The 55,964-nt window shown below is 42.0% G+C and overlaps 3 protein-coding genes across 3 annotated transcripts; all 3 read right to left on the reverse strand.

Moving 5' to 3' along the window:
* Positions 1-3,313: 3,313 nt before the first annotated feature.
* Positions 3,314-8,287, reverse strand: LOC129773144 (uncharacterized). The gene has a single exon (XM_055776718.1). The coding sequence runs from the start codon at positions 8,285-8,287 to the stop codon at positions 3,314-3,316; it is 4,974 nt and encodes a 1,657-aa protein (XP_055632693.1).
* Positions 8,288-17,718: 9,431 nt separating this feature from the next.
* Positions 17,719-26,525, reverse strand: LOC129773145 (thioester-containing protein 1 allele R1-like). Its single transcript, XM_055776719.1, has 13 exons — positions 26,509-26,525; positions 25,856-26,014; positions 25,607-25,793; positions 25,184-25,546; positions 24,801-25,128; positions 24,455-24,744; positions 24,301-24,401; positions 23,981-24,236; positions 20,285-20,497; positions 19,416-20,064; positions 18,081-19,360; positions 17,867-18,020; positions 17,719-17,816 (listed from the first exon to the last, which is right to left on the reverse strand). Exons 1-13 carry the CDS (start codon positions 26,523-26,525, stop codon positions 17,719-17,721), a joined length of 4,095 nt encoding a protein of 1,364 aa, XP_055632694.1.
* A 12,598-nt stretch (positions 26,526-39,123) lies between these two features.
* Positions 39,124-42,709, reverse strand: LOC129773146 (thioester-containing protein 1 allele S3-like). Its single transcript, XM_055776720.1, has 4 exons — positions 42,689-42,709; positions 42,465-42,642; positions 39,272-40,684; positions 39,124-39,215 (listed from the first exon to the last, which is right to left on the reverse strand). The coding sequence occupies exons 1-4, from the start codon at positions 42,707-42,709 to the stop codon at positions 39,124-39,126; spliced, it is 1,704 nt and encodes a 567-aa protein (XP_055632695.1).
* Positions 42,710-55,964: the final 13,255 nt, after the last annotated feature.

Genomic DNA, 55,964 nt, shown 5'->3' on the forward strand with positions numbered 1-55,964 from the left:
TCCGGGATGTCGCCAATAAGGTGAATTTGTCAAGTTCATTCGTCCAGCGGACCAAGCAGCGGTAGGGCCTGCGTACATACAAGGTTCAAAAGGCTCCTAACCGCGACGAAATGCAAAACATGGTGGGGAAGACGCGAGCCCGGAAGCTGTACACCGAAATGCTGACGAAGCCGCATTGCCTGGTAATGGACGACGAAACCTACGTCAAAGCGGACTTTCGTCAGCTGCCGGGCCTGTTGTTCTTCTCTGCAGAGGACAAATTCAGCGTTCCGGAGGAGATTCGCAAGCAGAAACTATCCAAGTTTGCCAAAAAGTACATGGTGTGGCAAGCGATCTGCTCTTGCGGAAAGCGGAGCGCCCCCTTCATGATGACCGGCACGGTAAACGGGCAGGTTTACCTTAAGGAGTGCCTACAGAAGCGCTTACTACCACTATTGAAGCAGCACAAGGGCCCGACCATCTTCTGGCCGGATCTCGCTTCGTGCCACTATTCAAAGGACATGTTGGAGTGGTACGAAGCCAACGGGGTCACCTTCGTGCCAAAGGAAATGAACCCGCCCAACGCGCCGGAGCTTCGCCCAATAGAGAAATATTGGGCGATTATGAAGCAGGCCCTCCGGAAGAACCCAAAGGTTGTCAAATCGGAGGCGGACTTCAAGAGAAAATGGATTTCTGTTCAAAAAACTCCAACCAGACGTTGTACAGAACCTTATGGACGGGGTAAAGAGGAAGGTGCGAGCATACGGGCTTGGGCTCGAAGTATGAATAAAAAGAAAATGCCAAAAGTTGTTTAATAGTTTTTATTTTACTGTCTAAAATTTTCAAAAGGATCGGTCTACTGGGCGAATTTCTACAGCGTTTTTTCCGTGATGCAATTTGATGTGACACACCCTTTATAAGCATTCGAAATCTTTCATTTTTTCCTGCATGTTCTGTGTTTAGGTTTTCATTTTACCCTCCATATATTCCGGTTAGACGTAGTCCCACGTCAAAAGAATTTAATAAAGATGTTGGTGAAACAAATAAAATACCCACCAGAGTGGGGTGAGTGTCGCAACGGCGGCGACATCAAAGGCGGAACAACAACGACGGTGGTGAAGAGCCAGGTAAGTGCGACTGCATGAGTGCGAGAGTTAGCGAGTACGAGCGTGAGTGTTGATGTGAGAGTCTGATTAAAATTTGCTCTGTGTTTTGATCCGAAAGCTCTGTCCCCGTGTTGCATCTAGGCACATGGTCGGTCAGGGCTGGCAGCACAAACTTTTGGTCATCCCTCTTGAGCAGGGAAAGCAGAAAAACTGTAACAAAGACACTCGCGAAGTCATGGTCGTTTTCTCATGATATCGCTTCAAACAGTCCTAAAGTTCCTTGGCGGATTTAGCATCCTTCACCAAATACAGTCGGCTATCTTCCACGTATAAAACAATTATCGCATGACACTTCGAATCGTCTTTCTTCCACGCTTCCGTGACTGGCTCAGGTTTCGCACTGTCAATCACATACCATCGCTCTTCGCGTTTCAAAAGCATCTCCATTCTCGTCTTCCTAGTCGAATAATTTTGATTATTCAACCGGGCGAACAAGTATTTCTCAGCCATCATTTCCTATTCACCGAAACGCGCTGCAAGAAAATACTTTCACTGTTGGCTAACTGTTCACAACGTACACAACCACACAACCGAATGAGTACGCGCACACAGGTCGATATCAATCCACAACGTTTAACGTACCGATTTTTTCTTTATTAATTCGTTTATTTTTACAGGCTATAATCTAAGGAACTGGAGTTCCCTAGATGCTTGCTATGAAGGCAAGACTTTTCGCTCGTCCTCTCTCGAGCGCTTCGTGATTAATCTAGGGAACTTATTTCCCTAGATGTCGGCAATTGAGGCCTGAGAATCACGGTTTAAATTTATTAAAGCCAGGGATCTATTTCCCTGGACTTGGTTGGTCTCTTATGGGCTAAGCCCCTTTGCGTGAACAAATCCCGGCTAGGGCAGCCACAAAACTTCAACCTCTTCCGGCTCCAGTGCGGTCCGGTGAAGCGAAGCAAATGGTCTGCTTTTCGGATTGGGATTTGTTCCTTTTGGTTATACCTTTTATAGCGTGGCGCCTGGTTGCCAACGCTTGGGTGTATCCGGATTCTGATGCGTGACGCCTGGTTGTCAACGCTTGGTGGATTTTCGGATCACGAATTGAACTTTGAACTACGAACTTTGATTTTGAACTAACGAATTAGACTTCTGATTTGAACTGTTTGATTTGAACTGTGAAATTGAACTGTTTGATTTGAACTGTGAAATTGAACTGTTTGATTTGAACTGTGAAATTGAACTGAATTCCTAGGCCAGAATCCCGAGTATATATACCCAAGAATTCATTCCTAGGCGTTAAAACTATAAAGGAGAGAAGAGATCTCTCTTTCCTTCTCAGACAACCGAGCCCATATCGATTGTCTGCCTGCTATTTCCCTACATGTAATTACTACCCGCTTATCTCTGCGGACCTCTGTCGCTCTCGCTAGAGGGGTACAATTTAGAAAGTTTATTACTCATCGTCGGCTTAAAATGTTATTTTTGTTTATAGCCCTTCGTATGGTGATAATGGGCGAGGCCAGGCTTATTACCAGCAATGATCATCTTTCGCCTGGTGTCTTGTTGTCTTTGTGTATTCCAGGCGCCTTATCTGTCTATGCTGCCTGCTCACGGTCCCAAATGAACACGTGATTTCCTATCTTGTATGCCTGCGCTACACTATGAGTAATACGATCTATTCAGAGGATCGTGCGGGTCACAGATTTGTTCATTTATTTGTCCCTACTTTCTGGTGCGTCATGCACCGCTTGTCTGAAGCTATACAAAAGAAAAATAAGAAAGGGATGAATCACATGGCCGTATCTGGTGATTCATTGGGCTATAAATTTTCTATGCGCTCGTTTGCACTTCAATAACATTATTTTGTTTATTGGCCGGCCTTGCTATCTAAATTGGGTCCGTAACATTCCGGCCCTGATAAATCTACTTGTTCGATTTATAAAATTCCTGAACGGACCCTATGCTACCTGTGTTACTTATATCTCTATTTGTTTACATGTTTTCGGAGCATCATTTATTTTACATTCATCCTTATATTCTAACAGAGTTTAAAAACACTTTTAAATTTCAATTCTTCGGCACGTTGCCTGGTTCCAAAGGATGTCCTCTTCAATGCTTGGTCCATGGATCATACATCTTAGCTCTGACGCGAGCTTACATCAGTTGGCTGCATCTTTCGGATATTGGTGCTCTGGTAGCGAGCACTGACGTCTTCTTCCTGATTAGTTGATGGCTGGATCATTTCCCTTGATAATGTCCAGTACTGCAATTTTAACTGCCGGTCGTTTCAGGACACCTTTCGCGGTTTGGATCTTTGCTTGGCGAACTTGCCCGTCGCTCGCCACAAACGTTTCGATGACTCGTCCTTTAAGCCATTTTCCTGGTGGTGCGTCGTCGTCCGTGATTAAGACGATGTCGTTGACTTTGATCGGTTCTACTTTCTGCGTATTTTTATTACGCTTTAACAGAGTTGGTAAGTACTCCTTCTTCCATCGGTTCCAAAACAACTTGGAATAATGTTGAATGCGTCTCCATTGCGCTGTGTCATACTGACTGGTCGTTGGTGCATACGGTGGGGCATACTCTCCTGCTCTTCCTATTAACGCGTGGAATGGCGTCAACACTTCATCGTCGATGCAGGAGACTGGTATGTGTGTCAACGGTCGAGAGTTGACTAAAAATTCCGCTTGGATGAATGCAGCTTGCAACGTTGCTGCTGATGGCTTGCTCCTACCCCAAACTTTCAGGATCTCTGCTAGTGCTACTTTGACGTTTCTTATTAATCTCTCCCAAGCGCCTCCAAAATGTGGTGCTGAAGGTGGGTTGAATCTCCACTGGATTTCCATTTTTGCTGCTTCATTTTTGCCCATCTTCTCGTTGATTTCATTGACTAGCGACTTTAACTCTCGCTCTGCTCCAACGAAGTTCGTTCCGTTGTCGCTGTAGATACTGGTGACCTTTCCTCTTCGGTTCTGGAAGTTCCTTAACACGACCATGAACGCATCAGTACTGAGATTTTCTGCCATCTCAATATGTACTGCTCTTGTTGAGAGACAGGTGAATATGACGCCCCATCTCTTCTCGAGCGATCTCTTTACCGCTACTTCGAAAGGTCCGAAGTAATCTACTCCGCAGTTTGTAAATGGAGGTATATGCGCTTCTGTGCGGAAATGTGGTAAATCTGCCATCATCGGCTCTACCGGAGTTGCACGTCGTATTTTGCACCTATTGCAATTCTTCTTGACGTTTGCTAATACTGTTCTTATATGCAGTATCCAATACTTCTGCCGTAATGCTGCTATGACGGTGTTTTCGCCGTGGTGGAAATATCTTTCGTGTGTTGCTTTCACGATCAAATATGTATATGGATGCTTTTGTGGGAGCAATATTGGCGTTCTTGTAGTCCATGGTACTGACATGGCTTTCTTCAAACGTCCTCCACTTCTCATTACCCCTGCCTCGTCTAGGAAGGGTGCGTAACTGACCAATGGTCCTGACGATATTGTTCCGCCATTGAATAAAGTTTCCATCTCTGTTGGAAATGCTTCCCATTGCATCTTTCTATAGAGCACGTTCTCAGCTCTTTGGTAGTCCTTGTACTCAATGTCTGGAATATATCCACGACGTAATCTTTCCTTTGTCCTGTTTAATACACAAAGGTTCTTCACCAATTTCCACCAATCTGAGTATTCCTTGTACTTATCGATGAAACTAAGTTTGCTTAGTTCTTCGTGAACTAGCACTGTTTCTCTCAACTCTTCGTCTGTTTCCTTCTCTTCAATGGAAGGCCATGACGATTCTGAGAGCTTTAGGAAATCAGGTCCCTCAAACCATTGTGATTTTCCTAGCTTTTCCTTTGTGCCTTCATCGGCTGGATTTTCATCTGTTGGCACCCATCGCCATTCATTTTTCCTGTTATCTTCCAGGATTTCACCTACTCGATGCATCACAAATACGCTTCTTCGTTTTGGACTCTTGATCCATGACAATACGGTCTGTGAATCACTCCAAAATGTTTTGCTGACGATTTTCAACCTCGTTTCATCTATTATCGTTTTGGTTAATCGGCTTCCTAACACGGCCGCTTGTAGCTCTAGGCGTGGTATGCTCAATGGTTTGACTGGTGCTACTCTAGACTTTGCTGATAGAAGTCTTACGTGTGGTGTGTTTCCAGATATACTTCTTACGTACACACATGCACAAAATGCTTTCTCAGAAGCATCTACAAAGGTGTGTAGTTCTACTTCACCTGTTCTTTCTTCGAGGATGTATCTTGGTATCGTTACGCTATCAGCAGATTCAATAATTTCTAACCAGTGTTGCCAGTCTGACTGCAACTTCTCGGGAATTTCGTCATCCCAATCTATATTTTCTATGTGCAGCCTTTGCATGAGGATTCTTCCATGCACAGTTATATTTGAGATGAGTCCAAGTGGATCGTAGACACTCATCACGAAAGCTAGTACCTCTCTCTTTGTTGGTAAACGTAGCATTTGTGTAACATCACTTCCTAGCTTGTCTAATTTGATTTGATAGCCGAGTGTGTCAGACGTGGTGTTCCAATATACACCAAGTACCTTTTCTGTCATTGAATCCTTTTCTTCGAACATTTTGATTCCGGAAATTTGTACACGTTCCGAGGGTAAACTTTGCAGAAGTTCTCTGCTGTTTGACACAAAGTTTCTGATGTGGAAACCCGCGTGATCGTGAATTTTCATAACATGTAGTACTATCTCTGCTGCCTTATCAAGCTCTTCGAAACTATCCAAATAATCGTCGACGTAGTGTTGCTTGATGATTGCTTCAGTCGCCACTGGACAATATTTTCTGAATTTTTCTGCGTTGTGGTTTTTAACCGCTTGTGCACATGACGGTGAACAGGTTGATCCGAATGTCATCACCTGCATTACGTATACATCAGGTTTCTTACTGCTATCACAATCTCTCCATAAGAATCTCTGAGCGTGTTGATCTTCAGCTCGGATTCGTACTTGGTGGAACATCTCTTTGATGTCTCCACATACAGCAATTGCTCCTTCTCGGAATCTTACTAAAACACCGAACAATGACGTAGTAGCATCCGGCCCTGATAACAGTTCCGTGTTGAACGATACACCTTGTGTCTTTGCCGCCGCATCGAAAACCAACCTTGGTTTAGGTGGCAACTTATTTTTGTTGTGCACAATAAAGTGTGGAAGATAATACACTCTTGATATCGGCTTCATAATTTCTTCCTCTGACAGTTTGCGGATGTAGCCTTTCTTCTCGTAATCCGCAAATGTTTCTATTGCCCATTTTTTCAACTCTGGGTATTTTTTTAACGTTCTCTCACTCGTTGTCAGCCTCTTTGCTGCATTGTTGTAGCTATTTGGAAATTTCGTTTCCTCATCTTTCCATAGAAGTCCAACTTCGTATCTACCATCCTTGTATTTCATAGTACTTCTTAGAATTTGTTCAGCCTTTTCTTCTTCAGCTGATTTTGGTAGATTCTTGACTACCTTAACGCCGAAGTCTTCGGTGGAGAAATATTTCTGCAAAGCCTTGTTCATTTCATCTTCTTGCTGAATGACCATGATGTGTCCGCCTTGCACATTGGACGATATGTTGCCGAACATGAACCATCCAAGTTTGGTTCGTAGCGCTGTGGGCTCGTTCGGTTTTCTCATTCGCCTTTCGAATGGAATTAACAAGTGACTGTGACTCAGTCCAATTAATATCGTCGGGCGTATACTGCTGTAACTGCTCAACGGCAGATTCTTGAGGTATGGATACCTTTTCTCCATCACCTCCTTGTTGAAGCTTTGCTCTGGGAGTTGGAGATTCTTTATCGTTCTCACTCCTTTCATGACGTATTCTTTTTCATTGTTGCCGTTGATTCGTACCTGAACTCTACGGCTGTTTTGTTCGTTTCTCGTGACGTTCTGCGTCCACTTTAGCATTAACGGATCAATTCTTCCGTTGAGCCCTAACTTGTTCGCAATCTCCTCGTCTATTAGAGAGAGTGATGACCCCGCATCCAAGAAAGCGAACGTGTTGATGATTTTGTCATTATTTTTCAACGTCACAGGAACTATTTGGTAGAATACGTTGGATTTTGTTAGTTGTTGGTGATTGTGTATCTCACCATCTGCTTGTGTATCTGGACTATGCTGTCCTTCCGACTGATTTGAATCACTTGATTCTCTCTCATGAGATTTATGAATTAATGGATGATGTTTGAACTTACATCCATTAATTCCACATTGTTTTGCTCTTTTGCAGTCTCGCATCATATGGTTTGTAAATGCGAGACAGCTCAAGCATACCTTTGCCTTAAAGGCTAATTCATTTCGCTTTTCAGGCTTCATAGCCTTAAATCTGGTGCATTCGAGGAGTTTGTGGTTTCCCCGACATGCTTCACAATTGCGTTTTATTATTGTCGATCTATTTTCCTGATGCGTATTTACGTTAAATCGACGCTCAGGCCTCGTGTCTCGCGGCTGCGATCTGTTAATTTCTCGCGGCTGCGGTCTGCTTGTTTCTCGCGGCTGCGGCCTGCTGGTGCCATTCAGCAGTCTATTGGTTCTCGAATGAGGCTTCAGCCACTCATTGAGATCAGCTAAAGTCTTTGCCCCGTCGTACATTTCTTCAGTCCACTTCACCTGTAGACCGTAGGGCATTTTCCTTATGATCTCTTCCACCAATCGGTGGTCAATCAGGAATTCTTCTCTATCCATAAGAGAAACATTACAGACGAGATTATCCAGTGCTTCGGATATCTCGGTAATCAAATTCCGACTCTCCCTTTTGATATTGGTGAGTTCGGCTAGTAGTTCTTTATAGACTAGTTCGGGTCTTCCGAAATTATCTTCTAGTCTATCAATTATTTGGTCCATATTATTTGGATCCATCATTAACTGTCGGACGCTCCTCTCTGCGTTCCCGTACAGCACTGTTTGCAGGCGATTCAAATTTTCAAGCCTGTTAAATTGACCTTGTTTTGTGGTCTCATCAAAGGCCTTTTTAAATTTCGGCCATTCTCTGGCCGCACCTCCATATTTTGGCAAGCTCATGAGTGCTTGTCGCTTTAGGTAGACAGTCCATTCTGGCTCTGCCTCCTGATTTTGACCTTCGATGCTGTCATTATTGTGTGCTGAACTTGTACCTGGTTCAGCTTCGAATCTCGTTGTCCTCATGGACTTTACCAGAGCCTCCATTGCTGCTCTGTTCTCTTGCAAAATTTCTTGCAAGCTGTCTCCGGAAACTGATTGTCTGACTTTGACTTTCAGTTCCATCATTTCCCTTTCTGTGCTCATGCACTTAGGGCATACCCACCTTTCATCTTTCTTGGGTAGGTATGTGAGTCCCACACATGAAATGTGGAACTACCGATCGCATTCATCGCATGCGACCATGTCCTCTTTCTTGTCTTTGTCCGTACACAGACGGCAGTGCCCATTAGGGTTGGCTTTATATGCGTATGTAGCCATTTTAATTAACGTGATTCCTTCTTGAATACACGTGAGTTCAATTCAGATCTTTTTTGAGTGCTTAAATTTTCAAGTCTTATCTCTTTCTTATAAACGTGGTTCCCTTTTGAATGCACGTGTGTTCAAATCAATTTCTATGAGTGCTTGAGTTCCAAGTCTTATCTCCTCTTACAACGTGATTCCCGTTTGAATACACGTGAGTTCAATTTCACTCTCTGGCGCGAGAGTTCAAATTTCAATTCTTGACTTCTTAGTCTTTTCAAAAAGGCGTGATTCTGAGCCTCCCGATTTACTCCTCTTGCGCGAGGGATCGTGGTTCTTTTCTTGGCGAAGGTGTGAGTTTTAAATCTCCTCTCTGGAGCCACCAAAATATAATCTAAGGAACTGGAGTTCCCTAGATGCTTGCTATGAAGGCAAGACTTTTCGCTCGTCCTCTCTCGAGCGCTTCGTGATTAATCTAGGGAACTTATTTCCCTAGATGTCGGCAATTGAGGCCTGAGAATCACGGTTTAAATTTATTAAAGCCAGGGATCTATTTCCCTGGACTTGGTTGGTCTCTTATGGGCTAAGCCCCTTTGCGTGAACAAATCCCGGCTAGGGCAGCCACAAAACTTCAACCTCTTCCGGCTCCAGTGCGGTCCGGTGAAGCGAAGCAAATGGTCTGCTTTTCGGATTGGGATTTGTTCCTTTTGGTTATACCTTTTATAGCGTGGCGCCTGGTTGCCAACGCTTGGGTGTATCCGGATTCTGATGCGTGACGCCTGGTTGTCAACGCTTGGTGGATTTTCGGATCACGAATTGAACTTTGAACTACGAACTTTGATTTTGAACTAACGAATTAGACTTCTGATTTGAACTGTTTGATTTGAACTGTGAAATTGAACTGTTTGATTTGAACTGTGAAATTGAACTGTTTGATTTGAACTGTGAAATTGAACTGAATTCCTAGGCCAGAATCCCGAGTATATATACCCAAGAATTCATTCCTAGGCGTTAAAACTATAAAGGAGAGAAGAGATCTCTCTTTCCTTCTCAGACAACCGAGCCCATATCGATTGTCTGCCTGCTATTTCCCTACATGTAATTACTACCCGCTTATCTCTGCGGACCTCTGTCGCTCTCGCTAGAGGGGTACAATTTAGAAAGTTTATTACTCATCGTCGGCTTAAAATGTTATTTTTGTTTATAGCCCTTCGTATGGTGATAATGGGCGAGGCCAGGCTTATTACCAGCAATGATCATCTTTCGCCTGGTGTCTTGTTGTCTTTGTGTATTCCAGGCGCCTTATCTGTCTATGCTGCCTGCTCACGGTCCCAAATGAACACGTGATTTCCTATCTTGTATGCCTGCGCTACACTATGAGTAATACGATCTATTCAGAGGATCGTGCGGGTCACAGATTTGTTCATTTATTTGTCCCTACTTTCTGGTGCGTCATGCACCGCTTGTCTGAAGCTATACAAAAGAAAAATAAGAAAGGGATGAATCACATGGCCGTATCTGGTGATTCATTGGGCTATAAATTTTCTATGCGCTCGTTTGCACTTCAATAACATTATTTTGTTTATTGGCCGGCCTTGCTATCTAAATTGGGTCCGTAACACAGGCTCAGTTACTTAAGTTTAAAGGAGCCGAATTCTTAAATATAATTTTAAAACTATATATATAAACAATTTTCTTACATCTATGGTTAGTAAGGTGGAAAACCGATTGCTCGCGGTGTACTCGAGTTTAGGAGGGTGACATATTTTTAGGAGAAGGATGGGATATAAGGAAATTGTAACAATGTTGATGAACACTCATTTCATAAATCTATTCGTATATCTATAGTGTATTTACATTTCAACTTATTCTACTATTTATAGCAAGGGGACGAATTACCCGCAAAGGAAGGAAAGGAGGGTATAAGGATGTAGGGACAATCACACACGAAGATCTATAGCTTTAAGGAAAACATATATATGGGACATGTAATCAAGGTCTAACCGAGCCAACACATCTCTCACCGGCACTTTGGGCTGTCTTCGTCGGGCCCGAAGGGATTTTTCTAAATTCGATCTGGCGACCAGATACACCTCGCACGACCAAACAATGTGCTCGATGTCGTGATACCCTTGGCCACAAACGCAGAGATTGCTGCTGGCAAGATTGAAACGAAAGAGTAGTGCATCTAACGAACAGTGATTGGACATGAGTCGGGAGAAGGTGCGAATAAAGTCCCGACTCAATTCCAGACTTTTGAACCACGGTTTAAGGCTAACCTTAGGGATAATCGAGTGAAACCACCGACCCAATTCATCTTCATTCCACTTGCGTTGCCAGTTAGCGATGGTATTTTTGCGGACTAAAGAATTAAATTCATTGAAGGCGATTTGACGCTGATAAATATCGCCTTCAATTGCACCTACCTTTGCTAATGAGTCAGCCCTCTCATTACCCGGAATGGAGCAATGTGAAGGGACCCAGATAAAGGTAATGACATAACAGCGTCTGGATAAAGCACTCAATATTTGTCGTATTCTCTCAAGGAAGTACGGCGAGTGCTTTTCCGGCCTCACTGAACGGATAGCTTCGACAGAGCTAAGACTATCCGTTACAATGTAATAGTGTTCAACAGGTCGTGAGGCGACGCTGTCCAGCGCCCAATGAATTGCTGCCAATTCAGCAATATACACTGAGCAAGGATTCTGAAGACTGTGTGAGGTGCTAAAAAATTCGTTGAACACTCCAAATCCTGTGGACTCGTTTATAGTGGACCCATCAGTAAAGTACATATTATCACAATTGATACCCCCATACTTTTCATCGAAGATCGTTGGAGCGATCCTCGATCGTTGGTAATCTGAATATCCATGGATATCTTGCTTCATGGACAGATCAAAATACACAGAGGAATTGATGTAGTCAGGGAAATAAACACGGTTGGGAATATACGAAGAAGGATCAACCTGCATGGAGATGAATTCATGATATGAACTCATGAATCCGGAGTGAAAATTTAGCTCGATCAGCTGCTCAAAATTTCCGATCACCAATGGGTTCATGACCTTACACCGGATGAAGAACCGAAGAGATAATAAATTGAAGCGATCTTTTAGTGGGAGTAGGCCTGCCAAAACCTCGAGACTCATGGTATGCGTTGAGGGCATACATCCCAACGCGATACGGAGACAAAGATACTGAATTCGCTCGAGTTTAATGAGGTGTGTTTTGGCAGCTGATTGAAAACAGAAACTGCCATACTCCATCACTGAGAGAATAGTTGTTCGATACAACATTATAAGATCTTCTGGGTGGGCTCCCCACCAGGTGCCGGTAATTGTACGGAGAAAGTTTATTCTTTGTTGGCATTTTTTACTCAGATACCTAATATGGGCCCCCCAAGTACATTTGGAGTCGAACCAGACCCCAAGATACTTGAATGACATAGCATGAGTGATCGGTTTACCCAAAAGTTGAAGCTTTGGTTTTGCTGGTCTATGCTTCCTAGAAAAAACCACCATCTCTGTTTTCTCCGTGGAGAATTCGATCCCTAGCCCAATGGCCCAGGTTGAAAAATTGTTCAAAGTATCTTGTAAGGGTCCTTGCAGGTCGGATTCGTTTGATCCTACGACAGACACCACTCCATCATCTGCAAGTTGTCTAAGGCTGCAATTTTGTGTAAGGCAATTGTCGATGTCGCTTACATAGAAGTTGTACAAAAGGGGGCTTAAACATGAGCCCTGGGGGAGGCCCATGTAAGAGACCCGACTTACTGCCTAATCTCCGTGAGAAAAGTTCAAATGTTTCTCACAAAGCAAGTTATATAACATATTATTCAATTGATGCGGCAGACCCCGAGAGTGTAATTTGTCCGACAAAACCTCTATTGAAACAGAATCGAAGGCCCCCTTTATGTTCAAGAATACTGAAGCCATTTGTTTTTTTTTCGGCGTAAGCCATTTGAATTTCTGAAGAAAGCAACGCAAGACAATCATTCGTTCCCTTGCCCCTGCGGAACCCATATTGTGTACCTGAGAGTAGGCCATTCGTTTTAACCCATCGATCAAGGCGAAACAAGATCATTTTCTCCAACAATTTCCGTATACAAGACAGCATTGCTATTGGGCGGTACGAATTGAAGTCGGACGCGGGTTTTCCGGGTTTTTGAATAGCTATAACTCGTACTTGTCTCCAATCATCTGGAACAATATTATTCTCCAGAAACCGATTGAATAAATTCAACAAGCGATGTTTCGCCACATCAGGGAGGTTTTTCAGCAAGTTGAACTTAATTCTATCCGATCCCGGAGCAGAATTGTTACATGAGAGCAGAGCAAGAGAGAATTCTACCATCGAAAACTCGGAATCAAGATCGCACCTACCTTGTGGTATATCTCGAACAATTTTTTGCACAGGAGCGGAATCAGGACAAACCTTCCGTGCAAAATTAAAAATCCATCGATGTGAATATTCTTCGCTTTCATTCGTTGAAGAGTGATTTCTCATGTTTCGAGCCACTTTCCATAATTTTTTCATTGACGTTTCTCGTGACAAACCTCCCACGAAATTTCGCCAATAAGCACGTTTTTTCCCTTTGATTAAGTTTTTAAATTGATCTTCAAGGGCTAAATACGTTTGAAAACTTTCAGGGGTTCCACGTTTCCGAAAAGCTTTAAATGCATTCGATTTTTCTATATAAAGCTTGGAACATTGGCTATCCCACCATAGATTGGGAGGCCTTCTGGAAATGGTGGAACCTGGGATGGGTTTCGTTTGAGCGCGAACCGCGCTGTCATAGATCAAACGAGAAAGGAAGTTATACTCCTCCAATGGAGGTAAACCATCTCTGGAATTGATGGCTAGAGCAATCGCGTCCGCATATTTTTTCCAGTCAATGTGTCTTGTGAGGTCATATGCCATGTTTATAGATTTAGAAGAATTCGACCCAATGGTGATGGAAATTTTGATTGGCAAGTGATCACTACCGTTGGGGTTCTGGATTACATTCCACTTGCAATATAACGATAGTGAATTCGAGCAAAGCGCGAGGTCAAGAGCACTTGAGTTAGCAGGAGGTTTAGGTACACGTGTTGTTTCCCCAGTGTTCAAAACGGTCATATTGAAGTTGTTACAAAGGTCATATATCAACAATGAACGATTGACGTCGTACTGTTCCCCCCAGGCAGTTCCGTGAGAGTTGAAGTCTCCCAAGATCAATCGTGGCTCAGGAAGGAGTGAGCACATGTCATCAAGTTGTTTGCGGCTAACCGCAGCTCTCGGAGGCCAATACAAGCTGACAATACAAAGGTCTTTGCCTCTGATGTTTGCATGACAAGCAACAGCTTCGATCCCCCCAATAGGTGGAAGGTCAATTCTAAAAAATGAGTGGAACTTATTGATCCCCAAAAGCACCCCTCCGTATCTATCATCACGGTCCAAGCGTATAATATTAAAATCGTGGAAAGAGATATCATCTCGCGAAGAAAGCCAAGTTTCGGACAGAGCAAAAACATCACAATTGAAGTTATGTATTAAAAATTTGAATGTATCCAATTTAGGGATAAGACTACGACAATTCCACTGTAAAACAGTGATATATCCGACCTCTCTATTTGAATTAGACATCAAGAGAGATAATCATTGCAAGGAGGGGCCATGTTTGCATCAATTGTTGCAAAATTGTCTTTAATACTGGAAGCATTGAGATGACAATGGTTCTGATGGAGTCGGAAACATTAAAACACTTGAAGATTTGATCCAAAAGGTCAGACAACTTTATAAATCCCGATTGGGATGTTGAACTGGACGGAAAAATAGGGACAGTTGGGGTTTTTGATGTCCCCTCGAGTGCTGGGTCGTTCGAAGATGAAATATTCCCACGGAAGCCAGGAGGAACCTGGTTTTGCTTGTCCGCTGCACTCGATTTTTTAGGCAAGCTAACAGAGGATATAACCGTGGGGACTTGTTCTTGAACTTTGGGAGTGGTCACATTTTTGCGCCGGGGATTCCCTTTGAAAATAAACGGTGTGCCCCCGCTAGCTGTGTCCGCTTCCATTTCATCAACTGGCAACGTGGAAAAGGTATTGTGTGTTGAGATTGGTTGTTGTTGTTGTTGGGTCAGTGGCGAAGCGCCCTTCAAAATTTCCGCAAATGTGCGTTCCTTTAAAGAGCGCTTCTGTTTCTCCCAGCGACTCTTGTAATTTTCACAAACTGAGAGCTCGTGTGGGGATCCCCCGCAATATGGACATTTATGCTCAGTCGCACTGCAGGATTTCCCCTCATGTTGCTCTCCGCAAGTGGCACAGCGCTCCTTGTTGGCACAATAATCCGAAGTGTGACCAACTGACTTGCATTTGTTGCAAGTCATGGGCTTTGGCACGAAGAGTCGCACAGGTAGTCTCAATTTGTCCACCATAACGTAGTCAGGGAGGGCGGCACCAGCAAAGGTGACTCGAAACGAGTCGAACGGCGTAAATTTAGTTTGGTCCCCATCATGGGAAAGTTTCCCGAGTTGGCGACAGTCCAAGATTTTCACTTCCATTGAGGGGAGCTTCTTGAACTTGCCTTTTCCTTCTGCTTTTATTTGTTCGCTCGTCAGACCCGTTTCAGTTATCACCCCCTCAATTTCTACGTTATGGGAGGGTATAAATGTTCGATATTCGAGAGTGAAATGTTGATCTGCAACAATCTCGTTTGCGTGTTTCCGGTCATTCACGACAACTCGCAATTTGTTCGGTCTAACCCTGCGAATTTCAGATACAGAAGTGTATCTGGCCAGATCTTTCATGATCTGAATCACGTTAAGGTTTTTTCCTTTCGGTTTTGGCCGGAGGAAAACAACCCAATGGCCAGTTCCAGGTGCATCTTCTGGATAAACTCTGACACGTGGAGCGGAGACAACAGAGGGGGAAGACGAGGACGAGGACGAGGACGAGGACGAGGATGAGGATGAGGACGAGGACGAGGATTGGGTTGGATCGGAAGCATCAGAAGGGGGAAGCGAAATCGATGATGGGAGAGGGAGAGTGGAAGTAACAGTGGGTTGAGAAGGGAGGCTTGCAATTTTATTAGAGGGGGGCTTGGTAGGATGAGCGGATTCGTCCCCAGAAGAATTATCTTCCTTATGAGGGACTCGTTTATGTTTTTTCCCAGATCTTGAGCGCTGCTTCCTTTGTTCCTTCGTTCCACTTCACAAAAGGTCAGGTCGAAAGCGGACAGCAATGACCTTCACTCGTACACGATTCACTCGTACCAATATCACAATAGCAAAAGTGGCAACGCACAATACTGACACTGAACTTGACTCGTCAAGAGTTAGATAGCGAATGAACGTACCGATGTTCGAGAATGTTTTTCGAGCTTCCGCTCACGCACCGGGCGATCAATTCTGCTGTTTCACTAATACAGCCACCCGAAATCCGCTGCTGCCTTGCAGCGACGACCACCACGCCAGAAAATCAAAATGGCTTCGCTCGAACAATCGAGATAATAATGTTTCCAAATGGAATTTTCACTTCACTGTATTTCACCACCGATCTGGGCCCATAACCTGTAGGCTGGTGGGGAAACAAACCGACACTCCCGGACAGATTGCAAGGTGGACAACACTCCGACGGCCAAGCACGAAACAACCAGGGACTTTTCGGATACCGCGTTAACCGGTGGAAAAACAGAGCGTACACAAAAACACGTCTTATATTTTTACTGTACGGTGGATAGGGCTCTTGCTACACATATATGCAGAGTGCACCCGTGGCTGAGTGGTTAGCGTCTCACATTATCATGCCGGGTGTTCGGGTTCGATTCCCGTTCTGGTCGGGGGATTTTTCGTCAGAGAAATTTCCTTTGACTTGCATTGTGGTTACGAGTATTCTAGAGCTTGCCCCTCGGAATACATTCAAGGCGTGTTATTTGGCTTAAGAAATCTCAACTAAGTATTAATAAATGACGCTAATTAATACATACGTTGAGACGGCAAAAGTTCCACAGGGAACGTTACCTCCATTCAAGAAGAAGAAGAAGAAGATGTGTTGGGCACACAATCGTTTGTTTACATTCGTAGTTTCTATGCAGCAGAAGCGGATTCATTATAAATCGGCGTTCTTGTAGATGATTTAAATATAGTTGCGGTCTTTCTACTAGCGCGAAATATTTCATAGAACTAACATGAACTTTGTGAAACAGTTAGACAAGCTATTTCATGAACAAGGGGTTTTGTGAGATACATTTTACTCAATTTACTTGCACCTATTCCGCGATGTTCATTGAGCAACTATCTCACTAGATTTGAATCGGAAAATTGACAGGAAAGGATTATCAACATGTTCGGACCAAGATTAAAGTCGCAAAGGCTCGAGCTTACGTTCAAAGGCTTCCTTGTATTTTCTATAAATTAGCTAATTGATGTATTTCTTCGTTTCCGATCAATTTTCTTGCAAACATATTTCACTTCTCCGCAGAGCAGAAATCAAAGTTGGGGGTTTGTTAATCTTTCTGGCTGAATGTGTCCCTAATTTCAATATAATCAACCGTTTTCTTGGCGGAGCTAACCACCGATTAAGGATATCTGCACACGAATGTTCATTATAGCCTACTTCTTCACGAGACCTGCATTCCAGGGCAAATAGCACAAAGCCTTCATGGGAACATATTCACCTAATCTGGCTATATAATCGCAATGTGCAGTCTGCACTGTTCCTGTGCAACTTTTTGGATAATCAATCTGTTTCCATTGATATGAATCGTAGCCATAACAGAAATTTCAAATTTTCTCCGTGTATATGGCTTTGACGCTAATAATAAATATTTCTACGTAAAGACACATATGTTCGCATGTTAATAATATAGAGTAGCGCGTAATTTTTGTAACGATTTCGCTAAGATAATTATTTAAACAAAGCTCAATCTTGTCGATCCATATAAATTCTATGTAGCGATCTCTTTTGCCTGCCCAACAGATCACTAATACATATGCACGCAGCAAGCGTCCTATAGCTAAAATACATGCGACAAAGATAATATAATTCACAGGTACACATTTTCTCCTTTTCGCCTCGTCACACTTTCGCCTCTCGCTATGACACAGACTCGAGGGAAAGATATCGCACTTCAACAGTGTTTTAAAATAGATCAATGATTCACTGTTTACCGTGTTGACCATGTATGTTCACACCTGTTTATTCATTCACAGAACACGCGTTTTCACACTTCTCGTCTTCGCAGATATCGCAAAACTGAGCATTTTTTCCCAAGTAAGACTTGATGGCGAAGTGATCTGTAACAACAAGATTAGCCAACGAGTAGAGGAACACAATTCATGTTTACCTTGGTCGTAGTAATCATACACCACAACGTTAGCAGGATGAATCTCCGCAACTTTGTACCTACGGTAAGCTGTTACTTGAAAGCAACTTTGGTCTGATCCCAAGCTATCATAGTACACAACAACCGAAGTGGCGGCGAATCGAAGTTCAGTTTTCTGCAATGGAGAATCTTTTCACATATCAAATTCCAAATAATCAAACATTTTCACACCTACCCTTATCTGATGCTTATGGGATAACTCTTGCACAGAATTCTCATCCGCCACGAACCCACTCGGGAAGAAAACTTCAACCATTGCCAAGTTTGAACGCTGGTATGCTTCCTTCGCGATATAGTCAACACATATTTCCAAGAATTGCACGTGATATGTGGTTTGATTCAGTACGTTTACGTTCAAATTGAAGCTCTGTCTGGCAAGCTTTATGTTCAGATGATATTGATAAGCAACCTGAAAAACACCGTGACCTATTCCGTCGATTTCGACATCCACCTGGCGAACGTGGTTGGGTAGCTCGAATTCCTGGATAGCGAATACATCGTTTTCATCGATATATATGGTATGCTTCTCGGTTTGATTGTGCCAAACCGTCACTTTGTAGTCGTTCTTTTGGGTTGAAATCACCGCAGAAAGCTTAGCTAATGCTTTCAGTCCAACAAATGTGCCCTGTGTTCCGGCGTAACCTCCACGGCCGTAACGTTGCTGACTCAGCCAATGTATGATTTCCATTGCTCCACCGATAACTTCTTGATCTATTAACGACAGAATAGCATATCCAGCTATCTCCACACCGACGGTTGTCCTATTCCAGTAACGAATGCCGGTTTCTTCGTCAAATGTTGACTTCTCAATGAGTTTTTCAAGAGCCTGTTTGGACTTTGGATGTCCAGCTAGCGAAAATGCATACGTTGTCAGGGCTAAATCATACGCATCGTCAATCTCGTCGAGTCTTCTTGACAGGAATCTCAGCGATCTCTGAACTGTGAAGTTATGTAATGCCGATATATCGGGATTTTCCAGGAAGGATGTCAATACGTAAGCGGTAAGCGCAATACTGTTGTTGCGTAACCCACTTTGTATATTTGCATGATAGACCTGCCCCAATTCCTCAAATCGCCCATTCGGACTTTGAACATCCGCCAACCAACGGAATGCATTGGAAATTATTGACTCATCTATATCGATATATGCAGACGCTTGTTTGAATGATTTGGCCACAAATGCCGTCAAGAATGTACAACCATCCGAATCGAGTCTTCCCCAGACGCTAAACGAACCATCGGGACGTTTGAACTTTAGTTGATTTTGATAGCCATTTTGGAGGTAATGAAGGGCTTTCGATTTCACCTTATTCGCCCGTTTCATAACGCCAGTCTCGGAAAGATAATCTAATATGACAATATTTGGAACAAAATTGACCATGTTTGTTTCGCCACAACCAGTCGGTAAATGAACAAGAGATTCGAGATGCTTAATGGTCGTACCCAAGAAGTTCGCTACAATCACAAATAGTAATGATTTCTTCATATGAACAAGACCAGAGCAACTTACCATCGAGAGTGAATTTTATTTGCAAGGACGGATCATCAATTCCTCTTGGGACGTCAATATCGATAGTGAATTTTTTCCTGCCTGGTCTAGCAAGCTCGATAAATCTAGCTTCGGTTTTTGTGTACAAATGACTCTCTGGAGTTACACGCAAAATATGTTCCACCGCATCCGATGCTAGCAAGTTCTTTGCTTCAATTTTGATCGTGACATCTCCTAGTTTTTTGGCCTTAATCATGAACACAATAGTCTTTTCTATATTGTTGAGTACCACCACTACTTTCCTTGAGCGAGTGGTTGTCGCATTACTAGGTTCATCAACAAACTCAAACTCGTCTTTTTTGTTGAATAGTTTCACATCCGTTTGCAGGTTCTTTTCCAGGTAGTTGTATAGTGTAACTTCAATCAGTGTAACTTCATTGCGCTTGACTGAATACGGAAGGTTGGCGATGATATAGAACGGTTGTTTCACGACCATCGTTTTAGGTTGATTTATAAATCCCAAACCCACTGTTGGACTGAGTGCGAATCCTGAGATTTGCCACGATGTTATTGTGTCCGGGACGGTATCATTCACGCTCGTTTTTTTGCCGTGCATCGGGAAACTTTTCCAAAGCCATGATTTGGGGAAATTAGTCCTGATAAGCACAGGCTTTCGAGTAAGTTTGGTCAATTCGGAGCTATTTTCGATACTGCGTGTACTTGTTCTGCGTACATGAGCTGCAACGTTAGCCATTTGAGAGGACTAACCATGATTTATAATATTTTCTACTTACGTATATTTGCCCTAGCACTTGACCTTAAAAACAAACCTGTGGACTAAATCATTCGTAAAATTTTATTTAAATAAAATGATGTAAAACGAAACCTACGGGAAACATGCTCGTCTCGTCGTCCTCGGTGTAGTCGTAGAGGGCCAGATCTTTGAGTACTCTGTTTTTGTCGAAACTGTTTGCGCTGTTACCCGAAACAACAATGCTTTGATCGATTGCTTGCATTATGATTTGAGAATCCTGAGCAGCTCCCACGGTAATATAAATGTCTTGCCCTGGTTGATATTCATCGCTATCTAGAGACATCATTACCTGTAAGGTTATGTTTTTGGAAAGGTTTTCGCTGTCACAGATCATTAAATAAAATAGTCTTGAATTTATTACTATTCAGCACATTTTGAACAGGATCTTTTTCCCACATGCTCGCTTATGGTCCTCTAAAAACGTAACAGTCAACTACGCGCATTTCGGTTTCATCGATTATGTTCTTGGTGTCGTAGATGTATCACGCTATGGTCGGCAGTGATGAAATTTCATGAATATTTTGTTTAATATTTTTGTCACTCACTACTAACACAGCTTCAGGTTTACCAACTATTTTGACAAAGGACTACGTCTAACACAGTGGTAGTCAACCTTTTTTTCAAAAGTGCCACGAACACGTGTTAGTCATGGTGTCGCGGGTCGCAACAAAAAAAAGGAAGAGTGGTATCCAAGACATGACCATATTGTTAACCTAACACTACGATTTTTTTTATTAAAGAGATTTTCAGCCAAAGGCTGGTTCATCTCTAGCTACGAAATTGCAACCGGTGAGAAACAAACATTTGACATTTGGTAGCTCTTACAAGTCCCGATAAATGAATGCTTTCACTAAGTGAGGGGTGTGGGCGTTCCTCGAAGCAATGAAACGCAAATTTGAGCAGCTATTCAAATTAATTCACATAATTAACATTAACTGTTGATTGCTCGCTGTCTAGAGTGACACTTAAATTCTGATCTTATTGAATATCCCAGTAGTTATTCAGTATCTCTTAGCAAAATTGCATTTCCAACGATCCAAGAAACACTGAGAAGGGCAACAGTAAATACGAACCAAACCGGATGTGTGATTGGGTGGCAGCATTGACAGTAACTGCTGTGGTACAAATTTTCACCTTCAGTTTCTCATCGAAAAACACAGTAGTCACGGCTGAAAAATACTTTCTTCACATCTGGCTTGAAATGCGTTGCAATTTGACGCCACTTTTAACCCGGAAACAATGCTCGGATACATGAAAATTCATTGATTGATCGGAAAAAGTCATCAAATTGGCCTTCTTTTTGAGGCTAAAGGCGAATGAACTGAGAAATTCTGAGAGTCCAAGAAAGGCTCTATAATTTGAAACATCGTCATCATTACATCAACGGAGAAACATGTTATTTGCGAGTGATTGAAGAATCTTGAACGAGAATTTTGTCTAAAAATAATTTTATATTGTACTAGCTGACACGGTGAACGTTGTTCTGCCATGTAAATAATTTCTACTGAATATTTTGTGTGTTGAATAAAAAATTACTAAAATATTCTAAATGTACTTAAATATTTGACCGATCTATAAAATTTGATAAAATTAAACGAATGATAGGATTCGAACGAAAGTATTTTTTTATGTTTATAGTGCCGGAAATGAAGATGCGCGTTGTGATTCGATGAACAAACGTGAAACCTTCGTAAAGTTCATTAAGAAAAAATGTGTCGCAGCACTATATTGGCGCAGAGAAATTCAATTATCCAAACCATCAAGCATTACATGGCGTTGTTATTCAATCGAGGAATCGAGGATCGGTTGTATGAATTAGTTTCTTATTTTATTCAGGGACTGGCAAATGTTTTGCCCTTTTTCGAACTGCAGAACTCAACATAAATATGAACATTTGATGTTTTGCTTAGGGGAGGTGAATTTGCGACCACCCAACGATTGCCAATGTCCAAGTCTGTGTTGTTGATGTTTGTGAATGATTGTCCATCTGTATCAGTATTTCTTCGTTGATATATTGGATATCCGTCTCGCTAGTGATCGTATCGTTGGTGACATCATCAAGAAAATGCTTTGTACACCTTTAAACTGTGCATTGCGCATTCAAGGCGATAAAAGTTTCAGATCATCGCTTGGGCCATGAACCATGTTTGAGGTAACAATATGTCATCCATATTCCGGAGTCCGACCGATTTGAAACTCGATTGGGTTTCACAATTCGATCGAAATCGACTTTTGCATTCTGAAATACTAAAATTCAATAGTTCCATGTACATGTTACCTTGCCTTGACAAAAAACAAACTTGAGAATAATTCATCCGTATTTGTGAAGGATTTTACTCCTTATCAGATTAGCAGACCCGAAACCAATTTTAAATTGTTAAAATTTAAATGAAAATTATTGCTCGATGTTATTGGATTACTTAGAAGACATAGTCCTGACTCTAACTTAACAATGTGGATGTAATTATACTTGCATTTCCGCTGTAAGTTTGTCCCCATGATATAAAATTATTATCAGACACAATTTTCGTGTAAGATTTCCCCTCACTTGCAGATATTGTAATACTCTGTTACATAAAGTACATATATGATATGGTAGAGCTAAATTTATTTTTTTTTCATTTTAGAAGCGTGTTTATTCCACCAGACAATCCTTTACCGTTTTCGCTTCACATAGAGGGAACACGAAATATGACAAAGTTACCACATTTGTCCAACACTTAAGTCGAACGGATTACAGAATGCTGAATTGCGGGTATATTTTGTCGACCAACCAAACTAAAAATGTGTTTATTAGATAATCCTTGCTTTTACCATTCATCCGAATACATTCAGCAACGTGTGGGACCGAATATGTGCAATGTTGTAAGGAAATTCATCAAAGAATTCATTTTTTGTTTGAACACATGTGCTATAATGTCATGACAATGCATTGCGTTTTGGCAATAGCCAAGGCTGTGCTGGCGTTGCTCATGATAGCGTAGAGCTTAGTAGAGCGCAGCGTCATGATCGCAGATACTTCTTCATGCCTCTTCTGTTTATTGTATCGTATGAATCGCAGTAATTCGCTCTCTACCTTCACGTATATGTCGACCATGAATTATTGGCACGGTTCACGAATTCATATACATAAAAATACATCGAACGCACTCTTTCGTTCGTTTCGTCTCCTCTAACTACATGTTCATGACTATTAATTCGAAATGAGTAATAATGTTCATGAATGATGGAATACCTGTGGCGGGATCTCGTTTTTGAATGTCTATGCAACATCAATCTTGCTTTTTCAGAAGGCCAGGGGATTTTTCGTTATAGAAATTTTTATTTGAAAGTATTTTTATTTGAAAGTATTTTTATTCAAAAGTTCAGCTAGTTGTAGATAAAATTCACTCACCTCAATCTTGGCCTGAACAAAATATACAATTATGCCATTCACAGGATGTAAACAATACACTTCTGAGGAAAAAGTGTAAAATTAGATTAATTACTACCCAGTAGAAAAAGGCTACGGCCAGTTGTATGTATCGAAATAATTTCGTGTTCACCGTTTAGTTGATGCTCGCAGTGAGAATACTTCAAATTTTCAGAGCATTAACTGAAAAACTAAGTATCAATAAATCAACAAAAATCATTGTTGCTGAATCATTCAAGGACAAGGACAATCAAACAATACCTTTGTGTAATAAATATTATCCGAAATAACAGCCGCCATTTTTTGTGGGGATATCTTAAAAACATAATGCAGCTACAAAAATCATACCGCAATACTTACATTATTGTTAAACGACTCAAAGTCCAGCTCCAGCTGATCAAATAACAAAATATTCTCGATTGTACTAAACACTACAAGCCGTGATATTGGCGTCATCTCGGATGTAAGCTCCACTTTGAAATGGTACTTCTTCCTTTTCGGTATAACTAAGGACTTAGCTATTGCGATACAACCTCTGCTCATAATAACGTACCAGATCATGGTTAGTTTTTTTGTACTACTAATGCTGAAGGTAACCTCTTTATTCACGCGAACTCTGAAAGGATAAGAAATATGAAAATGTGAATTGGAAAACGAAAATGTGTATGCGTTGATCCCACCTGTATGCTGGGTTGAGAGTAACTCGCACATAATGCGAACTATGTGATTCAGTCACTTCTACTGTGCCAATACGTCCATAATCCACCGAATCATAATTTACCTGAATATAATTGCTAATTGGACTTTCATTTTCAGGGAATCGTATTTACTTACTTCAAGTGTTAGCCTGTGTATTGTGAGGGGTGGATCCAGATACAGTGATACCAAACCATGTCTATCGAGGGAATGCTTTGATGTTTTGCTAGTGCTGGTATCATTTCCTTCGTAGCGCACTGTTACATTCAAGATTTTGTGATCTACCGGAGCTTCGTCATAGTGATTCTTTACCATGATCTGCACTGGATAGGGCATACCTGGATGCAGTGGTGGAAGTGGATCCACCAGCGAAATTCTATACGGATACAAGAATACGGGTATGGATCGAATAATGTTCACAGAACGATCTGGAAAAAAGCAACAATTGTCATATTATTTTACGTATCCATCTAACAAAACATACTTGTGAACTGTTCCGTTACACTGACTTTCACATTCACGAGATGAAAATTCGTCGACTTATTCTGGATTGATATCTCATTGTTAAGTGTGAATTCTAAATGAACCTGCCCATTTATTCGCGTAGTGATGGTATCCAATGGCGTAAAGTACTCCTCGCTGAGGAACAATTCCACGCGGGCTGTTCCGATGATTTTCGGACCAAGAGTGTGAGCAGCTTCAATTGTAATTGGAATCTTTTTCTCCTTCATGAGTGGGGTTTTGGTGGGATAGACCTTGACGGAAAACTTTGGTAGCTTATCCTGAATCACTTCAAAATTCTCTATTGTCGTCTGAAAAGAAATCGTTTCTGCATGATTGATGATGTATACTCGACACCATACTCACAGTTCCATTAGAAAGCACCTCGAGGGTCCACGTTCCTAGAACGGGCGAGGAAGCCAACTGCGTGTCAAATGAAAAAACTCCATTCTCTATCACTGCATTTGGCCATTGCATAATAGTGTTTCTTGTAGCATCTAACATTTTTATATTGATGGTTTTAATGTGTGTTACCGGTCTCGTGTGGGCATCAACTATCAGGATCCGGAAACGCATTCGATCCCCAGGACTGTAAAATGGTTTGTCAGCTTGAACGAAGACCGACATAGTTTTGTGGTTGTATACGAGATCGATGGTTTCATTGAAATTACAATCTCCATCGGTACCGGTAAATGATAATCGGTATTTACCAAAAGGAAGTTCAAATGTCTGGAATAAATCAGGAAATGCACTTGCATATTACGTGGAGAAAATTTTGTGTCGAATTACCTCGAAGCTGATGTTTACTGCTGTATTTTTGGGTGCAATAATAAGGGAACCCTTGTCGAACACTGTTTTTTCTTCCAAGGTACCAACAAGTGAAACATTTAGTTGTATAGCATGATCTCCTGGATTGGCCAGCACAACGGTGTAAGGAGTGTTCCATCGGATGGATAGCGAACCAACCACTGAAAGGCTGAAAACCGTGTAATGTTTTGGAAACAAACTCTGAGTATTTTCAATGTGGCCTTCAAGTACCTTGAAGAGGAACAATTGGGTATTGTAATAGTCTCTACTGCCGTTACCTCCGTAGCTTGTGATGGGAATGCCGATGTTGTTTGGGAGTTCAATATAGTTTCTAATATACCCGTTGAAGAAGATTCATCTGTCGTTGTCTTCAAATTTGTCGAAGGTTCACTGAAAAAAGAAAAATCCATAGTTGAGTGATAGCTAGCGGATAAGAAAAGATCCTGACAAATTCGGTTTGTCCAATTTGTAAAAAAACATCACTGCTTTCCTGTCTAGACCAAAACTAAATTATAATATCTGAACACAAATCGAACGACGAGCTGTTGCGAAAAAGATCGACAAGAAACCGACGAAAAGTTATTTTTTTCAGCTATAACGCTCGGCCACACATTGAAGAAAGGAAAACATTGATGCAGCTTGAATAGGAGTCTCTCGACCAGCATACTTATCAGACGGAGTTCAGATCGATCAAAATAGATCATAAAATACTGCCATTGAAAGGGGGGGAGTTAAAAAATGGGTTTTGGACGATTTACATTTTGTCAAATATATACCGGGAATTTGTGTATTTAAAGAAAATGCTTTATTCATTATATGAATTTATACTATCGCCTACAAAATACGCGCCTTTTGTAGCAATACACTTGTTCCAACGAACAAACCGATCATCGAAACTCATTTTATAGCTGCATCCAAGAACTGCTTTCAGTTCACGCAGTGATTTCGTTTGTATGTCTTCAATGCTGTCATGGTCACACGAAGCGAAAATTTGAGTTTCGGAAATAAGAAAAAAGTCATACTCATGTCTCGTCACCTGTTATTATGTGTTAGATATCGTGGGATCAGAATTTGATCGTTCATGCATGTTTTTTCAGTCACTTTCTTGTGATTAAATTTTTGAGTAAAATTGAGCTTTTTAGTACTAGTCGTGCTACGACTTTTCTATGTCTATAACATCAACCAAAATATTATGAACGATCTCGTGAGAGATATTTCATTTACAAGCTAACTCTCTCAAACTTAAATGACAAGCACCATTCCATTTTTGTCGATGTTTTCATCTATTGAAGAGATGGATTATCCTCCTTGACGTGCCAAATCTTTTATCTCTTCTCGACCGTCTTTGAATGCTTAATACCATTCATACACTCGTGTTTTCGGCATAGTTGAGTCACCAAATGTATTCTGCAGCATTTTAAATGTTTCGGCACAAGAAATTTTGTTTGCAACAAAACATCTTTTTCCCATAGAATTATCCATATCAAAGACCGCTGCTCAAAAAATTATTGACTTGTTCCTAATGACACTGTTAACAAACTAATTGACAGATCGCGTTTAACATTAACATTAAAAACACTGACAGTAGCACCAATTTAGAAAATAAAATAAATGAAAAATGTTCTACGGAAAGATTTAAAATTACAAATTCCCGGTATGGATTCGAATGGAAAAGTGGTGGAACAATATATAAAAGAGGGTTACCAGCAGTACTGTGCAGAAAATGATGGGTTATCGCCAGAAAAGTTCGAAAACTAATCCTAACAGATGACGAAAAATTCTCTGGGTTTTTCCCATTGAAGAACCTTCAAAATGACATCCTTCCCCTTTTTGTACATTATTTTTATGCTGAGAAATGTCCTGCTTTATGCGACCAAATTATAACTGAAACATGCTGCATATAATTTGACATTCATTCAAGTGTTCGTACCTTTTGCGGCGTGTTTAGAGTATGTTTGAAGATGATTGTAAAACATGTTGGGGCTAATAATACACTGCGTTTCATAACTATAGAACCACTCTTTTTTCTGAGTTTCCAGAGATATGTAAGTAGTCGGTAGAATTGAAGTATGTAGTGTAGAATAAGATAACTATCATCGTTTAAAAGACTGGCCAATTAAACTTTGTTGTTGTGTTCAGACGCAAAACAATAAAAAAAACTAAAATTCCAGTGTTTCATAACTATAGAACCAGGTGGAAAAAACTAACACTCCTTTACAAAATAACGTCAATTTCACATGAATCACAACATGTTTCTTATTCGTAGGTCATCTTTAGTTCTCAATAAGTTCAAATAACTCATTCGGGGTTGTTTCGACCAAGCTGCGCCATGTTGTATTGCATTTCTTGTTCTACGCAGAGGATACTGCTCGTTTAAGCTCTTTAAATCACTGATACTGCTTGTAAGCTGCATCTACAATTCGTACGAACAATAGAATTCAAATTGAATGAAGATTGTTATTATATCCTACACTATAAATTTCAATTCTACCGACTACTTTCATATCTCTGGAAACTCAGAAAAAATTAGTGGTTCTATAGTTGTGAAACGCAGTGTATGATTTATTTTGGGGCTGTGAGTTGTGCTTGTAAGTGTCCTCTAAAAGCCGGCGGAACATCTATCTTGGGAACTTTACGGCAGAGCTGAAGTTAGGCTAGAATAAAATTTGTTTTTTCAATGCGAAACAACGTAGGCTCCAGAGCAAGGGAGATGTTTCGCAATCCTAACTTCAAAAAGGGCCTTAATTGTGCCGGGTCGGGGTGTAAAACAGAACTTGGAGGCGAGGAAACTGTACGAAAATTTGTTAACAAAATACGATTGTGGGAGCACGGACGTTGAAGCATATTCTCTGGCAACATTGTTGCAAAAGTGATCGAGAATTGGATTTGCTTCGAACCAACCGAAGTTAACCATATGCCGAAAATCATAGCCAAAAAATGCGAAATTTTATCTTTCGAACTAGGCAAAGTTCATGTCAATTACAACCAGTTTTTCTGTGATTTAAAATTCTTAGCCTTTAAACCATCCTGTATTAGTCCAAGCATCGTTAAGCATAAATAATTATGTCGATCTATCTTTCATTGGAGCGGTGAATCCTAGAATTTGATTTTTGCTGCATTTATTTTGTCTCAGTTTGATGAAAGCTAGAGTATTTCCTTTGTTAGGAAGACCAACAATCGGCTATCCTATGTACTGTTATCCACAACATTCATTCATGTGCACTGTACCCTACAAACTCTCATCCAGGTGAGAGAAATCTCAACTATACTTTCGAAAATTAATCAATTTCATGTATAGGTGTTTCCATTTATCACTTTTATATGATTTCTTTCACATATCAGTTGTGTTGTATCCTTTCAAGAAAATGGTCGGAGCGATGATGAATTCACTTAACTAACAATAACTAACCTGTCACTTCGACATAGCACCACAAATAAAGAGCATTCTATTAATTGTATTGATCAATTTCATGTATAGGTGTTTCCATTTATCACTTTTATATATTTTCTTTCACATATCAGTTGTGTTGTATCCTTTCAAGAGAATGGGCGGAGCGATGATGAATTCACTTAACTAACAATAACTAACCTGTCACTTCGACATAGCACCACAAATAAAGAGCATTCTATTAGCACCACTTGTAATAGCACCATGCTGCGCGATAAACGTTTTTGATTGAAGCTTTTATTGTTCGTCGCTACTATTCTGTGTCTGTCCTCAATGATAACAGAGAATAAAATGACGCACTGATCGGATAGAGAAATAAGGTATAAGGTATTTTGGAAACTTCTTTATTCAGGCTCTCTCTCACCCCATGCCTGTGGGACGACATGTGTGTCTTAGATCTATCACGTAAGAGACGGCAATAACGGAATTCGAACCGGATTGAGAGCTTTCTAAATTCAAAGCTGTTGCATTTCATTAGATCACGCCAGGTTCCTTCTGAATTTCTAAAATTATCTGATATTATATTGGCTTCTCCAAAGGCTGACTGACTGACATCATTTACTCGTGGGGAAAATCCAAACATTATTTTTTTGTTCTGTTCTGAATCGTAAGCACATGCATTTTCTTCTATAGGAGCATTGAACCAATGTTATCATTAAAGTGAAAATATGCAATTATTGAAACACAATATATTTTCTTTCAATTCTATTGTTTTTATCACATGAAAACAAAATTCATAGGGTAGTTTAATTAATGCAAGGAGCAACTTCTTTTAGAATTTGGCCGCACATAATTTCTAATTTCTTCGTCAGGAAATAAAGTAAAGAATCGGTATAAATTTATTTTTGTAGGTGTTTTATTAGGGGTTAAGAAAAAAAATATATACAAAAAAAATTTACTGCTTTTCTGATGACCTTTAGAACTTTTCGCTGAATACCTCCTATCAACTTCTCCGCATCAAATAAATATTCTATGTGGGTGAACAACACCTTTTTTGTAGGTGATGAAAAAATCTCATACGAAAATTTTGTCTGAAGACAATTTTCTACACTGCGTTTCATAACTATAGAACCACCCAATTTTTCTGAGTTTCCAGAGATATGTTAGAAGTCGGTTGAAGTGAAGTATATAGTGTAGAATACAATAACTATCTTCAGTTATAAGATTGGCCATTTGAACTTTATTGTTGTGTTCAGGTGCCAAACATCCAAAAAACGAAAATTCCAGTGTTCCAGAACTATAGAACCAGATGGAAAAACTTTCAACCATTAACAAAATTTACGTCAAATTCAAATGAATCACAATAAGTTTCTAATTGGTGGGTCATCTTTAGTTTTCCATCAGTTTAAATAACTCATTCGGGGTGGTTTCGACCAAGTTGCGCCATGTTGTAGTATGTATCTTTTCGTTTTTTGAATAAATATTTCGCGCCTGAACACAACAATAAAGTTCAAATAGCCAGTTTTATAAACGATGATAGTTATCTTATTCTACACTACATACTTCAATTCAACCGACATCTTACATATCTCTAGAAACTCAGAAAAATGGGGTGGTTCTAGAGTCATGAAATGCATTGTATTATAATGAAAAGTGTCAGTAAAAATACCGGAAATGTATAGACAAATGGTCAAATAACAGCTAGGAATACGTGTTTTAAGTAATCAAACAACATGATGTAAAAATTTTCATTCAAATTTTAACATTTGAAAGCTGACTTCGTGCCTTCTATTCTGATAGAGTTTGCACTATCGAGTTTGAGACCAAAACTATGGCCGCGAACTAGAAAATTGCCACCAAACGTCGACACTGTACAATTGTTATTGCAGATAGATTTGAAACAAATTTAAGGGGGTATTTTAGTGTAAAGCCATGAATTTGGACGTTTCTTCGAGCTCAGTAAATAAAACAAAGAATATTTTTGGTATCCGTTATATCATTATTTGTTCATCTATCTTTTAACCAAAGAACAAAAATTGGACGCAGAAAAAATATTCATAACTAGAATAGTTAAGAGCTGATGAAGTGAGAGGGTCAAAAAAAAGTAGAAGGGTCTGAGCCTAGGGGCACGGACGGAAGTTTGACGTAGGACTGTGATTGTTCACAACAGTTGTTTTTTTAAATGTAATTCTTTTCATTGTTCAGAAATCTGTTAGTTTAACTCTATTGAAACTCCAAATAGTAGCCCTGAGAAGGGTCGTTTGTTATATGTGCTCATAACCGTCAAATGGTTTGTAACGAACAAAATAGTCACAGAAGGTTGTGTCCAAGACACGACTGCATAGTTGACGTAGGATTACGTTAGGCTATCTGTCGCATGCTGATTTTGGATGTTTGAAAAAATATATTGTTAAACTCTTTGATAATGATCTGATGGCCCTGAAAAGGGCCGTTTGATTTGGTTGTTGGGTATTTTTTGTTCATTTCACCAGTGTTACAATCGAGCTTTCGGTATCAGTGATAGAAAGTTGTTTCAGCTCCGATGCACGTTTACGAGATTGGCGCTCATATTGCGTGAACATATATTCCGAGATATTTACTCGCGTAAAACTTTATGGAGCAACAAAAACAACAATTCACTTCTGTTGTTTTTTGGCAGCGGTAGCTTTTTCGGAGCCGCTGCTGCTTATTTCTGTTTTTATTTTGGTGGTTTTCGTTGACACCATCACGTCGAGCTAAACGGCGAATAGCGAATTTGATACACTGGATATTGTCATGTAGAACCTTGCGATACGCTTCGATCCTCCTTTGCCTTCCTTGCCGCATGAAGTCATGTTGGTTGATGTTGATCTGATGTGACCACACTTAAAACACTAAAAACATATATGTTTACCGATCTGAGCGTCGAACAAAATGAGAAATCTGACTGAGCAGCAGCATCAGCAAAAAGAGAGAACATGCCTGAAACTTTCTGCTCATGATGTTTGCTGTTGCCATCAGTACTGGACCGATGCGGGACACAGCTCGATTGTTGATGTTAGGCCTCGATGTTTACCGCCGCTGCTGCTGCTACTGCCACTTAAGTTCGATATGAGACACAGCTTAATTGTTGGCCGCTAAGTTTCGATGCTCGTCTTGAAGTTCACTGCTGCACTTTCACGATTCCAAGAAGCATGTGCTCGCACTTCTGATGGAGAGAGCGTGCCCGAAATGCTCCGCTCGCGATGCTTGCTGCTGCCACTAGTAGAGTAGTAGTAGTTTGTCGCTGCTTATACTGCCATAGAAGCTTGATGTGAGGCACAGCTAGCCTATTGACCACACAGCTTCGATGCTCGTCTATATATTAGCCGCGTCCACTGCTGCTGCTCTCCACTGTTGTCCGTTCCATGTCCGTTGTAAAAATGAATAAAATCCACGAACGCTCCATCCTTTCATATCATTTGGTATGTGTGAAGTAGGCGCCTCCTCCTCGATTGTCATACAGCTTGCCGGTGAACGAACGAATCGGGCGCGAAAAAGAAATGACGTCAATTTCGATCAATCAGGCCTAGGTATCTTCTGTTTGGATAGTGGTTGAGATTTTTTAATTGTTTGATTGTTAGTTACATGATATATATTATTTTATTCAATGTGAAAAATTATTATGGAGTGCCGACAACGTATGATGCAAACATCTCATCAATCCATCATGAAATGAATGAACAATAAGCGTTTGAAATTGGACGGGTCGCTCATTTATTTTCTAACGATCATTTATTTTCTAACCGGGAAGCAGTTGACCTACTACGCTGCGCTTTTATGTACATGAAAAACCACTTTTAACATGCGGGGAAAAAATCTTATATGAAAATTGCCAGATGTCAATGTTGCCAAGCGTAGTTATTGATGGTTAACCCATCCGTTACGAGCGTCGTCTATAGACGACATCCGCGCGACGTCCTGTGTGTACGAATGTCGTCTATAGACGACATCCACGCGACGAGCTGTGTGTACGAGCGTCGTCTTTAGACGACATGAAATTCATACTGTTCTTCGATCACACCAGCGCGATGTGCATACTTTTCGGCGCAGTGCTTCGTACAGGGGTAGCACTTCGGCGGAGCACACTGTCGTAATGAAAGGGTTAAACCGACGCCGAACCGAATAGCGATGAACGCACCCATCAACGAACTTCGACATTTGATTTGCTATTATGGTGCTACTCGCCTGTGTAGTTCGCGCAAAGGCATCGGCAAAATATTATTTTAGAAAATTCCTTGAGGCATTTGTCTGAAACGTGCTGTGTATGACCGGAGCCGTTTCGCTATATATATATGCATACATATGTCATTCGCCTCCCTTACCGCATCCAGTCAGGTTGGTTGATGGAAAGTATGTTTCTGGCGTGATAAGTTTCCTGTTAGTTGCACATGATTAAAGAAAATGTAAAAGTAAACAGGAAGGAAGGAAGGTATTGTATTATAGAGACTTTAAACTTTTGCAGTTCATTCGTCTCTAGCCTTGAGAAAGGCCCTTTGAAAACTCTACTCTATTCTACTCCAGCGCTACCACCTCCGCCCTCTTGCCTTGAGAAAGGCACTAGATCCCTCGCCGTCCAGCCCGTTCAGCAACGATGTTGTCCAGTCGGTGTCCACACAAAGAATGATGAAAAGTAAACAGTATTTTTGATCGTAGTTTTATATCATTTTTATGATAAGTGGAAAACAATAAATTAAACTCTTTCGTTTCAAAGCAATATCGAAAGTCCTGAAAAGAACTGGAATGGTTAAATGGGTTGTATGGAATCTGCTGCGTGCTAATGTAATGAGGTTTCAGTCGGATGTAGTAGTTGTTAACTTTTTGGCAGCGGTAGTTTTTTCGGAGTCGCTGCTGCTTTCCTTGGCTTTGGCATCTTCGGCTTCTGTGCGTCGGTTTGCAAGGGTTTCGTTGACACCATCACGGTGAGCTAAACAACGGATAGCGGGTTTGATACACTGGATGTTGCCATGTGGAACCGTGCGATACACTATTCCTTAACCGGGTCCTTTGTCTCCTTTAACTCCATAACCGCATCCAATTGTATTGGTTGAAGTGAACAGGAGTACAAGCAATGCACACTAGAAACACATATGTTTATCGATCAGAGCGTCCAACAAGAATGATAAATCTGACTGAGTAGCAGCAGCAGCAGCAGCAGTAGAGAAAGAGAGAATGCCTGAAACTCTCTACTCATGATATTTGTTGTTGCCAACAGTAGTGATCATTGAAACACTGCCCATCGACCATTATTTTATTTTTTCAGACAGTCTCAGCTCAATAGAGGCAATCCGCTCAATGAAAGTTGATAAACGCTCATCTTATTTCCTAACAAGAATAAGACATCTATTGAGTGTTTTGGTCGAAAAATTATTCAAGATTACCTTAGCATGGGTTCCCTCTCATTGCTCGATTCCGGGGAATGAGAAAGCGGACTCACTAGCTAAGGTGGGCGCTTTAGAAGGCACACTTTTTGAGAGGCAAATTGCCTATAATGAATTTTTTCACATTCCTCGTCAGGACACACTAGTTAGTTGGCAGCGCATGTGGAGTGAAGATGAGTTCGGTCGTTGGTTACACACGATTATCCCTAAGGTTTCGACCAGTGCTTGGTTTAAGTGATATCTCGGCTCATGTCCAATCACTACAACCTAAACGCGCATCTTTATCGCATTGCGCTCGCAGCAAACAATCTTTGTGATTGTGGCGATGGCTACCACGACATCGAGCATGTTGTCTGGTCGTGTATCCGGTTCCATACTGCTCGCTCTCAGCTCTCTAGAGCACTGAGAGCACAAGGCAGACAATCGGATATCCCCGTCCGGGATATCTTAGGTAGCCGTGATCCTGATCTTCTGCTTCATCTATACCTGTTCCTCAGAAACGCCGATGTCAACGTTTAATGATGTTTCCTACTACTGTGTCCCTGTTTCATATCCCTCCTATCCGATCCATAAACTTTTACTTAGTCGCGGCAATACATACACACACTCTTTACAGATACACGGGCCAAAGGTTGTGCAGTCCACTGATGATTCAACAAGAGCCAAAGGTTGTACCGCTCATGACAACTCTACACGAGCTGATGATTGCGCCGGCTAGTGACCATTCTATCCTGGATTCCTCGAGTCGAGAAGACGCACCACGCTAGATATGGGGTACATACAAGGGGGGCGTCGCTGATTAATGGTCAGCTGCATCCCAAAAGGAAGTATCCCGTGTCGGGCACACGTACAGAGCATTGGAGACAGCAACATCCCAATTACGAGAACACTTGTAATACTAACCTCGAGCCGACCGCGAGTAATCGGTTACATATTACTAACATAGATAATAAGAAAAACTGTCAAAATATTGAACTGCGGCCCCGTCAGGCTAACGCCATATGAGCCTTGATAAAAATATATATTTTGGAAAAAAAAAATATAGTGGACCGATGCGAGACAGCTCGATTGTTGAGGTTCAGCATCGATGTTTACCGCCGCTGCTGCTGCTACTGCCACTTATGTGAGACACAGCTCAATTGTTGGCCGCTCAGATTCGATGCTGCACTTTCACGATGCCAAGAAACGTTCTCGCACTTCTGACGTAGAGAGCGTGCCTGAAACGATCCGCTCGTGATGCTTGCTGCTGCCACTAGTAGTAAACCGGTTTCAACAACCGTTGCTACTGTTTGCCGCTGCTTATGCTGCCATAGAAGCTCGATGCGAGACACAGCTCGCATTTTGACCGCTCAACTTCTATGCTCGCCTATATATTAGCCGCTTTCACTGCTGCTGCTCTCCACTTGTTGTTGTCCGTTCCACGTCCGTTGTAAGAATGAATGAGATCCACGAATGCTCCTTGCTTTTATATCATTTGGTATGTGTGATGTAGGCGCCTCCTACTCGATTGCCATGCAGCTTGCCGGTGAGAGAACGAATCGGGCGCGAAAAAGAAATGACGTCAATTTCGACCAATCAGGACTGGGTATCACTGTTTGGATAGGGGTTGCATTTTTTCAATTGTTCGATAGTTAGTTATATGATATATACTATTTTATTCAATGTGAAAAATTGTTATGGAGTGCCGTAATCGTTTGATGCAAAAATCTCATCAATCCATCATGAAATGAATGAGTAACAAGCGTTTGAAATTGGACATTTTTCACGATGCGATCGATTTTCATTTTTCAATTTGTACCCCAATATGTTCCCGAAAGACGTAATCCTACGTCAAAAAAAAATAGCTTCTGGCAGGAAGCTCAACAGTCTAACTGAAAATGATTGATGAATATTAGTGTGGAATGGTAGATGAAGTATTTGCGGATCGGTAAACAAAAAAAAAAATATCGCCATTGATTACATTGAGTATGAAGGTGAATAAATTCACCGGAAATATGAATATATTCATTATATAGTAGGAGTACCGATAAGATTCTTCGTTTTTTTTCAAATATTAATGCTTTATTCTGCAAAAATACAGAATATATTCATATTTCCGGTGAATTTATTCACCTTCATATTCAATGTATTCAATGGCGATATTTTTTTGTTTACCGATCCGCAAATACAAATTTAATATTCAAAGTATTGCCCATCGCTAGTCACAACTTTTTCTCATCTTTCTGGCAATTCACGGATCCCGTTGCGGAAATAATCGACCGGTTTGTCGACTAACCACGAATCGATACAATTGTTGACTTCATCAAAATTGTGCTATGCTGGTCAACCAAGCCATGTTGCATCGATCGAAAAAGATAGTAATCGGATGGAGCAATGTCTGGAGAATACGGTGGGTGGGATAGGACCACCCTTTTCAGTGTTTCCAAGTATGTTTTGACCGATTTCGTGACATGTGGCTGAGCATTGTAGTGCTGCAAACTAACTTTATCGTGTCTTTGCTCGTATCGTGGCCGTTTTTCCTTCAGTGCACGGGTCAAACGCATTAATTGTCGTCAGTAGAGGTCCCCCGTAATGGTTTCATTCGGTTTTAGCACCTTATAGTACACCACATCCAGCTGGTCCCACTATATAGACAGTATAACCTTCTGGCCGTGAATATTCCGCGCAGCCGTCGATGTTGATGCATGGCCGGGTTATCCATACGTTGCCCGACGTTTAGTATTGTCGTTATGAACCCACTTTTCATCGCCAGTAACGATTCGATGCAAAAAAAACCTTTCTTTTATGCCGTTGGAGCAGTTGAAAAAAGGCCTTCGATGTCTCGTGGCTTCAATTCATACGGCACCCATTGTCCTATTTTTCGGATCATTTTCATTGCTTTTAAACGATCGGATATGGTTTGTTAAGCTACTCCGAGTGTATCTGCAAGTTCTTGTTGCGTTTGTGATCTTTATCGAGTAAAGCCTCCAACTCTTTATCTTCAAACTTTTTTGACGATCCGGAACGTTCTTCGTCTTCCAAGTAAAAATTACAACTTTTAAACCGTGCAAACGACCTCTGACACGTTCGCTCAGTTGGAGCATGATCACCATAATCTTCCACCAAAATGCGATGACTTTCCACAGCTTTTTTCTTCATATTGAAGTGATGAAGTAATACTCTTTAAACTCTAAAAAACACTTTAGTCGCGCTAGTGTAAACGGACTATCTTCAACTGGACTTATTTATAACAGGGCGTACGTTAACAGGGCTGCAAAGCAGTTATGTGACAATTATAGATGACATCTTCAATTTGAAGTTTTGTTTTTGCTGTTTTGCAGTCCAGTTAGGGAGTAAAATTCGATAATTGTATTGATTTTACGGCCCAATTAACGAACGATCACTGTATGGGTGGCACTTTCCTCGTTGCTTTGATAAAATATTGTATGAAATTAGACTAATGCATGAAATCTTTCATCTGATTACTTCATTATGTTTACATTCGAAAAAGGTTTTGTTAATATGTTTGATAGAACGAATTATTGCATATAATTTTCGGTTGCATACAATGTCCATGGGAACGGAGTTGAAAGAAAGAATGCATAATTATTATTTACCTTCGCATCCACTCGCAAAACATACCTCTTTTATTTGTTAAATTGTTCATTTGTTTTATTATTTCTACTCTTGATGTCTCGGGCGAATAAAATGTTGGATAAATTTGCCGTCCAATTGTATATATTATAACATATAGTGTGAGAACGATACTACGTAACGTGCATTTGAAATCTCCTAATAAACGTTACATTTTTTGTAGAGGGACCCCGTTATATAGAAATCAAAGGCGTAGTCTTAAGTCAAAATAGTTGTGCCATGGCGTACACTATTCCAGCCCTTATGCACCCAAAATAGATTTTTAGCTCATGTTTTGTCATCCCGATTTATTACATTAAATGAGCCTAAAAATAACATAAAATGTCATGACTATCAAATACTTGTAAGCATTTGTATAACATATATGGTACTGCAATATAAGATTAATACGAGCGAGCGAAACAAGAGAAAAATAAGCTTCCACATGCTTTGCCACATACACGGCCCAGACCGAGATAGATATAGCTCTCCTTTATGTTTCCTTTTTAATCTTAAAAAACACTTTCCAACTTCATTTTAGAATCAAGTGCAATATTACCACACATTTAATCATTAGCTATGTGGATAGCGTGGTCGTGTAAAACAGTCTTGTATTCCAGCCGGCCTTGGTTTGATCCCCGTAGGCGTCGTTTGGATGTTTTTTTGGGTGCAATCCCAAAAAAGATGAAAGAAGAAAAAAGAAAGAGATGACTGCTTCCATACATTCAAACATTTTCAAGCGTTGGGGGACAGATGATTCTATTTGCCCGTGTGACGCTTCAATACACGAAAAGGCATGGTTTCTGCCAAAAATGAAATGCTTTCTGGCAACGCTAGTTTGGGTGTAGATACATTGTGGATAAAAGCAGTGACTCTAATTGCTGTTATCAATTCCTCTCTGATTTTTTCCAAAAACGGCACGCCATTTTGAGAACTGAAGAGCAAACATCAAAATTGAAATAGAGGAATTATTCTACACGCAAACACCTACATCTATTTCCAAGGTTATTTTTATCCGGCCATTTTCGGAACGACAAACTCAATATATTCGTTTTAAGCTTCTAAATGTTTCTATACAATCAATCACGACAGTGAATAGTTCAGCGACAGGACAGGCTTTCACATTCCTCATCTTCGCAAATATCGCACAGCTGCGCAACTATGCCTTGGTATGATTTGACGGCGAAGCGATCTGTCATTATTTATATTGAATTAAATAGCGAGGTTGACGAAACAATTCATAATTACCTAGGCCATACAAATCATACACAACAACGTTAGCGGGTCGATTATTTGCAACCTTGTACCTACGGTAAGCGGTGACTCGGAAGCACCTAGCGTCTGAATTCAAGCTGTTATAGTAGACAACAACGGAAGTAGCGGCGAATCGAAGTTCAGTTTTCTGTAGTTGACAGGTAAAATATATTAATCGAACGAGCCAACTCGGGAAGAATACTTCAATCATTGTCATGTTCGATCTTTGATATGCTTCCCGTGGAATATAATTCACACATACTTGCAAGTGCTGTACGTAATAATTGGAACGCTTCAAAACTTCCACGTTTATCTTGAAGCTCGGTCTGGCCCGTTCAATGCTCATATAATATTGATAGGCCACTTGGAACATACCGTAACCCACTCCGACGATTTCAACCCGTATCTGTCTAACGTGGCTTGGAATATCAAGCTCTTGAATACTAAATGTATCATTTTTGTCGACGTCAAAGGTGTGGGTTCTATAGGGTTTGTGCCAAATAGTGACTCGATAGTCATTTTTCTTTGATGAAATTTGGGCAGAAAACTTCGTTAGTGCCTCCAATCCAACAATTGTGTCTTGTACTCCCCCGTAACTGCCCTGTCCGTAACGCTGCTGAGTTAGCCATTGTACAATTTCCATCACCCCAATTACTGGTTTGTTTTTCATATGCGAAAGAATTGCATATCCAGCGATTTCGACACTAGCGGATGTTCTGTTCCAGTAACGAAGACCACTTTCTTCATCATGTATCGACTGATCAATAAAATCATCAAGAGCTTGTTTGGCCTTCGGATGACCAGCCAGCGAAAAGGCATACGTTGTCAGAGCTAGATCATACGAATCGTCGATTTCATCGTATATGCTCGGAAGGAACCTCAAAGCTCTCCGAACCGTGGGGGTGTGATTAGCAGCGTTATCGGGATTCTCCAAAAATGCTATCAATACATAAGAAGTGAGCGCAATGCTGTTGTTACGTATTCCACTTTGAATATCTGCATGGTAGACCTGTCCTATCTCCTCGAACCTTCCATCCGATTGTTGAACATCCACTAACCAATTGAATGCATCGTCTATTTCGTCTGTTTCGTCTGTGTCGATATATCTAGACGCCAATATGAACGATTTTGCCACAAATGCCGTCAAGGAAGTACTGCCTTCTGAGTCTTGTCGATTCCAAACGCCGAACCAACCATCAGAGCGTTTAAACTTCAGTTGATTCTGGAAACCAGTTTGGAGGTGTTTGAGGATTTTGGACTTCACACTATTTGCTACTACGTCAGTTTCGGAGAGGTAATCTAATATGACAATACTTGGCACGAAACTCAACATACTCAGTTCACCAGAATCGTGATTCGGGGGACTAATCAATTCCAGATTCTGCACGGTTGTACCCAGGCAGTTCGCTACGGAAAGAGAACAGAACATGGGTTTTAGTATATGTGTTGGTACGAGACTAAATTATGTTACCTTCAATCTAGGGTGAACTTAATTTTCAAAGACCCTCCATCGATTCCTTTTTGAACGTCAATATCGATCTTGAATGTTTTCTTGCCTTGTCTACCAAGCTCAATGAACCTTGCTTCGTTCTTCGTGTATAAATGGCTTTCTGGAGTGACATGCAAAATATGCTCCACCGCATCAGATGTCAACAAATGGCTTGGACCTTGATCGCGATGTCTCCCAATTTTTTAGTTCTTATCATTAATGAAATGGTTTTCCCAATACCGCTGGGTGTAACAACCGTCTTCGTAAGCTGAGTAGTTGTCTCATTAATAAAGGGTGTGTCACATCAAATTGCATCACGGAAAAAACGCTGTAGAAATTCGCCCAGTAGACCGATCCTTTTGAAAATTTTAGACAGTAAAATAAAAACTATTAAACAACTTTTGGCATTTCCTTTTTATTCATACTTCGAGCCCAAGCCCGTATGCTCGCACCTTCCTCTTTACCCCATCCATAAGGTTCTGTACAACGTTAGGTTGTAGTTTTTTTTGAACAGAAATCCATTTTCTCTTGAAGTCCGGCTCCGATTTGACAACTTTTGGGTTCTTCCGGAGGGCCTGCTTCATAATCGCCCAATATTTATCTATTGGGCGAAGCTCCGGCGCGTTGGGCGGGTTCATTTCCTTTGGCACGAAGGTGACCCCGTTGGCTTCGTACCACTCCAACACGTCCTTTGAATAGTGGCACGAAGCCAGATCCGGCCAGAAGATGGTCGGGCCCTCGTGCTGCTTCAATAGTGGTAGTAAGCGCTTCTGTAGGCACTCCTTAAGGTAAACCTGCCCGTTTACCGTGCCGGTCATCACGAAGGGGGCGCTCCGCTTTCCGCAAGAGCAGATCGCTTGCCACACCATGTACTTTTTGGCAAACTTGGATAGTTTCTGCTTGCGAATCTCCTCCGGAACGCTGAATTTGTCCTCTGCAGAGAAGAACAACAGGCCCGGCAGCTGACGAAAGTCCGCTTTGACGTAGGTTTCGTCGTCCATTACCAGGCAATGCGGCTTCGTCAGCATTTCGGTGTACAGCTTCCGGGTTCGCGTCTTCCCCACCATGTTTTGCCTTTCGTCGCGGTTAGGAGCCTTCTGAACCTTGTATGTACGCAGGCCCTCCCGCTGCTTGGTCCGCTGGACGAATGAACTTGACAAATTCAGCTTATAGGCGACATCCCGGACCGAACTTCTCGGATCACGTCTAAACTGCTTAACTACGCGCTTGTGATCTTTTTCACTGACGGAGCATCCATTTTTGCCGTTCTTCACCTTCCGGTCGATGGTTAGGTTCTCGAAGTATCGTTTTAGTACTCTGCTGACCGTGGATTGGACGATTCCCATCATCTTACCGATGTCCCGATGTGACAACTCCGGATTCTCGAAATGAGTGCACAGGATTAATTCACGACGCTCTTTTTCGATCGACGACATTTTTCCAAATTTACGAAAAATTGACAGTGAAGCATGGCCAACGTGATCTATACACTCTTATCTGATTATAAGCGAAAGCTGAAGATATAATTCCTAAAAATTAAATTTCTACAGCGTTTTTTCCGTGATGCAATTTGATGTGACACACCCTTTAACAGCACGCAACGATTGATGGACGGTAGCTCCAACGAACTCAAGCTCGTCTCTCTTGTTGAACATTGTCACATCCGTTTGAAGGTCATTTCCAATGAAATTATACAACGTTGTACCACGGTACTGATTTCGACATATGGAAGTCCCTCGTTTCTTAAATCTGAAGTCAGATTCAACACAATCTCGTATGTGTGGATCTGAGTTCCTCCCTTCTGTATTTGTTTGGATGAATGGCCGAGCGAGAGCCTCTCCGGTTTGTAGATTTGAGCAACTTGCCATAATGGGTGCTGGATGTGATTCGGTGGCTGTGTTTTATCGAAAACATCCACATACCAATACACCCGAAAGACTCATGCTTTCCTTTATTTCACTTTTTTTCGTTTGGATATTTCCTCCAAACAGCAGAGTCTTTCAGCGGGGGTTTTCTTGTTCTTGGAACCTCAAAAACCCGGCAGCGACTCGATTTGAACTGCGCTCGGGAGGTTAAAGGTGATCGCCCGAGAATGTTTGAATATGAGACCGATGTAGGGGCAAGGGAATTTGACATCACTTGCGTGATTATTAACTTCGTTAATAATTACGCAGTTCCGGTCCTATTGATAAGTGCGCTGATCTGAGGACCAAAAATTATGTTCGTCCATTTCAACTTGGACCGTGGACCGAGGCAGGAGTGGTGATAGTTTTTTTTTAACCGCGAGAAAAGTTGAAGAAGGTAGTTGGTGCTTTGGTATCACGTGTTAGTTATACTCAAATGTGTGTTTTTTTTTTGTTAATTTTCGGTAGCTTCTTTAGTGACTAGAAGTTAGTAAAACTAAATTTTACCCTCCCACGCATCGGCTCAATAAATTTTGGAGGTAAGAACGATATTGTGGCTTTGTATAATGTGGTGTAATTTTGAATGGCTTTCTGTGTTTTTTTTTTTTTTTTTTTTTTTTATAGAAGTGAGGAACGCTCTTCCAGCCTTATCTGGGAAGGGATAACCCAGACGTCGAGTGGGGATCGCACCCACAAAAACCAAGCCCTCTACTCGTAGCCTCATTCCCCCCGGGACCACATCTAGGCGACTACTTCAGGGGGCGGCTGTGCTCATGCACTTCACGAGTTTTCAACGCTAACTAGCGTTGATCCTTCCCTTTTTCTCTATACATCTCATTTACGTTTCCGTTGTACTCCGCCACGCACATCCGCAGCACAGGCTTCCTTTTACCCGTCGAGACGTGTACCGATTAGGAATTGCCCTCCAACAAGACGCGCTACCCGTCACAGTCACCCTCGCGGGGTTTCTCACCTGTCGAGACGTGAACCGATTAGGAAGCGCCCTCCATCTTGACGTGCGCCCCGTCACAGCCACCCTCGCAGGATTTCTCTTCCCAACGGAGCGCCGATTAGGCAGTGCCCTCCAACATAACGCGCACTCCGTCACAGCAACTCTCGTGGGGGTACCCACCGATTTGATGATGCTCTCCTAGGCTCTCGCTCCGCCGAAACGACCCTCGCAGGAACATTGCGCCAATCCACCAACAGGCATTGCCAGCATTTTCTTGACCCTGCTCTCCAGATACCGCTTACCCGTCGAGACGTGTACCGATTAGGAATTGCCCTCCAGCTTGACGCGCAACCCGTCACAGTCACCCTCGCGGGGTTTCTCACCTGTCGAGACGTGAACCGATTAGGAAGCGCCCTCCAACTTGACGCGCGCTCCGTCACAGCCACCCTCGCAGGATTTCTCTTCCCAACGGAGCGCCGATTAGGCAGTGCCCTCCAACATAACGCGCACTCCGTCACAACGACTCTCGTGGGGTACTACACTTTGCAACAGCCCTCGCATTAGTTCCTCTTCTATGGTCAGGGGTTATTACTACGCTGGTCGGCCCTCCACTTCCGCTGTAGCTCGGACATGATGTGTATGATTACACTGTTCACAGCGTTCCAGGTGCCCTCGTCGCGACACATTTTCTCTACTATGTTCCCGGCATGAAGGGCAGGCAGCCCCTCGCGTCTTGCGGTGAACCTGGGACACTCGAATACCACGTGTTCTGGTGTTTCCTCCACATCTTCACACTCCGGACAGAGTGGCGACGTTGCGTGCCCGAACCGGTGCAAATATTGCCTGAAGCAGCCATGTCCAGACAGGAACTGTGTCAGATGAAAATTCACCTCCCCGTGCTTCCTGTTCAGCCAGGTCGATAGTACCGGTATGAGCCCATACGTCCACCTGCCTTTCTCCGCCGTGTCCCATTCCTGCTGCCACTTCAAGAGTGATTCTACTCTCGCTGTTTTCCGGATACCCCTGATTTCCTTTCGTCTGTAGCACTCTCTGTCTTCCGCCAGAGTGATGCCAATAGGGATCATGCCGGCGATAACGCAGACTGCCTCCAACGAGATCGTCCTATACGCGCTCGCAACTCGCATCGCCATGAGCCGAAACGTACGGTCCAGTTTTCTACGATTCCGGTGGGTTTCGAGAGCCGCCGACCAGGCTGGTGCTCCGTACCGCAGTATGGACGAGGATACAGCAGCCAGGAGACGCCTTTTGCTACTGCAAGGTCCTGCGTTATTCGGCATTATTCGCGCTATCGCGCTAATGGACTTCTCTGCTTTCTCGCAGACGTAGTCGACGTGGTTGTTGAAATTCAGCCGGTCGTCGATCATAACTCCCAAGTATTTCAACCTACGCTTAGAAGTTATCACGTGTTCCCCGACTGTTTCCGCTCGCTGCACGGCTTTGCAGTTACTCACCAACAATACTTCCGTTTTATTATGAGCAATCTGCAGTTTTGCTGCTTGCATCCAGTTCCCTACTGAGACGATGGACTCGGTTGCAAGCATCTTCACCTCTTCGAGTGTCTCGCCTGCCACTGTGAGAGCGATATCATCCGCGAAGCCCACGATCTCCACGCCTTTGGGAAGCTTCAGATTCAGTACTCCGTTATACATTACGTTCCAGAGCGTTGGGCCCAGGATAGAGCCTTGTGGTACTCCGGCCGTTATATTCAACGTTGTCTGCCCCGTGCTCGTCTCGTAGACTAGGACGCGGTTCTGGAAGTAGCTTCCTAGAATTCTGCACAGGTACCCAGGAACCTTCATACGATGTAGGGACTCGGCAATGGCTTCCCAGCTAGCGCTGTTGAAAGCATTCCTCACGTCGATCGTTACTACAGCACAGTGTCGGTCGCCCCTCCGCTTTTGCTGTGATGCCTTCTCTGCTTTTTCAACCACTGTCCGGATAGCATCAACGGTGGACCTGCCTTTCCGGAATCCAAACTGCATCTTTGACAGACCATGGTCACTCTCCGTACATTTCGTCAGTCTGTTGAGGATAATCCTTTCCAAGAGTTTCCCAAGAGTATCCAGCAGGCATATAGGCCTATAGGATGTTGGTACCCCCGGGGGCTTTCCTGGTTTTGGCAGCAGCACTAACTTTTGGATCTTCCATTTCTTAGGAAAGTGACCATCATCCAGGCATTTCTGTAGCACTATCCTGAAAATGTCCGGGAACGCCTGAATCGCCGTTTTCAAGGCCGCGTTGGGGATTCCGTCGGGGCCGGGCGCTTTGTTTACCTGCAGTCTCTTCGCCACTGCTACCAGTTCTTGACTGGAAACTTGAGAACGTTCGGTAGCTATTTCGGCGTACGGTGTCGGTGGCCATATCGTAGGATCATGCATCGGAAATAAACCCTCCACAATGACCTTCAGCTTCTCGGGGCACGATTCGACGGGCGTCACAGGTCCTCTGATCTTCGCCATCACGACTCGATACGCGTTGCCCCATGGGTTGGCATCTGCATCTCGGCACAGCTCCTTGAAACAGTGTAATTCCCCGTTTCAAGGCGGCTCTAGCTGCTCGGTACACCGTATTACGTTCCTCTCTATCAGCGCTATTTCGTGCTCTCTGAACGTGTCTTCTGGCTTGAAGACAGCTAGCGCGAAGGTTGCGAAGAGAGTCGTTCCACCAGTAAGCTGGGCGTCTTCCATTTTTTGGTACAACTTTCCTCGGCATGGTAGTGTCGCATGCTCTCACCAGTAGATCTGTCAACTTTTCTGCGTTCCAATCTGAAGCTCCGCTAGCTAGACGAAGTGCTTCGACGAAAAGGTCATTGTCGAAAGCATTCGTCTTCCACTTCCGCTCACCGCTTGTTGTCCTCCGAACTAGCACGTGGTTTCGTTGACCGATTCTGTACCGGATCGCCTGGTGATCACTGTGCGTATACGACTCGCACACTTTCCACTCCGTACTCGCCAACAGCGACGGACTGCAAAAAGTAACGTCGATGATGGATTCGCGCCCATCTTTCCGGAAAGTGCTGGTGGTACCTTCGTTCAGTAACGTTACATACAGCTTTGCTAGAGCTTCCAGTAGACTGTACCCTCTGATGTTGGTGCATCTACTTCCCCACTCCACCGCCCAGGCGTTGAAGTCGCCTCCAATGACGATCGGTGTTCTACCGATTAGTTCCTCGGTCATTGCGTCTAGCATCTGGTGGAATTGCTCAGTTGTCCATCTCGGGGGTGCGTAGCAACTACACATGAAGATTCCATTAATTTTGGCGATTACGAAACCTTCATGTGAACCTCCAACCACTTCCTGGATATGATATCTGCCCATCACCTGTATTGCAGCAATCCCTAAGCTATCCGTCGCCCAGCTGCCATTATCACGGGGTACTCGGTACGGCTCCGCTATGATTGCAACGTCGCATTTTGTCTCTGTTGTCGACTGCCACAACAGTTGCTGAGCTGTGTTGCAATGGTTCAGATTGATCTGAATTATCTCCGTTACTGCGATTCTGCTAACGCCTTCTTATACGAGGGACACTTGAAGCTTCCTGTCGCATGGTCGCTGCCGTTCTCTGGTTTGCAGAGCAGGCATTTCGGTTGCTTCGTGCAGTCTCTCGCAACATGCCCTTTCTCACCGCATCTCCTGCACAGTTCAGACCTGTCGGGGCTTGTGCAGCTTCTTGCCTGATGTCCAAAGCCCATGCACTGGAAGCATCTCTCCATCCGCTTGGCCACCCGGGGCACCATCTTCAGCGAGCAAACCGACCAGCCAACTTTTATTTTGGTCGTTTCTACCATCTTATTGGCTGCGACTGTTGAGAGCCGTATCGACGCCGTCTGCGTGCCACCATACGCCTTCCTCATACGGATCGTCATTGGTGTATTGTCCAGCTTACACTGTTCTATTAACTCGCGCCTTAACTCCTCGTCTGTCGTGATTTCGTCGAGATTTCTGCATTCGACCACTGATTCCTGGGATAGAGCCCTCACCTTCGCCTCCTCACCGAGCGACTTCGCAACCAGTTCCTTGAAGGCTGAACTTTTGACTGCCGGATCCCTCTTGAGCTCGAAGAGCATCTCTCCTTTCTGGGTGCGCCTGGTTTTCACCACATTCTCTCCCAGTTCTTTCAACTCCGGATCGTCTCTCACTTTCCGCAGGAGTGATGCGTAAGTCACTCCTTCCTTCACCTCGACGATCAGAGCATCTCCCTTACTTCGCTCGCGTCTGGGCCTGTTTTTTTTTGTCTCCTGCAGACCTTTCTTCTTTTCTTCTTTCTTCTTCCGTTTCTCCGTTTGTTTTTCGACAGTGCGCCATCCACTGCCTTCACCTTCCTTTTTGTTTCCCAGGTTGTCATTTTTAACCTTCTTCAGGTCTTCTTCATCCCCTGGGGTATCCCTCTTCCTTTTGTCCGATCGTGGGTTTCGTGGCGTCTTAGGCGTCTCCTGTATCACGACGGACATCTTCTCCCTTGCTTCAGCGAGTGCTTTTTCAACAACCTCTGCTCGCGTGATCATCTCCTTCTGTTCGCGGTCAGCAGCCGTAACGGCGGATTTGATGCTTGTAACTAAATGTTTGATCTTAGTATGTGAAGTGTTCGTAATAATTATATATTTACCTTGACTGGTATAATGAGTAAATTATAATCTGAGTGTATATTCCGTTTAACGGTCACCAACACAGTTATGGTGTAAATGTCATAACGCAGACGAAGGTCTGAACGAAGCGAGAGATAAAAAGTAAAGGCATTCGTATTCGAGTGCTCACTCCGAACAGTTGGTTTATTTTATTCAGTGAAAGAAAGAATATAACAAGTGGCGACGAGGAAAAAGGACTCCAAAAGAAAGGACGGCGAGGAATCATTTTCAATTGGTATTATACATCCTTGTACCATTGAAAAAGAATATAAAAGGTAACAAAAGAAGTTTTATTACTGCAACATATTATTGTGCGGGAATTTTTTTTCTCAGCATCGCAGCCCATAGACGCCAACGGACGCCATTACGCTGAAGGAATAATAGATTTATTATTCCTTTGTTATCGGATTGAGGTGTCCTGTCGTAGCTCCTGGTGAGTTTCCAGCGCTTCCACTTCATCCTTATTATCAGCGCAATCGATCTGGTTTGGATAGTGGCTCGTTTTTGTCGGCTCGTCCTTCTTGAGCAGTATCGGATCAGGCTGCACTGCAGCATCAATTTGTGCGCTAGCCAAAGGGTGAAGTCCGCTAGCAGATACAGTAATTTCAATCCGAGTCGGCAACAGCTGAGAGGTGTTTCTGGTGAGTCAGTTTTTTTTCTTTACCTTTTTCTGAAGAATAAGTGGCAGTCATTATCTGCGATAATTTTTATTTTTCTTACAATACAATATGGCTCAATCGAATATTAATAGTACTTTGGAACCATTCCGCAAGGGAAATTCCTTTAGTGACTGGGTTGAACGTTTAGGTTTTTTCTTTAATATGAATAAGGTTCTCGAGGGGGAGAAACGAGACCATTTCATAACCTTGAGTGGCCCTGTAATTTTTAGAGAGCTTAAATTATTGTATCCCAACAGCAATTTAGCTGATGTTTCTTATGAAGATATGGTTGCTAAATTAACTGGACAAGACCGAATCAGATCTTGTGCAGCGATTAAAGTTTAATGTGAGAGTACAGCAGCCGGATGAATCGTTAGAGGATTTCGTGCTGTCTGTGAAACTTCAAGCGGAATTCTGTAATTTTGAAAATTTCAAAGAAATGGCTGTTAGGGATCGCATTGTAGCGGGTGTTCATGATAAAGCTCTTCAGCAAAGACTTTTGAACGAAGAAAAACTTACCTTGCAAACTGCGGAAAAGTTGATTGCGACTTGGGAAATCGCTAAAAACAATGTAAAAAACATGGATTATAATAATACTGCAAGTCTAATAGCTTCGATGAAACCCAGAGGGAGTCCAATGGGATCAAGTATGCGGAAATTAGCAACTACTTTTGAACTAGCTGCCAGATCCAATGGTATGACTGGTGCTGAGCAGAACAAAGGTGCAGTTAAGAGCCGGTTAGGTTATTCACCGTACCAAAGTGATCATCGGCAAAATCAGCAATGGCAGAGCAGGCACGGGCAGAATCGGCAATGGCAAAGTCGTGAAAAGGACAAGCATAGGAATTATCAATCGAGTCGTCGAGATTACTCGCAGTTTGTATGCGATTTCTGCGGTGTCAAGGGACACATTAAGCGGAAATGTTTCAAATTGAAAAACATGCAAAGGAACGCGGTTAATATGGTTAATACTGATAATGCTGAATTCAACCCAGATGACATTTTGAGTGCTATGGTCAACCGTATGCGAGCGGATTCAGAGAGTGAACATGATGTGGATGGTAAGGAAAATATATTTCAATGTATGCATGTGTTGTGTGTTGGTAAAATAAGTGAACCTTGTCTTTTGAAAATGAAAATTAATAACGTTTGGTTTGACATGGAGGTGGATTGTGGTTCGTCTGTAACTGTTATGAGTAAAAAACAATATTACGAAAATTTTTCTAAAGTTTTAGCGATAAGTGAAAAGAAATTGGTTGTTGTGAATGGGTCAAAACTTATGATTGAAGGTGAAGTAGATGTATTGGTGAATTTTAAAGGAAATTCTAAAATTTTAAGGCTTTTGGTGTTGGATACCAGCAACAATTTTACACCTTTGATTGGAAGGCCATGGTTGGATGTTTTTTTTCCAGATTGGAGGATTTTTTTTGTGAATTCCATTTGTTCTAATTTTGAAACAAATTGTACAGAAGAAGATGAAATTAAAATGAAGTACAAAGATGTTTTTGTTAAAAAATTTTCTTCCCCAATCCAGGGTTTTGAGGCGGATTTAGTTTTAAAATCTGAAGTTCCAATTTTTAAAAAGGCTTATCAAGTTCCTTATCGTTTAAGGGATAAAGTCGTAGAATATTTACAGAAACTAGAAGATGAGAAGGTGATAACACCAATTAAGACGAGTGAATGGGCTTCCCCTGTAATTGTAGTAATGAAAAAGAATAATGAAATAAGACTAGTGATAGATTGCAAGGTTTCGATCAATAAATTTATTATTCCAAATACTTATCCTTTACCCACATCTCAAGATGTTTTTGCCGGTTTAGCTGGATGTAAGATTTTTTGCTCCTTGGATCTCGAGGGTGCTTATACTCAGTTGTCATTATCAGAGAGATCCAAAGAATTTATGGTAATAAATACTATTAAAGGGCTTTACAAATACAACCGCTTACCACAAGGCGCGTCATCCAGTGCTGCAATTTTCCAGCAAGTAATGGATCAGGTTCTACATGGAATTGAGCATGTTTCAGTATATTTGGATGATGTTTTGATCGCAGGAAAAGACTTGAACAATTGCAAAGAAAAACTGTTAATGGTGCTGGACAAACTTCAGAAAGCCAATATCAAAGTAAACTGGGACAAATGTCGATTTTTTGTAACGGAATTAGTTCATCTGGGACATATTATCAGCGGAAATGGTTTGAGGCCATGTTTAGACAAAATTTCTACAATAAATAAAGCAAAGTTGCCTCAAAATGAGACGGAACTGAAGTCATTTTTAGGATTAGTCAATTACTATCATAAATTCATTCCTAATTTGTCTTCGAAGCTTTATTATTTATATAAATTATTGAAAACAGATGTTAAATTTAACTGGGATCGCAATTGTAATGAAGCCTTCATAGAAAGTAAAAAAGCACTCGTGGAAGCACAATTTTTAGAATTTTATGATCCCAATAAGCCAATTGTAATAGTTTCTGATGCTTCCGGTTATGGCTTGGGCGGAGTGATGGCTCATCTAATTGACGGTGTTGAAAAACCAATTTATTTCACATCTTTTTCGTTGAATGCAGCTCAACAAAAATATCCAATTCTGCATTTGGAGGCATTGGCTTTGGTTTGTACTGTGAGAAAGTTTCATAAGTTTGTGTTTGGCAAAAAGTTTTTTATTTATACAGATCATAAACCTTTAGTCGGCATTTTCGGTAAAGAAGGAAAGAATACAATTTATGCTACTAGATTGCAGAGATTTATATTGGAACTGTCGATTTACGAATTTGAAATTAATTATAGACCTTCAAAACGCTTGGGAAACGCTGATTTTTGTTCACGTTTTCCATTAGATCAACCTGTCCCTGTTGAATTTGACTTGAATATAATCAATAGTATTAATTTTAGTAGGGAAATTCCTATAGATTTTACTGTGATAGCTAGTAAAACCAAAGAAGATGAATTTTTACAGAATGTTATTTCATTCATGACAAATGGTTGGCCCGCAAAAGTAAACAAGCAATACATAGATGTGCATGCTAATCAGCAAGATTTAGAATTGGTGGATGAATGACTACTATATCAAAATAGAGTAGTAGTACCTGTAGCAATGAAAAAACGAATTTTAAAACTTTTACATGCCAATCATGCAGGGATTGTTAAAATGAAGAGACTAGCTAGACAATGTGTTTATTGGTTTGGTGTAAATTCCGACATTGAAAATTATGTAAAGGCTTGCGATATATGCAACAGTATGATGATTGTACCAAAGACAAAAACTGAGTCCAAGTGGATACCAACAACAAGACCTTTTAGCAGAATCCACATTGATTTTTTCCACTTCGAGCACCGCACATATCTGTTAGTGGTTGATAGTTATTCTAAATGGGTTGAGATAGAGCTGATGCGCGATGGCACAGACTGTAAGAAGATTTTGATAAAATTAGTAGCGCTATTCGCTAGGTTTGGATTACCAGACGTTGTGGTATCAGACGGAGGTCCTCCATTCAATGCGCATGCTTTTGTGAACTTTTTGAAGCAACAAGGAATTAATGTTCTAAAGAGTCCACCGTATAATCCATCTAGCAATGGACAAGCTGAAAGATTGGTGAGAACTGTAAAAGATGTACTTAAAAAGTTTTTAATTGATCCTGAATTTACACATCTGCATGCAGAGGATCAGATCAGCTTATTCTTAATGAATTATAGAAATAACTGTCTTTCCTTTGATAGAAATTTTCCTTCCCAAATGATTTTTTCTTATAAGCCTAAAACAATATTGGATTTGCTTAATCCAAAAAATTATTATAAAAAGTTTTTGTGGGAAGAACATAAGCATTATGATCAGACTACTAATGAAAAAGTCCCAGTAATTGATGATTTTGGTTCGAAGGATGGCGGGAATATCCCGAAAAGCCTAATAGATCCTTTCGACAATCTGACACCGGGGGATGAAGTTTGGTTCAGAAACCATAACCCTCATCATACAGCTAAATGGATCAAAGCAGATTTTATTAAAAGGCTTTCCCGCAATACTTTTCAGATTCAAATTGGAAACGTGCTAGCTATGGCGCATCGCGGTCAACTACGAATGAGTAAATGTGATGGTACTCACGAAAAACCCAATATTCGCTTGGTCCGGCAACGGCCGAGGCTAGACATCAGTGGTACCAGCCAGGAGGAGATTCACGGGTTCTCAAACGAAGAGATCCGGTGTAGGAGGAAAAGAAAAATCATGGTTGAAAGTTCAACGCAAGATATCAATGAATTGCCGAATGGTTTTCCAAGGCGAAAAGAATAAGAAGAGCGAATGTTAACGAAGATTATATTTATAATGTTGTTCACAGTTAGTGATGTCGAATTATTGTATTAGCATTAGTGAAGATTCTTGAATTATTTAAAATGGATTATAAATGTATATTTGAATTTTTTGAAACATGAAGTGAAAAGTCCTGAGAATAGTTAGAATTCTGAGCTTCCAAAAGGGGAAGAGCTGAAGAGTTCGTAATAATTATATATTTACCTTGACTGGTATAATGAGTAAATTATAATCTGAGTGTATATTCCGTTTAACGGTCACCAACACAGTTATGGTGTAAATGTCATAACGCAGACGAAGGTCTGAACGAAGCGAGAGATAAAAAGTAAAGGCATTCGTATTCGAGTGCTCACTCCGAACAGTTGGTTTATTTTATTCAGTGAAAGAAAGAATATAACAGTATGGACATTGTTTTTGTCCTTAATGAACTCGTAGAGCTCGTTCACTTTTTTCTTGACCTCCATCAAGCTTGACCTCCCGACCTGCAGCCCTTCTAAAGAAGTGGTGGTGTTGGCTTTATGCGTTAGCACTTGTATCAGGCTAGTCTCTCCTTGTTGTGGATGCTGTTGGTGTCCTATAGGATTCGCTATGGCTGTCTGGTTGCGAATTGGTGATCTCTGGAGCTTACCGCTCCTTGCGAACACGCTCGCCTCTCCCGTTGGTGTGTCTTCATTACCGTCGTTTCGTCTGTTAAATTGTTCGATGGTATTCATGTCTGTTGGGTCCCAACTTCGGGCCGCTATCTCCGCTCGTTGTACATAGTCGCTATCAGTGATCCCATGGTTGTCTATGCAAGCAGTGAGGCCATGCAGGGGTTGACACGGTCCTTCATAGGGACCGTGTTCAGAGCCAGATCAGCGCAAGTCAGGAATGTGACATCTGACGCCTAGTACCTAGTGCCTGAGCCTAGACGAGCATCGAACGTACCCGAAGACTTGCCAAGTTATTACCGGGACGGGGGCAATCGCACTATTAGCCTACACGCGGTTTCAGGAAGGTGTCACCCTTCCTTACTCAGGGAACAGGATAGTACGACTGTCAGCCTTTAGCGTCGTGTTGAAATCGTTTCCGTATCGTGTCCGTTTTCTATGTCGTAACCAGTATGTCGTAATCAGGATCTTACTGGCGTCAATCCTGATGTGCTTGGCACTCCTTTCGTGGCTCATGTACACGGTATTTCCACCGTGCAATCTCCAATAGGCTTTACCGCGCCCTTACTCGCGTTGTCACCCGATTAGTCGCCTCATACGACAGGGACAGGGACCAAGACCCGAAGTGCTATTCTAGGCCGGCAACTCCACGGTGTGGCTGTGTGTGATTGTCTGTGAACGTCTTAGGGAGTGCCGCTTCTGACCCCACGGAGCAACGTTGAAACAGGCCGATCATCCAATCAAGGCTCATCGTTCTCGCACCCTGAGTGAAACGCGCTGCGCACCAAAACCTTAGCAGCCGCGGCAAGGCTCACCGGAAACCGCGTCTTCACAACCTCCAGGATATGAGTTCGAGACTTGGGATGTAGAATTTAGTGTTTATTCGAGAGGAAGAGATCGCTGGACTTGAATTCACGGGTCCGATGTTCGAATCCCGCATTGAATAAAATAAAATAAATTTGAATAGTCATTATTTTTCGTTGGAAGTAATGATACCGTATATAAGTTAGATGTTTAGTTATATAGATTTGTGGGAATATATGACATGTGTGAATTAATTGAATAAATGTTGCCGTAATTAATGTAATGTAAAATTGACGAGACTTTGTGCCATATACTGGCTAGCGGTGTAGCCTAAAAACCCGATTAATTTTCAGATAGGTCACGAGCCCAAGGTTGGGGCTCCTCTTCTCTGTTGCTGACAATTTATCAACCCCCGCACCTCGTTCTCGGAAGCTTCAAGGTGGGTGGGTTTGACATCATTGCATAGATCCAATGATGAGAAGTTTGACATAAACGGCGTTCATTGGAAACAACCGTAGTGCCTCTGTTGACTGAATTGTGGAACGCGGACAAACGGTGGTGCGAGTCCTTCTTAGCGCAGGTGCAAGTCGCGGAACAAACCCAAAGTTGGACTGAGTGCGAAGCCAGACAACTGCCGTGACGTTATCGAATCCGGAACCGTATCCGAGACGCTTGTTCTCTTTCCATCCATCGAGAAATGTCTCCACATCCATGTCTCTGGGAAGGTGGTCCTGATGAGTACTGGCTTCCGATATGGTCTTGTCAATTTGGAACTGAAGCGGCCCTAATCGCTTCAGACATCATTATAGAGACGCTTGGAGAATGCTTCGCTCCATTTTTCCATATTTCATTTTAACACGCGCGTTGTTGTCAATTTACAAAAGTACATCCACCTTGGAGATGTACGGCCCTGTTGTTAATTTTTGTTTCCGCGTATGCTAAATTTGCCCTAGTTTAATTGTGTTGCTCTTTACACAATCGCGTGCAGAGTCAGCACGAGGAAGCGCTAAATTTGCCCTAGTTTAATTGTGTTGCTCTTTACACAATCGCGTGCAAAGTCAGCACGAGGAAGCGCGCGCCAAATTTTGTATTAGTAAATAAGAAAACAAGAATTGTAAACATGACGAATAATAAAAGCATTCGAGGCAGTCAAGCTCGAGGGATTAGTACTCAGAATTTCTACCGCGCCGGGCGCGTTCAATTTTTCCTCCGAAAGGTCCATTTTTTTGGTATCAAGCCAGTGCCGAAGACGGTCGGTTCAAAGTGGTGACAGCGGTGGG

The sequence above is a fragment of the Toxorhynchites rutilus genome, chromosome 3 (assembly GCF_029784135.1).
Source record: "Toxorhynchites rutilus septentrionalis strain SRP chromosome 3, ASM2978413v1, whole genome shotgun sequence".
NCBI lineage: Eukaryota > Metazoa > Arthropoda > Insecta > Diptera > Culicidae > Toxorhynchites > Toxorhynchites rutilus.

Coding starts and splice junctions, on each gene's coding strand:
- LOC129773146 (XM_055776720.1), bottom strand. CDS start 42,709: ATGAGTCTTTCGGGTGTATTG. Junction 42,643..42,688: donor TGAGTCTTTCGGGTGTATTG/GTATGTGGATGT, acceptor AATCACATCCAG/CACCCATTATGGCAAGTTGC. Junction 40,685..42,464: donor AATCAGTACCGTGGTACAAC/GTTGTATAATTT, acceptor CTCTTTCCGTAG/CGAACTGCCTGGGTACAACC.
- LOC129773145 (XM_055776719.1), bottom strand. Junction 25,794..25,855: donor CCCAATTGTTCCTCTTCAAG/GTACTTGAAGGC, acceptor CACGGTTTTCAG/CCTTTCAGTGGTTGGTTCGC. Junction 25,547..25,606: donor CAGTAAACATCAGCTTCGAG/GTAATTCGACAC, acceptor GATTTATTCCAG/ACATTTGAACTTCCTTTTGG.
- LOC129773144 (XM_055776718.1), bottom strand. CDS start 8,287: ATGGAGGCTCTGGTAAAGTCCATGAGGACAACGAGATTCGAAGCTGAA.